Genomic DNA, 72,089 nt, shown 5'->3' on the forward strand with positions numbered 1-72,089 from the left:
AAGGTCTTAAGCCACACAGACATGTCCAGGAAGCATTTCTGCACCAAGAACTTGCTTTGCCTTGATCTCATTTAACCGTAACAATGCTATAAAGTGGAATTATTTAAAAATCATTCCAACTTTTCATCCGACCTGAACCTCAATCAGCTGAATTCCCAGACCTGGTTGCACATCAGAATCACCTGGGGACCTTTTCAAAACATACTCCCTGGAAGATTTCGATTTTTAGGTGGGTTCAGGAGTACGTATTTCTCAAAGGCCCTCAAGCAATTGTGATGCAACTAGTACGTGGACTGACTTGCTTTGGGAAATTACAGATTAAGACGTCACTGTCTGTCTAGAGCTGATCAGAGCAATTCTTGTGCTTCCTGCTTCCTCCACGAAGTAACTGCTTCTTATTTTATGTCCTTGACACCAAAGTCCAATACCTGCCAAAAAGCAAGGGCTTAATAAGAGTTATTGACTCACTAAATGAATTGAGAAATGGATGGTGGATGGATAGATGCATGCTTGCATACATGCAAGGAGGAAGGAAGAAAGGAAGGAGGGATCAAGGCGGGGGCTCCTAGAGCTTGGTATTTACCCATAAACTTGAGTCTCTTCTTCTCCCACTCTCCTTCCTGACCTACCTTCTCTTTATCTCAATTTCCTGTCTTCCTTTCTGTCTTATTCCCCAGGGTCTTAGAACCTCTTTTCAAGGTTCTGTGCTCCCCACTTCCTCCCTTCCTTAAAGGTAAATTTGGGACCACTTTCTCATTAAGACCCATCCTGCCACCATTAGGACCACAGATCCAGTCTTCAGTGTGACCACGAATTAAATGAAGGTGGTCCTCAGATTCCCATCAGCCTCCAGCCCCACTGGAACTCAAGCTACCTTTCTCTCAACCCCTCACCAAATAGCCGTTTTCTTATCCAGTCACATAACTTTCACACACCAATGCACTGATGATTCTGAAATTTATATCTTCCATTTCAACTCATCCCCTGACCTCCAGGCTTGCATATACACCTGTGTGGTTAGGATCTCCACTTGGGACTCTAACAGGAATCTTCAATTTAATATATCTAAAACCAAAGCTCTAACTCTCCTCTACTGTCCCCCCGCTGCCCCCCACCTCAGTTGTGTTACCACCATTTGCCCAGTTGCCCAGGCATGCCTGACCACGTCCCTTCTGTTACTCCCAGAGCCAATTCTACAGGAAGTCCAGAAAGCTCAACCTTCACAATATATCTTAAAACTGACCCTTTCTTACAGCCCCTCTGCTGCTACCACAGTCCAAGCCACCATCAACTCTCTCCTGCATAATTAAAGAATCCTCCAAACTGATCTTCTGACTTTGCTTCTTGCCCCCTACCATAGTCAGCCTCCATACAAAGGCCAAAGTGAGGCTTTGGAAATACACATCAGCTGGTGTCATTCGCCTATTGGAGACCTCACAAAGCTCACCACCCACCATCCAGACACTCCTGTGGCCTTCAAGGGTCTACATGATTTGGTCCCCAGTGACCTCTCCAACTGCGTTTCCTCACATTCTCCCTGCTCACAATGCTGTCAAGTGTTTCTGTCTCCAACACTAAGTTCCTTCCTACCTCCCTGTCACTGAACTTGTTGCTGGTCCATTCTTCACTCAGACATTCACATAGTTCACTACCTACTTCAGGTCTTTGCTCAAATGTTACTCCTTCAGAGGGTATTTTAAATAGTTTCTCATGATTCCTACTCTCTGTACCGACCCAGTCTTGTCTTGTCCTTCATACCTCCTTCACTGTCTCATTATATTATAGATACACACACACACACACACACACACACACACACCCCTACTCAAATGTCTTTTTTGATTATCTGTTCCTAAGTTTCATGAAACCTTTTCTATCCTGATTTCAGCTGTATCCATTATGCCATAGTCAGTGCCTAGGACATAGTAGGCACTCAATCTAGTTGTTGAGCAAATAGGTGAATTGTATGCCCCTACCTTGTTCGGTAGTATATTAATCCAGATTATAAGAAACATGCTTTATTCATTATTGTGTCATTTTGCTTTTTAACAAATAAGCTCAATAAATGCTTACTATCATAGAGCTTGTTAAATAAATAATGATACACGCATGTCACAGAATTCTACATATTCTTACCCTATTTTTGTTAAAAATCCATTAACACTAATGGAAAAGAAGAATATGCCCCAAATTGAAAATGAGATCACCTTTGCCTCATGGGGTTACGGCTACAGTTTCGTTTCTTCTTTGGCTTTTCTCCATTTTCTAATTTTTTACATAATGAAAATATATCACTGTACAATCAAAATCTAATTTAAAAAACTTTTAATGTACTCCTATTTAGAGGTAAAACAACTAATCACCTAAGATGCTGAGAGTCGTTATGTGGAGACCTGAATTCTCACCTCTCCTCCTCAGTTGGTCAGCCAAGTCAAAATCTCTCAGTCTATTCTTCTGAAAAATGAGGGCATACCAAAGTGTGATGAGACACAAGTGACAATGTCTACATGCAAAGATTTGGAAAACAGTAGTACATTTTGAGGGATTATCACTGGTGGATCCTTTCTAGGGCATTGGTGGGGATTACAAAATTGGCTCCCTTCTTGGCAAAGACATCGACATATCCATGCTTCACCCCAAAGGGGTAATTAATGGTGGAAATATTGGGCATGGTAGGGAGACAAAGGGAGAAACCAGCTTTTCATCAGGCATCCCTTCTGGCTCCGGTGGATTACCATTATTAGCTAAGTGACCACCCACTGCTTATGTGCAAGACCTGAGTTTCACGGCTTTCTCTTGAAATCACCCCTCCAAGGCGGAGAGGTATAGCAGGGCCTCAAAGCAGGATATGGAGCCAAGGGAAACCCTTTTCCTTTCCCTGTCATCTTCATGTCAGGTCCAAATTCCCAACTGCACCCCATAACCTGCCCAAACACCCCAACACATGCACACATGCATGTGACTAGGCAGCCTTCATTTAAGTTCTGATAATTTTCCCTTTAAAAATAAAAGTGCATCTGACAGTCTGTGATCGTTTGCCCAAACTGAGCTGAGTGCTGCAGACCAGAATGATGGCAGACATCAGGCACTGGCTCATTACCCTTGCCTAGTGTCTCCTACCACAGTCTCAGAAAAGAAGGCTCATTGGGCAGCCACTGAATGAGACCACCATTAGGTTCCTTCCCCCTACAGGGGCCTCAGTTTCTCCATCTGTAAAATTAGGAGGCTAGACTAAAACAGGGAAGAAGATAGGTATATATCTCACACATATCTCATTCTCCGAAACCCAAAAGAAATGATCCCAGACCTTTATCCCATGTACAATAACAGACTCTGCTTTCTTCTTGGTCCAGGAATGTTTGAGGGAAGACATGGGGCATGTATTTCTCTGTCTCTGGCTTCTTTATTTTCCTGAGTTGGTTCAGTTTATGGGTCATCTATTCAGACTTCCCCATGTTCTCTTCTTTTCCCATATTATATCATCACATCCTGGACACTGCCACTATTCCTCTACTCCCACCCAAATGTCACCAGCACAAGTCTTAGTACATGAAACAGATGTTTATTGTCAGTTTGGGTTGACAAACTGTGCATTGGAGTGAAGCAAACTACTTAAAATTGGAAATGAGGTATCCCAATCTTTGAAATTTTGAGCTATTCTAACTTCAGGAAGTCCCCGTGCTGTCTTCTCTGGCCTTTTGGGCTCAGCTACCCATCATGTGGCTCAGCCTCCCGTCTCCTACAAGCTCCTCACCCCCATCTTGCTCATTCACAACCCTGAATTCATATAACTTATGCAGGACAACTTAGTTCTGTCTTTGTTTTGCTGTTTTCTTACAGTTTATGTCCTTTGGGTCCCATCTTCAATACCTAAAACAGCCGATAAAAAATGCATTCTAAGACAAAGACAGTTTTCTCTCTAAGAGGAGTTCTGATGCCAAATGTGTATAGCTTTTCTGACCCTACCCACATGCCTGCCATAACTTCCTAATGCTATTCCTGAAACAGATATCACTAATCAATCTAACCACTATTTGCCACTAATCAGGTCTCTTCCCAACAGAGAACTGTAAGCAGACATTCCCAGTGAATAATAGCTGCCCCCACTTCCCATAAGTACAATCTTTTTGCAATTTTCAATCTCTGAGCCCCAGATGACCTCAAAGTTTCCTTCCAGCCTGGATCGTCTAGGATCTGGTAAGAGTAGAATATTCACTCAATGAAATCAACCGAGGACATCATTAATCATTTGCAGGGAAATGTTCCAAATAATCTGAATAGGACATACCCCTGTCTCAACTTCCCCCATCCCCCCAGCTCCAAGAGTCTGCAACAAATCTGAAAAGAGCCCATGCCTGATCACTCTTTTGGACTAAAACATGAAAGATCCTAGATAATTAAGAATAGTACAATCTCATCCTCTGCTCCAAATGTTCTCCCCTCATCTTTTTCCTTGACTGACTTCCTCTTAGTCAACCTTCTGGGCTTAGCTGAAATGTCACTTTCTCCAAAAAGACATCTCTGAGACCACCTTCTCTAAATGTTGGTCATGTCCTTGACCCTCATTAGGCATTCTTTAGCACCATATACTCCCTCTCAGTAAATCCCGTCATCATTTAATTGCATAATTGCTGCTCAGTGTTTCTCTTCCCAACTAGGTTCCATCTCCAGCATCAAGACATGACTGCATGTAATAGATGTTCAGTAAATATTTGCTACACGATGGATTGATTATTAATATGTACTTTCTGTGTTGAATGTGAGACATGGAGATGCACATGGTATATAACATGTCTCCTGACACATAGAAAGTGCCCCATAAAGGACAGTAATACAAACATAACTGATACAGGGCTCTGTGCTCTCTCTCTGTATATCATTTCATTTAATCCTTGCAAAAACATAGGTGAAGCCACTGTAATTATTCTCAGTTGACAGATAAGGAAATTCAAGCTCTGATAAGTGAAGTCACTTGCCCATCACTGCAAAGAGGCAAGAGCCAAGATGGATACCTAGAGAGCTCAGCCTCAGAGCCTCTGCCTATGGGCTATTCAGGAGGAATCAGAGAGGGGCATTAGGCTCAGGGCTTGAAGGCGAGTGAGGTTTTCCACTGAAAGGAAAGGGCAAGTGTAGTGTAGTGGAGCAGTTAGGGCTTGAGCCTTAGAGCCTAGACAATCTGAGTGTCAGTCCCTCCCGAGCCACTTCCTGGCTGGGTAGCATGCGCAAGTGACAACCTCTGAACCTTGCACTTCTCCTCTATAAAATGGGAATAATAATACCTCTGCCTGCAATTACAATATGATGATCCTATAAGTGGTACACTGACTGGTACATTATGCAGCGCTTGTAAAAATAGCCAAAATTATTCCTTCCTCCTGGTTCCCTCCTGTCTTCACCTCTCCTTTCCCATCCCCTTCCCTCCCCTCTACTCCTTCCTTCCCTTCTCCCCTCCCCCCTACACTTATATATATATGCTTTGGTTCTTAGAACGTCACTTTTAAGCGGGTAAAGAAGCTGCCTAGATGCCTCTTTACCCACTACCTGGTAGTATATGTGTTTTGGGGAGAACTGAGTTTTTTTTCCCCTAATGCCTAAAAACAAAGAGACATTATTGGGTACAATTAATTGTTCAAACTGCCAGAGATTTGAAAGTAGGGGGAATAAACAGATGTTGCTCTGAGCTCTCTGCTCATTAACTCAGAGAAAAGATTCATTTCCTATGCATGATTAACTCCCCATCGTCAGTGATTTACACAGCAGATGATCAAAAGAGAATTCATTATTTCACAGACAGAGAGTCTGGGTACTAGGCATTCAGCCTCCTTGGGATAGCTCTGTCCCCTAAATTCCTGGGGTGTCTATGGTTAGTGCCTTGACCCAGGAAGATGCTGTTTGTCATTGGCCCAGTTCTCCCAAGGGTTCTCAAAAGAATGATGATCAAAACCAGCACAGAGTAAGCCCCAAGACCTCCCTCTGTTCTGTGACTGGAAGGAACCCAGAATCCAGCCACCTTTGGTCTTCATTACATCTTGTCATTGTTTAAAGGAGCACTGTACTTTGGAAGATAAAGCCAAGCATGGCAGGACTCATGTTTTCTGTTGGAAAAGGTCCCAGGACCAAAAGAGAATCACCATCATAGAGTTCAAGATCCGCAGAGATCTGGCAAGTATATACCTATTGAGCACCTACTATGACACTGCAAATCAAGAACATCATGGCCTCTTCTCCCGACATTGCATGGGCAATGCCTTCCTGGGAGGCTAAATGAATACTTTCAGTGCTGAGTTAGCAGACAAAAATCCAAGGGGTTCTACATTGCCCTTGCTTTCCAGAAAGGATAATTCTACTGCAAGGGTTTTATTTAACCATCAGTGGTACAGGGCCAAAGGATCAGGAGCCAAAACTATCTTAGAGAAGGATCAGGGTCTCTGCCCTTTATGATGCTCAATCAACCAGCCTTACATCAGTCACTGTGAGTCAGGCTTTGTTGGGGAGATAGTGTTGAATCAGACACATTCTCTGCCCATGAAAAGCTAAGGCTAGAAGTGGTAATGGGGTAGGGATATGAAGAATTAGAAGACAGTTTTTAAACACCCCTGTCTAGTCCAGGGCTTATTTGTGATGAATTCTTTACAGGACTCAGAAACAAGACAAAAATAAAAGCCATCCTTGTATGAATTTTTTATAGAATAAAATTTATTTCATTGTGAAAATGCTTCCTTATTTTGAAATAATGCCCTCCTTCTCTCCCTCTCTTCTTTCCTTACATTCTTCTCTTTTTGTATTTAAAAAGTTTCTTTTATGAAATGATGGTGTTGATAAAATTTGAAGTTAATAGTTGTCAAATCCATGGCAGTTCCTACCCCCTCCCTTTAAAAAATATTATTCGTTCATGAAATCTCTAAATCAGGCACCCATGGCTATAAATAAAGGCAATACAGATAAAGCTCAATGGGAGCTCGGCAAGGAGGGCAAGATACCTTCTCACTTGGGTGAAATCAAGAAAAGCTTCAAAGGAGTTGACATTTGGGCTGAGACTTTAAAGATGGATGGGTTTTGTAAACTTAGAGTTTGAGGTAGATTCAAAAGGGCAATCCAAGTGGAGGACACAGCAAGAACAGAGGCATAGGGGTGGGAACAGAATCCCAGAATAAGTCATGCTGTAGAAATAAGCAAAGACCTACTTTTACCAGAGTACACAGTAAATTCCAACCTGTAAGCCACTGCCTCCTAGAGGGCTCTAGAGGTATTGCAAGGTATCTGCCAATTTTCAAGCCCATTTGCCAATGTCTCACTCCTAGTACAACTACTTTTTAAGTCTTTAGATCTATTTATTCAAAAGTATTACTGAATTCATAGATGCACCTGGTCAACAAATGATTTCTCAAGCAAAATATGCTAAAATAGCAACTGTTATTTTGGGAATCCATGAAAAAATTTTTTTTAATTTAATTTTTTATTTTATTAAAAAAATTTTTTTAACGTTTATTCATTTTTGAGAAACAGAGAGAGACAGAGCATGAGAGGGGAAGGGGCAGAGAGAGAGGGAGACACAGAATCTGAAGCAGGCTCCAGGCTCTGAGCTGTCAGCACAGAGCCTGACGTGGGGCTCGAACTCACGGACCACGAGATCATGACCTGATCCCAAGTTGGACGCTCAACCAACTGAGCCACCCAGGCTCCCCTTTGAAAAAAAATTTTCATGTCAAAAGGGAACCTCATGATTCCCTCTCCTTTCATTCATTCAACAAATATTTATTGAAAGCCCACTATGTGCTAGGTACTATGCTAGACACAATTTGCTTTGGTAAGCAAGACTCAGGACAGGGAGAAAGACCAATGAGTAAGACGTTGTAACCTGGGTGAGGGATGATGCAGAGACTGGACAAGGATGGCAGCAAAGGAAAGGATGAGCAGTGGCCAGACTGGGGCTTATTTTGAAAGAATAAACGAGACATGCTCATAGATTTGATGGTTAGGGATCAGGGAAAAAGGAATAAAAAACTGCTCCTAGGATTTCAGCCTGGACCACTGGGTAGATGATGACACCATTGCATGAGGAAATAAGAAGAGGTTGGAAATGATTGGACAACAGCATGAGGCTTATGAAGGTAGGTGAGAGGGTCATTGGCAATAATCATGAAGGCCAGATCAAGAAGGTGTGGGAGCCGTAAATGCCAAAACAAGAAGTCTGGACTTTTGTAACTGGAGGCACTTTTTTTAATCACCCCCAAAAAAGTCAGCAGCTTGGGATCCCCAAGAATGCCTGGGAGAGATGCTCTTCGATCAACTTTACTTTCTGAGTATCAACTGTATACAAAGCACCATACTTGGCACCATGGGGGATACAAACATAATTTCTGTCCTGGAGACATCATCATCTCCTCAGTTGACTCTGAAGGCTCACAGATGAGAAGAGCAAGCACCCTATCTTTGAACAGCAGCATAATTAAGATAGGCGCTGGTGCAAAGCTGGGATTCTAGAAATTCTGTTGATCTCCATGAGGAATCAGTTGGAAATACCTGGGGTTACATCAAGTTGGGTCTGCCTTGCATCTTTGTATCCAGAGGTTTGCCCTCACACTACATAAAAAGATTCTTGACATACCCACTTTATCCAGAGTTTCCATTCCACATCCTTCACCCTGACAACTGAAATGGAGACCACTGGGGGCACCCAACCCTGATGCCCTTTACTAGCTAAATGCATCATCCATCCCCAGAGGCTGTATTGGCCGCCATGCTCATAGATGCCCTAGGGAGGATCTTCTCTCAGACAGGAGCCACCTCACCCAGAAAACCCACTTTAGGTACATTCCCTCCCCCAGGTCATCCTATAAACAATGAGTACCTGACACAGTGGTCAAAAAAAGCTCACCCCCTTTGCCTTGAGATGGGATCAATTCTGCAGCATAGTTCATACCTGAGAGCTTTCTGTGGGATCAGACTGTAGCTAGTCTCCAAATAGAACCACATCCTCCTCCTATCCTCTCCTTCCTTCCCACTCCCTTGCTTCTGAGAGCTCAGTAGATCACATGCATGAGAACCCCTGTGTCATATTCTGCTTCTAGAGAACCCATCCTAAGATATCAACCTTACACTTCACTCCCTAGCACAATACTATCATTAATAATAACTAACTTGTTGAGCTCCTACGATGTGCCAGACAATGCGGGAAGCCCTTTCTGTACCTTGCCTTGTAAGATTTCAAAGGTTCAGTGCCATTACTTCCATTTAACAGATGAGAAAACTGAAGCCCTCAGACATTATTATGTGTGGCATCCTAAACACATTTCTTCTGGCCTGATGGAAGGAACACAGACCTTCCAGGGGATTGCACCCCTCACTCTACAAAACGATCTTTTCCTACATTTTTAAATGTTTTTCTGAACTCCTCCTCTTCCCTCCCCCTACCTTCGCACTTCTCAGATCCACCCTCCTCTGAAAACCGGTGGTCAATTACATGGGTTTCATTGCTCAAGATCTCCTAGGGCAGAAAATTCAATTTATTTCCATCTGTGTTAGTTTTCTCTCAGAATGCCTTTTTAAAATTGGCAATAAGCACTTGAGCCCTCCCAAGGATTGTTCACTCAACATGTTCCTAACGTTTCTAATAGGTATGTGTGCTGAGAAGAGAAAGGATGTCCCACCACCTTTTCTTCCAAGTGCTCCAAATAACTGATGAGATCTGGATCTGCTGTAGAATCACAGAAGCTTCTCTCTCCCAAAGAACCAAGCCTCAGTGCCAGCAGAGTCAAAGGATAAGTGTTCTGAAACTCCAAACCCTTCCCAGAAGGAAGAGGCATTAGAAACTGAGCATGACTTATAGTGGCCACTGCCAAAAAAAAAAAAAAAAAAGTGTGGCAAGCATAGCTAGAGGCAGAGGCAATAAAATAAGGAACATATCTACTTATTCTGCATAAGTTGTTCCTTCTGCCTGGAATGTCTTCTCTCTTTCTCCAACTACTGAACTCTTATTCATGCTTCAAAACCCAGTTTAAAAGTCACCAACTCTTTAAGATTTGCATAAAATTCCCCAGCCCTTCATGAAGTAACTGCTTTCTGTGGACATACAGAGTAAGATCCACTCTCTCAATATAGTTAACAGCTCCTTCCTGTGTAAGATAACCCAAGATCAAATTCTCATCGCATCCCTCACTGGCTGTGTGACCTCGTGCAAGTCATTCAACTTCTTCAAGCCTCCGCTTCCTCACCTGTAAAATGCTAATGTACACAAACACTTCGCACTGTGCCTGGAATGCAATGGATGCTCAAGAAAATGGTGGCAAGTTTCTTCATCACCATCATCATTATCACTCCCTCCTCTGAATTTCCATAAGCACTGTTTTCCTATTGTCCATTCCATTAATTTGCTCTTTACCCCTACGGCCTTGTTTTGTTAATTAACATCTGATGTGTGCATATCTCCTTTCCTTAACTACATGGCAAGGTCCCTGGGGACAGGAAATGCATCTTACACTGTTACATCCTACACAGCTGCAAGAACAGTGCCAAACACATAATACATGCTCCAATATTTGCTGAATAAATTCTTAAATCTCTGGCTCCCAGTATAGGTGCTTATTTTGCTTGGCAACAGAACAAATAACATTTTATATTTACATTCTTGTTTCCAGGGCTAATTGATATGGGTCTTATAATCATAAAAACCCCTCTAAACTCTCCCCTAATAATGGCAAAAGCCATCAATTAAACAAACCATTAGATGTATCAACAACCTATTAATCTGCTCTTAGTGGAGGGACACTGGTTGATTTTCAGCTGTCTGGCTGCACAGTGGAAATGAGTTTAACTGGAATATTCTGTTTGGTTTCTAGCTCTCCATCAGCACTACTTACTCTATGAAATGAGGATTAAATGGTAATGTAGCTAATATAAATATGGAGACAGAGGAAGATATGCAGAGAGCATTTAACCCAGTTCCTGGTACACTGTAAATCTTTAACACGTAGTAGCTTTAAAACTCTGGGTAGAGGGGAGTGAAGTAGGAGAGTATAAAGGAGAATCAAGCCCTGGCTTTGCCATTTTAGCTCTTTGATCTCTGGTGTTCTCAGAAGCAAAGTAGGGATGAAAATATCTGCACTTCCAGGTTATTTTCAGGATTAAATGAGATTATATGTATGATAGGATAGCTGTCCATCGTGGCACAGGTGAAATGGTGGAGAACACAGAACAGAGTGCCTGCCCTTACGAAGTTCATGGTCTAGAGGAGGATACAGACAAATAGTTCCCACAAGCGAGTGGTAAGTTCTATGACAGAAGGTAGTACGGAGGACCGAGGGGACACACGGAGGGCGGGACACCAGCTGGAGCTTGTGTGGTGGGGTCACTGAAAGCTCGCCCTGCCAAAGAGGTGTGTGCTGGCCGTTCCCATCACCCAGCTTCACACCCCGCCTTCCATCAGCCACGTGGGCTGCAACTACAACCCAGCTTTCCACCTGCATCCTTAGTGGGCCCTGCAAGATGGACGGTGCCAGAGGAGACAGCAAGGCTGAAGGCAGCTGTGGTAGTTTCCAAGGGCTACTCGGAACCAAGTACCATGAAAGTACCACAGGCAGCTTGACCAGCATACAAACATCGTCTCACGCGTGTGGTTGCTACAAGTCCAAGATCAAGATGTCAGCAGGGGTGGTCCCTTCTGAAGGCTGTGAAGGAAAATCTGCTCCATGCCTCTCTCCTAGCTTCTGGTGGTTTGCTGGCAATCATTGCCATTCCTTGGCTTGTAGAAGGAATCTCTGCCTTTGTGTTCTCGTGGACTGTGTGACTGTATCTGTGTTCAAATTGCCTCTTTTTATAAGGATACCCGCCATATTGGATGAAGGGCCCATCCTACTTCAGTATGACCTCATCTTAACTAATTATGTCTGCAATGACCCTATTTCCAAATAAGGTCATGGTCTGTGGTCCCAGAGGCTAGGATTTCATCATAGGAATGGGAGGGGGCGGGGATTCGACCCATTACAGAGGAAACAGGGACCGTTCCTTCCATCCATCCAGCCTATAGTATTGGTTGGTTCCAGAAACAGCAGCTAGCTCTCATTTCCTTTTTTTTTTTCTTGCACTCCTGGAAACAGCTTCACTGTGTCCCATCAGAGTCACCAGAATCAGCTGGACAGGGCCACCCTCTCAGACCCCATGGGGGACCCTCCTCCAAATATCTAGATTCTAAAGCCCCAACCTCTTCCCTTTGTCCCTCCAGCCCTGTGGGTCTGAGCCTGTGACGGGCAGCCTGTGGCACTGCTTCTGGTATTCATATTGTTGTGTGATCCCTTCCCCAGGAGTGCAGGATGGACTCAGTGGCTCACTTATATGAGAAAATAGAAGCAGCTGGGGGCACCTGGGTGGTTCATTTGGTTAAGAGTCCAACTTTGGCTCAGGTCATGATCTCACGGTTTGTGAGTTCGACCCCCACATTGGGCTCCATGCTGACAGTGAGGGGCCTGCTTGGGATTCTCTCTTTCTTCCTCTCTCTCTGCCCCTCCCCTATATTCTCTCTCTCTGCCTCTCTCCTTCCCTCTCTCTCTCTCCCTCTCTCTCTCTCTCAAAATAAATAAATTAATTTTAAAAAAACAGCAGAGGTGATGGAATGTCACTTGACAGATTAAATAATGAGATTGTGACCTCCAACGTGAGTGTTCTGTCTTGTTCACTTGTTCTGATGAAGCCAGCTGCCAAGTTGTGAGCTTCCCTACGGAGAGGCCCACGTGGCAAGAAACTGAGGGAGGTCTCCAGCCAAGAGGCACAGATAAGCTGAAGGCATCGGCCCAATAGTCCACGAGGAACTGAATCCTGCCAACAACCATGAACACATATTTCCAGCCATGCCTTTGGATGAGACCTCAGCCTGAGCTGCCACATTTACTGGTGTCTTGGGAGAAACCTTGAGGCAGGAGATGAAGCTCAGCCATGCCTAGATTCCTGACTCACAGAAAAGAGGAGATAACGAACGGTTGTTTTCAGTTACTAAGTTGTGGGCTACTCTGTTATGTGGCAGTGACTAACTAATGCACTTTGGTTATACACAAGGTACCCTTTTTACTTTTTCTCTGTTTCAGTAAGTAGTTAACCAACTTCCTATTAAATTCTCTCAGTAACATTAATGAATATAATTTCTTTGTCTTGATTTGACACCAACTGGCACAGGATGAGATATAAGATGTGACCTTAAAGACAAGTGGGAGTTCATTGGCAAAGAGGATGAGGAGAGTGTTTCAGGAAGAGGAAACATACATGCAAAGGCCTGGCCACCATTCCAGTGTTTAAATATATTTATTAAGCACTTACTATGTGCCAGGTTTGGTACCAGGTCCTAAGAATGAAATTATGAATGAGAATTTCTACTCTCGTGTTCAGAATCAGGCGGCAATGACAGAAACACTAGGACTGGTACATTGGGGTCAGCTCATACCCCAGGCTTTCTCATCAGGGACACATGCATCCTGTTAGGATAGTGGCACTTAATCCAGGCACAAGATGACTAACCACCTCCCAGTTTCAACATCTCATCTGTAAAGCAAGAATGACAATCTCTCCCTCCCAGGACTGTAGCATTAATCAAATGAGGTTTGGAGGCTTGAAGTAGCTTTGTAGAGGAGACAGAGCTCTACTACAGTTAAGGCACAGTAGTCTTACTTTAACAATTGGTGTTTTCAATTCAGAATGATCCAAATCCTTCATCTGCCCAGTGGCCAGTGGCCCTCTGCTGGCCCAGAGCTGGCTGTAACCAAGACCTTATTAATAGGATTAAACAAAGAGCCTGTTGCTTCTGGCCCCAGACAGCGGGTTGCTGGTCATTGATAAAAAACAGGCTGTAATACAAAAAGCAACCTCCCCGCAGCCACCCGCCCCATAAATCATCAGCTACCAAGGGCTATTGAATTACCTTTAGAAGATGGATGGCACCGGAGCTGGAAGGCTGCTTGATAAGGGTTCCCTTTGAATAATTCCATGTAGAAAGCTGGGTTTGAGAAATGGGGTCTTTCCACCAGCTCAGCTCCATCCGTGCTGTCTCTGCCAGGTGCTTTCAAGATAAACACGTTTCCTTATGGGCTGCCAGAACGTCTGTGATGAAGGAAGAAAACTTACTGCCAGGACTGAGGGAAGTATCTACTTCTGCCCAAGGGACAAAAGGTGGTTTTGTTTTAGTATTATTGTTCACTGTTCATAGTACTAACTCATTAATAACAGCTATCATTGATTAAGCATATTCCATGTGCCAGGAAATGTGCAAAGCATCTGAGCTCATTAAGTCCTTAAACAACCATATGAGACAGGTCTTATTGCTCTCTCCATCTGACTGATGAAAACTTAAAACTCAGAGAGGTGACATGACTTTCTCAAGTTCACACAGCTAGTAAGTACTGGAGCTCAGACTCAAACCCCTGCTCTTAACAGGAATCAGCAAAACTTTATCTGTAAAGGACCAAATAGTAAACAGTGTAGGTTTTGTAGACCATACCATCCCCATTGCAATTACTCACCTGTGTCCTTGCAGTGCAAAAGCAGTCATAGATACTGCATAAACAAATGTACAAGGCTGTGTTCCAATAAAACTTTATTTACACAAATAGGCAGAGGGCCAGATTTGGTTGATGGACAAGCTCTACTCTTAGTTTTATTAAAAAAAAAAACCCTTATTTTAATGTTTATTTATTATTGAGACACAGAGAGACATGGAGCATGAGCAGGGGAGGGGCCGAGAGATGGAGAGACACAGAATCTGAAGTAGGCTCCAGGCCCTGAGCTGTCAGCACAGAGCCCGATGCCGGGCTCAAACTCACAAACTGTAAGATCACGACCTGAGCCGAAGTTGGATGCTCAACCGACTGAGCCACCCAGGCGCCCCTGGACAAGCTCTACTCTTAACAGTCATATGGCACTAACTCTCTACATTTGGACTTTGTGGTTTCCCCCACTCATCTGCTTCCACATAGAAAATGTCCTGGCTCTTCATGGAGTTATTTAATTTATTCAACTCACTTACAATTCCTTCATTGAGTTCTTGAAGGCACCAGCTCTAAGGAAAATACTGAGATCCTGCTAGTTTAAGAAGCAAGACGTATAAAATATTTCAATTATTCCTTTTATTAGTGAAGAAAGGAGCTTCTATGCTACACTAACAATAAATCCAAGATCTCAGTGGCATATTGATACTTTGAGCTAAATAATTCTTAGTTATCCGGTGCATTATAGGATGTTCAGCAGCATCTCTGGTCCCCACCCACTAGATCCCAGTAGCATTTCCCTACTATTTCCAGAAATTGCCAAATGTACGCTTAGGGACAAAAGCACTCCTGGTTGAGAACAGCTGGATTAAGACAACAAAGTTTATTTCTCATTCATGAGAATTTGAATATGGGTCATGAGCTCTCCCTGAGAAGTTCCCCTGCAGTGGTGCAGCAAGGTCCTGAAATGTTTGCATCTACAACTCTGCCTTCTCAAAGTTCTTTGCCTCCTGCCCTGCAAATGAAAGAGATTGAGAATGGAGAACCTACACCCCTTCTTAACTTTCTCAGACCAGAAGGGACATGTTGCTTATGTTCATAGGCCATTGGCCACAGCCTAACTGCAAGGAAGGAAGGGTGGGAAATATAGGAGAACACATGGAGTATTTGCAGTCCCTACTGGTCATTCAGTCACTCAACCAACAATGAAGGAGTACCTATTCCAGTCAACAGTATACTGATGCTGGGGTTATATCTCCGTGAATAAAACAGATTTTGTCCCTGCCAAAATAGTGCTTACACTCTTCCTTTAGGGTGCTGCTTCGGGTTGCAGAGAAAAAGAGCATGAGTTAGGTCTGGTAGCAGAGATTATTGAAAGGATACACAAAGATGTGCAAAATAAGATAAAATTATCTCAGCAATTATCCTGGGTCCAGAACTCCTGAAGCCTCATTAGGAACCTGAATAAATACATCAAAAGTCTGAACCTAAGTGATCTTTCTTTTATTCACCTACCCTTCATATATCCTAAAACAGAGAACACAACTGGATCAATTACCATCCAATAATGAGCCCTTTTGGCCAAATCACTTCAGAGTTTTAACATCCAGCTTTCACTAAGTAATGCTGTCATCACAAACAATTCCAAAATGGCTTACAATAACAGACATTCATTTGTTGCTGATATATACGTCATCTGCAAATTGGTTTTAGCTCTGCCAATATCTTCTTTATTCCAGACCCAAATGAATGGCAGTCCCATCCTCAGTCATGAGTTAGAAGGAAAAGAGCAAGTGGAATTACTATTGGATCTAAAAATTTCTTCTCAGGCATGGCATTCACGTCTGCTGAAATTCCATTGGCCAAAGAAAGTCACACAGCCATGTATGACATCAGTAGGGCAGGGAGGGTACTCATCCCACTGGAAGGACCACACGAAAGGGATGTAGGGATAGGTCTATCAACTAGAGAAGGATTCTAGCATCTCGTGGGTAGTGGCCAGAGATATTGCCAAACATCTTACAATGCACAGGACAACAAAGAATTATATAGCCCCAAGTGCCAAGCAAATATTTTAAATGCTTAATATAATCTAACACCATAGTTCTCAATGTTGTTCCCCAGGGAACATTTGACGATGCCTGGGGGCATTTTTGGCATCACAATAGAGAAGATGCTACTGGCATTTAGTTCACAGAGGCCAAGAATGTTGCTACACATTCCACAGTGCATAGGAAAGTCCCCCAGAACAAAGAATTATCCCACCCCAACTGTCAATAGTGCTGAGATTGATAAACCCTAATCTACCACAAGAGGCAACTAGGCTCTTCTATTCATTCATTCACTCATTCATTCATTCATCTTCATCAGAGATTTATTGAACATCTATTGAGTGTCAGATACTGTGCTAGTCCCTGGGGATAAAATAGAAGTAAACATAAATACAATTCCTGCTCAAATGGATTGTATAGTCCACTTGGAGAGGCAGACATTAATCAAATAATCACACTAATGAGTGTTTCATGACAAACTAAGATAAATGATAGAATGGAACAGATTCTCTGAGAGTTTATTCTATGAGAGAGATTAGGGGAGTCTTTCCCACAAAGTGACAAGAATTCTGAAGGATGTGTAGGAGTTAACTAGATAAAGAGGGTGAGGGAGTTCTAGGCATAGACACAGAAAGGAGCATTTTGTTGGAGGAACTGAAAGGTCAGTGGGATGAACACACAGAATGTAAGGGGTGAGTGGTGTATGATGTAGCTTACAAGGACATCAGAGACCAGATTATCCAGGGCTTTGTATGTAGACCAGTTTAGAGAATTTTGTTTTTCTCTTATGAGCAGTGAGAAGCCACCAACAGGTTTTCAGCAGGGAATGAATTATCCACTTTGCATTTTGAATAGTTCACTCAAACTGCAATGTAGAGGATGGCATTGATGGGGCATAGATGTGACCCAGGTAGACCTGTAAGCTGACTGTTATCATCGTCCAAGTGAGAGATGGTGAGGGATCCACAGAGGGGATGGTGGAGAAGACAGAGAAAAAATGAATATATCTGAGAGCTAATTAGGATGTGAGATATGAAGGAGGGAAAGGTATTCAGATTGTCTTCTAAATTTCTAGCCTGTATAACCAGATGGATGGTCATGGTGTTCACTGAAATAGGAAACACTGGAGAAGAACTAGGTTTAAGGGAAGGGGGGCAGGAAGACAATACACTCTATAACAGAACATTAGCTTAAGTTGTCTTTGAAGCAGCCAGGTAAACATATCAAGAAGGTAGCTGGATATACATGTCCGTGACTCAGAGGAGAGACGAGGCTGAAGTTATTCATATAAGAATCATCAGAATACATACATTCAACCCTTACATTGCAGCCTTTGACTTGGACCCCAATCCTTGGCTTCATCATTTGTGGCTTCTTATCCTTGACTAAATGGCAGTAACCATAACAACTCTATAAAAGTAGAACCACTTGTCTGCTTCCCTCAGAATTCAATCATTCATTCAACAGCTTTAGATCTCATCATTTCTGACTGGTTATCCTTGATTCAATGGCGGTAGCCATAACAACTCTACGAAGATAAAACCACTTAGCTGCTTCCCTCAGAATTCATTCATCCATCCATCCATCCATCCATCCATTCATTCATTCATTCAACAAACAGTCTTGGATGTTATTGTATACTAGACTTTGTCCTTGGGGGCTGATGATACAGCAGTAAATGAGAACAAACAAGGTTATTGTCCTTCCAGGCATTTAATATTTTATGACTTCTTCCTTTGTATGGATTGCTCAAAACAACTGACCCTTGTTCGTTCATGTCCAGTTTGGAGTATATCATCCCGCACTGAGGAAAATGCCTGTAAAACAACCTCAAAATCAGGGATGCCTGAGTGGCTCAGTTGGTTAAATGACTGACTTCGGCTCAGGTCATGATCTCACGGTTCGTGAGTTTGAGCCCCACTTTGGGCTCTGTGCTGACAGCTCAGATCCTGAAGCTTCCTTTGGATTCTATGTCTCCCTCTCTCTCTACCCCTCCCCCACCTCTCTCTCTCACAAAATAAACATTTTTTTAAAAACCTCAAAATTTTAAGATGATAACAAAACTATAGTATCTCAGCCTTATATTTGTAGGATCCATTAAATTCACTGATGTAAAATAGATTTCTTCTCACATGCCAACTTTAACTGATTGGTAGTAGCTGCATGAAGAGGTAGGGTCAGAATGATTCAACTGGAAAAGAGATCAATTAGTGATGTTTGCCAAGGATTTGATATGGGAGAGTGGAATGCAACATGCCCATGGTTCTGATCTCAAGTCTTCCTTTTTATGCACTACCGAATTCTATTTGATAATATTTTGCTAAAGAATTTTGTGTCTATGTTCATGAAAGATATTGGTCTATTATTTTCTTTCTTTATAATGTCATCAGATTTTCTTATCAGAGTTATGGGGCCTAATGATACAAGTGGGAAACAAATTCTCTTCTTTATTCTCTTAAAGAGTTTGTATAGTCTTAGCATTATGTCATCCTTAAATATTTGATAAAATGGGCCTGTAGCTGTAGGAGAGGGAAGTCAAGGTCACAACTGAAATTGTGAGTTCAATTTCTTAAATAGATCAGGGCTATTTTGATTTTCTATTTCTACTCCTGTTCATTTTGATATGTTATATTCTTCAAGGAATTTATACATTTCATCTGAGTTGTCATACTCAACCCATTCACTTAAAAGGTAAAGAAATTAAAGCTTAGATAGGAACTCAGGTCTTCAGAGGCTCAGTCAATTGCTCCCAATCTATAGCATATGGATTTATCCTACTTCAAAGGCCTCAGGGACACTGTCCAAGGATCTTTCCAAAAATGGCATACACATGCATTTTAAATGCCCAAATGCTCCAGTATTTGGCATGAACTAGGGACTTAGGGAAAAAGAGCTGTCCAGGGTAAAAATCACCTTCATCAGCATCAAACTGGACCCTCAGATTTTTATCAGTCTTACCCATCAATGCCTGAGTTTTTTTGAGAAAACTCATGGGTCACAATAGAAAGAAACCCACTCTGTTCATATTGCCCTGGGAAGCACCCAGCCTGCCTTTCCCCTGGGTGCTCTCTGTTCAGTGCAAGAAGTCAGGCTGTCCATGCAGATTATTTCCCCCTGAGTCTGGGCTCGGTCATTAGAAGACAAAGTCCCTATGAAGCTTCTCTGCCTGACCTGACCTATTTAAATATGTCATGCCTGATGACAGTGGGAATGAAGCTGATGGGGATGGACAAGAAGGCATGTTGGGTGGCCTAAGGGAGATGTTCTTGCAGAACTTAGCTCAAAATGTTTCTGGGGGAAGGTCTCTCTAGGGGAGAAGCATCTGTTAAACCTGACCACATCAGCACCCTGTATGAAAATTTTCAATGAGACCCTTGTATGCTCATGAAGTAGTTCAAACTCCTTCATATGGCTTCTAAGGTCCAGCATGATCTGACTATTCCATGTGTCTGTCTCCACCCTTCCCCATGACCACCATCTTCTTTGAGCGAGATGGACCTACTTTCAGTTCCAAGGTGGCAACATGCTCCCTCATCCCTCAGGGCATTTGCATAGGTTGTTTGTTCCCTTTGCCTAAAATATGTTCTCCCCCTATTTTCACTTGGCTTGTTCTACTTAATCTTCAGGTCACAGCTTAAAAATCAAGCACTCCAATAGCATGGCCCAACACCACCAATCTGAACTCCTTCTTTGGACAACTACAGTCCACTGTACTCACTATATGACCACACTTACATGTTGCTTTGGAACAGACTGCCTATCTACCTGTCAGTATCCCCCACTAATCTGTGAGCTACATGGCTTCTCCTCTGAGTTCCACAGTCATATGACCAACTGCCTACTTGTCATCTTCACTTGTATGCCCATGAACACGTCAGATTTAACACGTCCAGTAATGAACCCCCAATTCCCTCTCCCAAACCGGCCCTTCCACCTCAACAAATGCCAACTTTATCCATTTAATTGCTCATACCAGAAACCTTGGAGGCAACCCTAACTCCTCTCTTTTCGTCACATCCCACATCTTATCCATCATCAATTTACCTTTCAAGATTTTTACAGAGTCTGGCACTTCCCAACACCTCAGTGTTGAGTAGACCTGAGCCACCACCACCCCTCACCCAGATTATTGCAACGGGCTCCCAACTGGCCTCACTGATCTACCTTTGCTTCTCTAAATTCTATTTCTAATACAGAAGCCAGAGGAATCTTCTTAAAAGAAACATCTGCTTATATCCCCCCATCTGACTCACAAACCAAAGTCCTCCCCACATTCTTTTTTTTTTATATTTATTTATTTTGAGGGAGAGAGATAGAGAGAGAGAGATGGCATGTGCAGGCAAGTAGGGAAGGGGCAGAGAGAGAGAGAGAGAGAGAGAGAGAATCCCAAGCAGGCTCTATGCTGTCAGTGCTGAGCCCAACATGGAGTTTGATCCCACAGCCCTGATATCAAAATCAAGAGTCAGATGCTTACTCGACTGAGCCACCCAGGTGCCCCACCACATTCTGACAGGATCTGACCCCAGTTACCTTCTGTCCTCACTTCCTGAAGTTCCCCATCCCTCATTCCATCCAGCCACTCTGGCCTCCCTACTGACCTGGAACATGCCACACATACTCCTGCTTTTTTTTTTTTTTTTAGTTTTTTAATGTTTATTTATTTTTGAGAGAGAAAGAGATACAGAGTGCGAGCAGATGGAGGAGCAGAGAGAGAGGAAGACATAGGCTCTAGGCTCTGAGCTGTTAGCATAGAGCCCAATGCGGGGCTCAAACCCATGAACTGTGAGAACATGACCTGAGTTGAAGTTGGGTGCTCAACCATACTGAGCCACCCAGGGCCCCCTACTCCTGCCTTATAGTCTGTGTACTTGGTATTGCCCCTGCCTGGAATGCTCTTCCTCCAGAAAGCCAGGTAATTCCTTCTTCTATTGAGGGCTCCACTGGCCACCCTATGTAGGCGGCATCCCCTTACCAATCCCTATCTTCTCCTACTGCTCCATCATACCTATGAGTGAGGACTCCACTGGCCACCCTATGTAAGACGGCAGCCCTTCACCAATCCCCATCTTCTCCTACCACTCCATCCCACCTTGCTCTGTTTTATTTTTCCCTGTAACACCAACCACCACCTGACCATATTTAACGATTTATAATTTGTCTCCCTCCATTGGAATGTGAGCCCCAAGAGGGCAGAGACTTCTGCTTTTTCACTGTCATAACCCCAATGAATAGAAGTGTCTGACCGTGTTGTTGATTGAAAGATTACGACTTCCAGCAACATGGTGTATTGACTGGTGTAGACAACCCCTGTGCCACAAACATAGTATTAGGGGGAAAAAAATCATACAGAGCCAGACTCAAAATTAAATAAAAGACATCCCGAGAGGTCAGAAGTGAAAACTAGATACTCTAGGAGTAAGCTCCAGATGAGAGTAGGGCCACCAGGAGGTATCAGACACAGAACACAGGCCCTGAGAGGTGAGGGCTGGCATTCTAGTGTCACTAGGGTAACAGGAGACATGGTCTGGGGCCTCTGCAAGGAGGAGAGCTGGGTGTGAGACTCCACCATAAAGACATACTCTCAAAGACAGCAGAGAACCTTCCCAGCAGCCCAGGAACCCTATAGACAAATGTGCTATCTGCCTGGGCTCTTGATGGCCTCTTAGCCTGAGCTCCTCCAAAGCAGATCCTGAAACAAGGACTTGGGATCAGGCAGTTTATTGAAGAGGTGATCCCAGAAAGCATAAAAGAAGTAGAAAAAGTAAGATAGAAAAAGGAGAAAAGCCAGTAACAGTTGCATAAGAAGCACATTACTACTGGGGGAAACTGAGGCTTGGTCCAGCTGGAGACCTCTGAAAGACTGTAGAAGACATGTCAGAAATTATCCCACAGAGAATAGGGGATGACACACTTGTCCACCAACTCATGTCCCCCAATCATTGAGGTTATACTCTGAGAACGTTAACCTCTCTTGCGCTTATAGGTTATTCTAGAGCCCAGCCAGACAAGGTCTTAGGCAGAGAAGAAGAAAGGCAATTGGGATAAAAACCTGCCAGCAGTGCGCTAGGGAATGTCTGCAAGTAAAGAAAAACTCTGGCGGATAAAAGGGATACAGGGCGGGGCATCTACTACAACGGGGAAAACGTCTCTGGTAAGAAATTGCAAACCCAAGCATCCATGCACCATGGCATGAGTGTCTGGGTTTTATACTTCCCACGTGACACAGAAATTCTCAGCCAAGAAATTAACATAAATATAAATCTGGATTTCAAAGCTCTCGAGGCCCAGGAGGAACAAAAGCAAAAATACCATATAAATAAACATGGAATCTGTCGCCAGGAAGGTCTGCTGGGGCTTCCATCCATCTGCACGGAGTCCACGGACCATGAGCCAAACAAATGGAGATGACCAACAGAAAGAGGCTAGCCCCAGTCCCTAGGGTGGGGATGCTTCTATGTGGATACAGCAGTTAGAATGAACAGAGGCGAGGACAGTGAGCTCACCAAGAACACGTCTCAAAAAATGCCCCAACAATGAAGTATCATTACACACCTATCAGAAGAGCAAAAATCCAAAAGACTGACAACACCAAACGCCAGGGAAGATGCGCAACAGGAACTCTCATTCATTGTTGGTGGGGATGCAAAATAGCACAGCCACTTTGGGAAGCAGTTTGGCAGCTTCTTAGGAAGCTAAATGTACTCTTGTCATACAATGCAACAAACACGCTCCTTGATAGTTACCAAAATGAGTCGAACACTTATGTCCACACAGAAACTGCACACAGATGTTTACAGCAGCTTTTATTTATTAACTGCAAAAACCCAGAAGCAACCAAGATGCCCTCCAGTAGGGGATGGGAAAATAAACTGTGGTTCATCCACACGATGGAATATTTATTCAGTGGTAAATAGAACTGAGCTATCGATCCATGAAAAGACATAGAGGAACCTTGATGGTTACTAAGAGTGTAAAAGAAGGCAACTTGACCAGGCTACGTGCTGTATGATTTCAACTGTATGACATTATGGAAAAGGCAAAACTGTGGAGACAGTAAGAAGAGCAGTAGTTTCCAGGGGTTGAGTTGGGGGAGGGATGAATAGGCAGAGCATGAGGGGATATTTAGGGCAGGGAAACTGTCCTTGTGATACTGAAATGGTGGATACAGGCTGTTATACATTTGTCCAAGCCCAAAGCATGTATAACACCAAGAGTGCACCCTAATGTAAACCATGGACTTTGGTTTATAATGATGTGTCAATGTAGGTTCATTGATTATAACAAATATATCACTCTGGCCAGGGATGTGGATAGCGGGGGAGGATGCACAGGTATGGAGACAGGAGTAATATGGAGACTCTCTTTACTTTCTGCTTCATTTTCCTATAAACTTAAAAATGCTCTAAAAAATAAAGCCTATTAAACAAAACAAAACAAAACAAAACAAAACAAATGTCCTCTTGTCTCTCCTTCTCATTTCCACCAGCAGAAAAAGGAACAAGAAAGAGTGGAGTGCAGGGGAGTGGGAGAGCATGCCCACATACAGCCAAGGCCAGGAAACAGAAAGGGAAGCTCTGAATGAAACCTAAGACTGGAATTGAAAAATGGCCTGGTGTCTAGGCTCTTTTAATGGCCCCAGGAGACTGAAAAGTTATGGAATCCAACTGACTTACCAGGTAGCAGGAAGGTGGGAGGTGGGTGTGGGAGGTGTAACAGAGACTGGCTCATTGTAATAACTTGGACAAGTAAAGCAATTTCATGTTTATTCCTCAGTGAAAGGAGACCTCTCAAATAGGCTCCAGGGGAAGTTTCTAGGATCTTTTTACAAATTACATCAATTCTCCCTTGTTCCTATGCCTAATGTTTACCCTTATGTATGCACAAGTGCATGTGCACATGCACACGCACACAACACAGAGCACACACTGCTGAGAAAGCCTCTGTGACTGGCAACATCTAACACAAGTCCTCATCTTACTGTCAGAACACGGCATTTTAACAAGAATATTCTCCGGCTCTGCTGAGAAGCAGAGTATCAGCAACAATCACAATTACAGAATCTCACACTTCTGTTCCATTTTTGTTTCAGGAGGTTTAAAACGCTTGGCAGACTTTAATTCATTAGCATGGGCATACATACTCGCCACCTGTGAGAGGAACAGCAATTATGAGGTAGTCCCGCCCACGTCTGATACGGCGCAATAAGATCCCAGGGCATCTGTCAGACGGTCATGTGGTCCTGTCTCAAGCATTCCTGAACAGTGTCATCACTGTTCCACAAAGGTTGAGACAACAACTCCTTTCAAGGCTTTCTGTGTCACCAGTGGCCAATGGGCTGCCATATTGGTTCTCTAGGCTTTATCCACAGTTGTTTCGTTTCTTCATTCTAATTTAGGTGTCACAGTTTCTAGAGATGCATAGAAAGATTGGCAAGGCCCCCAAGAAAAAGTCTTCTAACAAGAGCAAGGGTTTTTATGGTCTTGATCCCAGCTATATAGCAAACCTTTCCTCTTCCCCCACAAAGCACAGCAACCCACTTAATTAAAAACTTGGCCAAGTGCTGGAAAAATGCCCTGATCCTTATCACTTTCCAGGACCACAGAGACAGATGGAAATGGGTAAAGGGGAGGCTCACTCATATGACATGTTCCTCCCACTACCTGGCCTTTGCAAGGGTTGTTCCCTCTGTATGAAGCACACCCAATCCCTCTCTCTCCTCACTTAATTCCAACACCTCCTTCAGATTACAGCACAGGTCACTTCCCCAAGTCTAGAGTAGATTGCTTTGCTGGATGTGCTCATTGGAGCACGTCCTGTCCTCTACATTTTCTTCACTTTGTAACAATTTACCAAGTTCTGAGATTATTTGATGGTGGTCTGCCTCCCCGTGGGCTCTTAACTTCCATGAATGCAAGGACCATGGCTATTCCACTCACCAATGCAGCTCTGGAAGGTAGCACATTGCCTGGTACACAGTAGTTAACCAATAAATATATCATGGATAAATCAACTAACCCCATTTTACCGAGAAACACAAACACATTCAGTAAATTTTTGTTGAATGAATTAACTAATATCTTTAAAACTATGAGAATACTAGCACCTACTTAATAATAGTACTTATCTAATAAAGTTATTAGGAGAATAACATTGTTGATGCAAATAAAGTTTTTTTTTAAATTTTTAATGTCTATTCATTTTTGAGAGAGAGAGACAGAGACAGAGATAGAGAGAGAGAATGAGCAGGGAAAGGGCAGAGAGAGAGACACAGAATCCGAAGCAGGCTCCAGGCTCTGAGCTGTCAGCATAGAGCCCAATGCGGGGCTCAAACTCATGAACTGTGAGATCATGACCTGAGCCCAAGTTGGATGCTTAACTGACTGAGCCACCCAGGCACTCCAATGCAAATCTTAAACAGTGCTTGGCACGTAATAAGCACTCAAGAAATAGGAGTTGATCTTATTATTAATAGTTATCCCCATAATAGGAAGATACTTGGAATTATTACCTGAAATGGGTTTTTTCTCCACATTTTCTGGTAACTCAGCCCTTCTTTCAGCCTGGGCAGCACTTTTGATGTGGACTTGGAGATTCAAAGGGCCCCTAAGCCATACAGCTAGTAAATGGCAGAGCTTGGATGCCAACTCACATCTCTCAGACCCCAAAACACCAGTGTGTCATCCACTTTTTCTCAAACCATCTAGCAATGACCAAGCGAATAATGAATAGAACTTCAACTTTATTCATTTTGAAACACCAGCTCTTAAGAACTTTGTCACCTGAAGAGGAAGCATTACTTTACTGAGGAATTGCCACCATGAGAAAAAGTATCTGAAATGATAATAACGTCACACCTTGCTAAGAAATAAATTCTCTCTGTTTATTATAACAAAGACAATGGCGTACCAATGCATTATTGGAAACAATTATCTCTACACTTAGCTCCCCAGAAGTTGCTGTCTCAGCCAATATTACTTAAAGACAGTGATGTTTTTCATTTTGTTTTCGTCCTGTGAAGTGTATTTTAAAAGTGAACGGGAGACCCTCTTTGAAGAATCGATTACATATTTCCATTTTAATGCAAACACTTAGTGTCCAACACTCGGCCTCACCATCTCATTAGCACTGGTGCACAGCACCACTGCAGACATTTATTTCAAAATCTTTTCTTTCCCCAGGCAGAGAAGGCAAATTGAGCAAATAGTTGCCCTGGCAGATAGTTGACCAAATGAAAAAAAATCGTGAAGACGGGTGGGGGACAAACTTTCAGAAGCAATGGGAAAGTATAAGGTAGCTTTAAATCCATCGTCTCTGGGGAGCTGTTAAGATGTTTATTTGTATTTTTAGGGGATCTTTCAAGCTGTGCTTTTCAAATATTACACCACCAAAACAATAATAGTAAATAAATAAAATGGATTTTATGATGGTCAGTTTAGGTCCCAAGTGATCAGATACATGCCTCTTTTCTTTATGTTGAGAAGTTACCTCCCTGAGGTTACTAGAAAAGGCCATTTGGAAATCCTTCAGATCTGAGAGGAAAGTGTTTGAAGCGCAATGCTAGGTTTAAATCCATTCCCCCGTAGTGAGCTGGTGTCCTGTTTCCAAAGCCAGGGAAGGCAGCCTGTATCTTCCTGTGAAACAGCCTGTCTGGGATACACACCCTGCACGCCAGGTAGGATTGAGGCAATTTAGGCTGAGTGCAAAGTGCTCCATTTCAGGCTGAAATCACGCCAAGGTGTCCTTACAAAAGCCACATTCAGCACCTCCAATTCCACATTCCATTCAGCGCTTTGTCTGCCATTATTACCCAGGATTCCAAAAGCACTTGGCTGCATTAAATAAGAGTCAGGAAGGACAACAATAGCAAGGAACTGCTGGAGGACTCAAAGCTGGAATCACCAAGAGGGGAGCAGCCAGAGATGTCAGCTGAGCTCTGAAAATAGACGTGACTTAATGAGCAAGAGACAGGTTGGGTTTCTCTAAAAAGGCAGATTCAACCTGGTAAGAAGTAGATCATCACACACTGCTGATGGGTGCACCTCGGTTCAGCCACTTTGGAGAGGGCTATTTGGCAATACTTATTAAAACTAAAACATGCACGTGCACTAGGACACAGATATACCTCTTCTTAGCATCTATCCTAGAGAAAGACGCAAATGGATATAATGTGCACAAGAAAGGATACACAGAGATTTTCAACAGAGTTGCATGCAATAACCAAAAGGTGGAAAATGATCTAATACTCATCTATAGGGGAAAAGTCACACTGTGGAAGACTGTGCAAAGAGGCTATGCCCTAAGCAGGACAGACAACAATATCCACACTCACCTGCCCAGGAGTTAAGACGTTCCAGAAACTCTTCCAAGTGCCTCAACACTTTGACCCTTTGAATCCTTATAACAGTCCTTGAGAAGATTCTCTAACTGTTCTCACAGGGTAACTAAAGCGGCAAGACATTAAATAACGTGCCTAGGATCACACAAATACACAAGGTATTTAAACTCAGGCCATCCAGCTCCAAAAGTCACACTGCTTTCCAAGGAATTTTAAAAACATATTGTTTTCCTTTGAATTCAAAAAAGCAAGTTGCAGAACGATACATCCAATGTGCACCTGCCAGCCAGAGGCTCAGCTTTGTGGCCCATGGTCTCCCATTCTCTGAACTGTATTGAATGGACTTGACCAACACCTGCCTCTCACCCACCCCTTCCTCTGTTTCCCAGGCCATTGTTCCCCTAGGATAGCACTTTATTATGTTTAGATATGTTCATACACTGCCAGGTCTTGATCAAGTTTGTAGTCCCAGAGGCCCTTTTGTCCTTTTAGGATGTGCCCCGCCCAAAACCAGAAGTGGGAGGAGAAACTACATGGAATGGTTCAGAGAATGGATTCTGAAATCTAAGAAACCTTGGCTTGAATCTGTGCTCCAACTGTGAGTGCTTGGGCAAGTGATTTCACTTTTTTGAGCCTTGTTTTCCTCATCTGTAAAATGGGGATATTAATAGTTCCTACCTCACAGGTTATGAGGATAATGTATGGGCAATGTTTCGCATAGTTCTGTTACATCATTAAGATTCTGTCTGGTCCATGCTTTTTCGGGGGTGATCACATTTTCCTATTTCTTCCTTCTTGGGGAGGTGTCTTAGTCTACCCCAAAGAGGAAGGGTAGCAAATTCAGTTCAACATGTAATATTCACTGACCACATTACAGACATTTGCCACCGGGAGCTATCTGGTACACTACATCTCTTCCTGTTGGCACACTGATTTTCATTTTTTCCCATCAAATTCCCATTGAGAGTGGTTCTAAAATGAGTGCCCCTAGCTACTATGGAAGGTGTAAGGGGAGAATAACTCAGGTCCCTCTAGCCACATGCCTTCTTGGGGACTTGGAATCTTGAGCTTGTGACTGGAGGACATAGAGATGGTTGAAGTTATGAACCAATTTCTGCTGTTGGATGTTTGCTATAATTCCTGGTGCTCATTCCCTTACAAGCCTGCTCCTCTAGCCCGTTATTCATTCCACGTGCCCCCCCCCCCATATCCTTCTAATATATTCTCTTTTAGTGGAAGAAAGCCAGAGCCAGGTTTCTGGGTCTTGTCACCAAGAAGGCTGCCTCATTACATCTGCTGTGCACAAGGTGCTGTGGGTATAGAAACTAAAGACACCAGTAGTCTCTGCGCTCGAGTTGTCCACAGCCTCACAGAGTTCAGAGCATTCTCATCAGGTGCTTGGTTATATAGTACCCTCCCTTTCCACCTCCCCCCAAAGGCAACATCTGTTAGAGCTGAGACAAGAGAGGAGGGCAGGAGAGCCATGACTGGACCAATGGTATTTGACTTCTCTGCCTACTCCAACCCTATTCCAGAAACCAGAGACCATACCCAAGCTTAATCTTATGGGCCTCTTTAGAAGTCTGGCTAATTAATGGCTGTAAAAGCAGTTTGGACTTTGTAAGCCTTTTATAATGTGCCTCATTTAGACATAATGGGCTCAAGATTGCCTCTGGCATCCTCAAGAAAATTAAAAATCCAGTAGGCAGTGGAATTGCCTCAATGTGGTTTTCCTATTACTTTTATTTTTATTATGATTGCAAATAGTGGCATTACTAATGGTACCTTGGACGAGGAAGCCTTTCCGGGGAAGGCCTAACTATTTCCCTACATCCACAGCATGATTTATTGGTCCTCCAGCCAGCAGCATGCTGGCTCCTTCTGCATGATGTCATTTAATTCTTGCCAAATGGAGGGGAGTTGGAGGATTCCCCAACACGTGGAGTCGTTCCTAATATGGGTCCACGGCAAACAGAGACACCATTCATTACCTTCCAGCTTGACAACATAAGTCCTAATTGGTATTTGTCTAATCCTTGGCTTTGGACAAGCAGGTGTCTTGTCTGCATGGAGTAGGAAAGATCTGGTGTTCTGGAAGTCTGGGATAGCATGCCGTGTAGAAAGATGGCAGTTTATGAACTGGGCAGAAGAGGCACGACTAGTAATAATAATAATAATAATAATAATAATAATAATAACGCTATCCATCAGGACCTTTAGTTGCAAATCACCAAAGTACCTCTACCAAATTTAACAGAAGAAAAATTTTTAATAATATCAGGAAGTTCCTGGAATCCCCAATGAGGGTCAAAGAAGCTTGATCAGGGAGTATATTTCTAGGAATGAAACCTGAATTATATCCCTTTGGCAAAGACGACTGCTACCCCTATTTGTCACAGACACCTCAGCTACTATTAGTAACTCTGGGTTTGAAACATCACCCTCTGCCACTGTTACCCCTAAAAGGTTGGGTGGTGTGTCTGCCATCATGCTCATTCAAAAATGGATTCCACCTGTACCTGCCAGCCAGCATCACTTACCATCAAATTTTTTACCATCGAATTTTTGCATAGGTGAATCAGATTTGTGGGATTAAGTCAGAGGCATGCCAAGGGCAGTGGGAGGGGTCTGCCCTTGGTGTAAAGAGCAAGAGAGTGCAGGATTAACAGAGAATTTAAAAGCAATAAATAATAATAAAACTGACTTCAATCACTCTGTTTTAATTATTACCATGAACCAGTAATTTCAAACGATGTCCATGATACAATACACCTCTGGATGGGGCAGACTATGCCCATCCCTCCTCCTAGGTAGGCTACTGGATTAATTCACATTTCTATAGGGGCACCACCTACAAAAGGGAGGGTGCATCTGATAACAATAGAACCTACCTCTAGAGTTATTGCGAAAAAATAAATCAATATTGTAAGGATGTCCTCTCTCCTCAAATTGATCTAGAGACTGTAATCCTGATCAAAATCCCAGCAAGTTTTTGTTTGGGTGGAAATTTATACGGTAATTTTAAATATGCATGGAAAATCAAAGACCCAAGATTATCACAGAGAAGAACAAAGTCAGATGATTTTCACTACTAGATATCAGGGGTTATTATAAAGCCAGAGTAATTAAGGGAGCATGCTTCGATACAAGAAAGATAAATAGACCAGTAAAATAGCATTGAGAACTCAGAAACAAATCCACACACATAAAGACACTTGATTTATAATAAAGGTGCCACTGAAGAGGAATGGAGAAACAATGGCTTTTTCAATAAACGGTGCTAGGTCAATTGGCCATCCATAAGGAAAAATCTGAATCTTTACCTCTATCTCATACTACACACAAAAATCAATTCCAGTGGATTGTAGATCTAAATGTGAAAGGGAAAAATGATAAACCTTCTAGAAGACAATATAGGAAAATATCTTGAGCTTGAGGTAGGCAAAGATATCTTAAACAGGACACAAAGGAACTGCAAAAGGTGAAGCCTCATTGTGCAGGTGGTTCAGAATAAGAAAACCCACAAATCAAAGTCCTTGTCTAAGTTTTCTCCTTTAAAGTTTCACTGCCTTAGAACCTTTTAAAAATCTCAGAATGTTCAGGCTGAAGCATTCCAGAGTAGGAGGGAATTTCCCATGGTGCTCTACATGGGAAGCATCTATGTCTAGGCTACTTTTATAGAGGCAGTGACTCTGATATCATATATAGTGATTGTTGACTCTGTGCCAGGCACTGTGCAAAACACTTTGCATCATTCTCTTATTTATCTCTATTTCAGCCAGTGGTTGATGCCTGCAAATCTGTCACCATGGAAACCACAACACAAGAAAATCTACCTTCTAATCTCTCTCTACTACTTCATCCTTTAATATCTAAATTTTTTTTTTAATTTTTTTTTTCAACGTTTTTTTTTATTTATTTTTGGGACAGAGAGAGACAGAGCATGAACGGGGGAGGGGCAGAGAGAGAGGGAGACACAGAATCGGAAACAGGCTCCAGGCTCCGAGCCATCAGCCCAGAGCCTGACGCGGGGCTCGAACTCACGGACCGCGAGATCGTGACCTGGCTGAAGTCGGACGCTCAACCGACTGCGCCACCCAGGCGCCCCAATATCTAAATTTTTTAATTTACAAAATTAAGACACAAAGAATCAATCAAGAAATGTTGAAGTGAATGTTTCCCGCTGTATTGTTTTGTTTAATTTACAGTAAAATTTAACAACAATTTGATAACTTAAACTTTACAAAATATATTCCCATGCATTTCCTTATAGAATCTCTATGAAATAGCTATGCCTGGCATTGTAATTCCCATTTTCCAAACGGATAAGGTGAGGAATGCAAAAAGCTCCTATCAGGGGCTGGAACCCATGCTAAACATTATAAGCCACATCCAGCATGAGTGGAAGAGTTAGCTATTTGGTTTTGTAGAGGCATGCTCAAGTGAAGAATGGTATTAATATATTTGAGATTTCTTCCTTAGAAGTAAGTAAATGCAGGGTGCCTGAGAGGCTCAGTCAGTTAAGTGTCTGAATTCGGCTCAGGTCACCATCTCACAGTTCATGAGTTCGAGCCCCGTATTGGGCTCTGCTGACAGCTTGGAGCCTGGAGCTCAGAGCCTGGAGCCTATTTTGGATTTGTGTGTGTGTGTCTCTCTCTACCCCTCCCCCACTTGTGTACTCTCGCGCGCTTGATCTCTCTCTCCCTCTCTCTCAAAGTTAAATAAATATTTAAAACGTTTTAAAAGAAAAAGAAGTAATTGCAGAGGATGAGGGCAGGAGCATGCTCAGCCTTCATTCCAATTAGCCTAGTTGAGAATCTGCTCCCTGATTCCTAAATTGGTCCTCCTGGTCTCCAGTTTTCCCTGATTTCACACAGATCATGGCAACACTTTCAGATTTATCTGTCTACAACAGAGCTGTGATATGTGACTTCCTTGCCCCAGACCATCAACAGGTCTTTACTTTTTAAAAAATATAGTATTTAGGGGCTCCTGGGTGGCTCAGTCCATTGAGCATCTGACTTTAGCTCCGTTGTAATTTCATGGTTCGTGAGTTCAAGCCCCACATCGGGCTCTGTGCTGTCAGCACAGAGTCCACTTCGGATCCCCTGTCTCCCTCTCTCTGTGCACTTCCCCTGCTCACTCTATCTCTCAAAAATAAACATTAGAAAGTATTTATATAGTATTTGTAATCAAATTCCATTAGAAATAAATCTTGGCTCAAATTCTGACACCAGCACTTACGAATTCAGTGGTTTTGGTCTACTTGTCTGAGTCTCAGTTTCCTTGTCTGTAAAATGGGGCTAAGACTAGGGTCAGTTGGAGGGTAAAAGGGATATTTTAAGTATAATGACTGAGTGCATTGATGTGCTGGTGTTAAAAGATGGAATGGACCATTTGCTTCAGTTAACAATACAAATTTTCTCTTTTTTCTTTTTAGAGCTTGCTGTGCACCAAGTTCTATGCTCACACTTTTCATGCAGGCCATTATCAAATCTGCACAACCACCCCCTGAGGTTAGAATTACTATTTTCTGCATTTTTATATACACAAGGAAACTGGAACTCAGAGGTGTCACCCAGCTGGTAAATGGTAGAATTTAGTTTTAAACTCATATCTCACTGAGTTTGAAACTCATACTCTTCACTGCTATATGTGGACCACCAACGTCAAAATCACCTGAGGGTGGCAATTGCAGAAATGCAGATCTCTGTGCCCCAGTCCAGACTTCCAACAGAACCCATTTTGATCTTTCTTCTTGTGGCTGAGAATATGGCTGCATAGCCAGAGACCTGATTTCCCTGTCTGCTTTGTAATTAGATGCAGTTGTGTGACCAGTTCTTGCCAGTGCAATGTGAGCAGAAGTAACAGGTGCCAGCTCGAAGCCAAGGTGAGTAAGAAATAGATGCATCTTCTCCAGCCACTCCCACTGACTAGAATCTAGACATGGTAGGAACTCAATCTTGACTGAGCAGATGATGACAAGTTTATAGAAGGTAGAGGAGCCTCATGATGGAAGAAACCTGGGTCTCTGCAACCATCCTAATCTTAGTCACTTCAAATTATCAGTCATTTATCAGGCACATGAATCTATGATTTGGGCAGGCACCAGGGGATCCCTGGAGGGAAGGGGATGGGGATGGGGATGGCACCAGGTGGGAAGGTTCCACTGGACCAGAGGGTCCACTTCCATAGTAATTCATGCCCATGGTGGGAAAGTTGATTCTAGCTCTTCTCAGCTGAAAGCTTAACTGGGGCTGACTACCACGTGTCCCTCTTCTTCTTCCACATGTGCCTCCTCACAGGCTTTTGGGCTCCCACATAGCATGGTAGCTGGGTTCAAAGAGTGAGTGTTCCAAGAGAAAAAAGTGGAATCCTATAGTCTCTTAAGGGCTGTGCCCAGACACTAGTATAGGGTCACTTCTAAAACATTCTGTTGGTCAAAGCAAGAGGAGGGGACATCAACCTCATTTCTCAATGAGAGGAATGTCAAATAATACATGGCCATCCTTAACCTGCTACATCTCATGAAACAAAGATATCCGCCAATCAGGAACACTCACTTTGGATTGTAATGTGTGTGGGAGAAATAAGTTCGGTGTTCTCTAAGCCATGTTATTATTGGGCCTTTTGCTACAACACCTTAGCCTTCTGCCATGACAAATCCAGTGAATCAGAATGGAAGCTGGGGGGTCAAGAATCTACAAACAAGCAAACTGATGGCTTCATGCATGCCAGAATTTAAGACCCACTCTGCTAAGCAACACAGCTACTCCATTCAGTGTCTGACTTCCCAATGACTCTGAGACAGATAAGCCCTTTTATCTGATTGTTCATGGGGTTCACATCTTGGAACAGACAATCTGTCCACAGGGCTGGTTTGAAGATCCATGACCTTGCTAAATCCCACTTGGAGATACCTAGAGGGGTCTTGGGAGTTCATCTAGCAAAATCCTCTCTGGTACAGGGGCCCTAATACTCTAGGGTTACAGGATGCTCCCATCGAAGGAAAAAATTCCAGAAGCCCAGGTAAAAGGAAATGTTTTCTGATTGTCTTTTCTAAGATGCAACTCCTATCATATGAAAGGATTGAACTATTTCAGAGGCGTGAAAAATCAGAACCTGAAAGTCTAACAGTGTTGCTTGGCTGGGTGGATCTCAAATACCACAGACATGATATTAATTAATGGTGAATCACTTTGTAGGCTACATATATTGTACATAACAGGGAGCTGGGTTCCCATACCAACATGTTAAAACTCTCTACGCAAGAAAGTTGCAGAAAAGAGCAGCAGTATTTAGAGCAATTAGTGAAGACATCCAACCAACAAAATGACAGTTTTTAGACAAACAGCTGGTTATTCAAGGCTCTTAGCACCTGGGGGAGGGAATGTCTTACAAAATCAGGTCCCTGATTCAACAACTTTCTCCTCTTCTTAGTTCATATCCAATTCTGTTTGAATATTAAGCTTCCTTATGGTTAATATTGGGTCCCTGCAGACTTAATTTGGCAATCTTCCTCAAAAGAGATGATAATACCAGCCCCATGAGGTTGTTACAAAGATTAAATAAGATAATAGAGATATTCATGCAATGAATATTCACAATGAAGATCCATAGAACATGTAGTACAATGTTCAGAACAACACGCTGCATGGTAAATAGAAGTCCCTCTCAGTCCTTCTCAGTCTGAGGAAATAGCTTCTAAATTAGGAATGGCAGCTGTTATGAGCTGTTTGTCACTCCAAAATTCATATGCTTTGAAATCCTAACCCCCAATGTAATGGTATTAGGAGGTGAGGCCTTTGGAGGGTAGAGCCCTCATGAATAGGATTACTGCTCTTATAAAAGGGACCCCAAAGAGCTCCCTCACTCCTTCCATCACGTGACAACATAGAGAGAAGTCAGTCATCTATGAACCAAGAAGTAGGTCTCACTTCCCAGGACTTCCCAGCCTCTGGAACTGTGACAAATGTTTGTTGTTTAAGCCACACAGTCTATGGCACTTTTGTTATAGCAGCCAGAACAGACTGAGACAGCAGCACATCAATGTTTGGTTTGCTACATGCAATGACTTTTTTTTTAAGTTTTAAATTAGATTCCAACATAAAAATCAGAAGGTTTCACATGAAAATTCAGATTTCTGGTGTCTTCTAAAAGAATAGAAGAAACTCTAGAAACCCAGACCACAGCTCTAGAAACATGGCCCCTATAGGCAGGAGTTTGAGAACTAGTACCTGATAATGTTCTCTCTCATCAAGTTTTGTTTCCAAGGCCTACTTCCCTGGGCTCTTAATTTGTCTTCTTGGTCTGGGAGAGTGATCAGGAAAAGAGTCTGTTGAAAGCTTTGATGTCACCATGAATTGTGAGTGGAGAAAACTGCCTTTGATGCTTGGCCAGGAGCTGGGTGCATGTAATGACAAAAGATGTGCTAACAGTCAGTGTTTCTGGAAAAGATGATGCATCTTCATTATGGCTTCCCTAGCTAATTATCACCCGGCCAGAAAACTGCTTTCAGAGTCATCGTGTTTTATTTACGTATTGATTTGGTGGAACCCTACTATGCTCAGGGCACCATGTTCTGTCCTATGGAACATAAAAAACTGTCGAGAAAGAGACCTCATCTGGCTAACCCTTGTTCACTATTTAAAGTCTTAGTATTAAAATCTCTCCCTCCACAAAGCCCTCCCTAATTGCTCTAACTAGGTTAGACTTCTAAGTCTACACTCCCGAAATTTTCCTTTGTCCCATTCTATGAACTTGGCTAATGTCTTTATCTATCCCCTTCTTCTGAGTCCCTTATGGTGTCCTGTTACTTGTTGCATCCCCAAGTCCTAGCACAGTGCATGATACCCAGAGGGTCCTTAACAATATGCTGAAAGAAAGAATAAATGAATGTGAGTGAAAACATGAATGAATGGATGGATGAATGACAGAAGATTTCATGTTTATGCAACTAACTGCAATAGAAATGAGGAGTAGGGCAAATACATTCATTGGTTAACTGGTCATTTGTTAAACATTTTAAATATCACCCCTGAATACAGAAGACTTAAATGCCCAGTGCATTAACAGCTACAATTAATTAATATCTATAAAGATTACGAGCAGATAATTAAAGTATTTTGCACTAAAAGTGGCTGTTCTCTTGCATCAGGGAATTCTAGTATAAACTTTTTAATATAAAGGAAACTCCTGGAACACAATAGATGCTCAATCCATGCTACAATAGTTAGGAGGGCTGAGACTGGCAATATTATACCTGTTACCTTCACTGCTATGCCTTCAGCACAGAATTTGGTACACAGTGTTTAACAATGAGGAATTAACAATATTAGCTCAGAGATAAAAGTTAGTCTGATTTTCCTAAGGGCAGTTTGGATCAGCCATAAAGCCCCTGAGAGTATTCTGGGATACTTAGGGTCAGTGGTAGGAAGGTCAGTTTTCAGCCTGGAGAGAAGTGGAAGGTGCTCCAGGATCCCAAAGGCCAGGCTACTTATCTATTATCTAGTCTTTTTGAGGGTTGTGCCCAAGGCAATTGCCACAAAGGGCACCTTATCTCTGGCAGCACAGGGAGCTGAGGGCTCCAGATAAGCCCTGCAGGTGAGTGGGACAGTCCCAGATGGGGCTCCTGATTAGAGGTGAACATTCTGAGGTTTGCAGGGGTCTGGGGTCTGGCCCAGGGCATTTCAGACTTCTCTATAGAAGAGTCTCTTTGGATTTCACATAAAGTTGCAGAGCTGAGAGGCTGGGAGGTAGCAGGGAGAGAGAAGAAGAAAAAGACCAGAGATGGAAAGAGAGTAATGGAGACACACACACACACACACACACACACACACACACACACACGCACACACACGGGCTCAGATGCACAGAGAGATGCACAGTGGGCAGGACAGGAGAAACAAAAGACCCAGAGTCAAAGCAAGAGCCAGGACTGGAAAGAATCAGAGGCAGGAACTCACAGAAAGACACGTAGCCACAGACCCAGGAAAAGGAAATACAGAAGAGAAACACAGGGAGGTAGAGTCTCGGAGATATTCACCCAATGAGACAACACAAAATAGAGAGACAGATGACAGAGATGAGAGAGTGTCTCAGAGAGACACAGATGGACTAAAGAAGGACAAACACAGAAAGACAGAGATGGAGAGAAACCTAGGAGATTAAAACAAAATAAATCAGGGACACCAAACAAGAGGTACACAAGGTGAAGAGTGGAGGAAAGGTAAGGAACAGAGGGACAGGATGAGCAGGTAACCCTGTGGGTCAGCTCATCTGGAACAGCTCTTTGTACTTGCTAGAGATTTTGATTCTGTAGCCCTGGGGAGAGCCTGGGCACCTTAAGTTTTAAAAGCTTCCTGGGTGACTCTCATGCGCAGCCTGGATTGAGAACCACTGCTTAAGGCAAGGTTTTTGGTCAGTAGAAGAACTGTATCAGAGTTATTTGGGGTGTTTGCTAAAAAATATCCTTGGCTCTTAGGGGCATCTGGGTGGCTCAGTTGGTTAAGTGTCAAACTCTTGATTTAGGTTCAAGTCAGGATCTCATGGTTCATGGATTTGAGCCCCGCGTTGGACTCTGCAGTCACAGCTCAGAGCCTGCCTGGGATTCTCTCTCTCCATCTTCCTCTGCCCCTCTCTCTCTGCCCCTCCCTCTCTCTCTCTCTCCCAAAATAAATAAACATTAAAAACAAATCCTTGGCTCTTGAGCCCTTCCAGAGCTCTGAATCAAACCTATGAGTGTGGAGCCTAGGAACCTGTACTTTTGTATGCTTCTCTGGGGATTCTGAGGCATAATTCAGTTTGATAAATGTCCTGATCTGGTGGCTTTAGGGAAACCACACACACACACACACACACACACACACACACACACCCCTCAGAGTATGTTTGGTGACAGTGTCCCTACAGTGTCCCTAGGTACTAGGGCTGGTCTTTATAAAACTTCCCTTGCCCAACCCATCCTTATTTGTGGAAATGGCAAGATTCAAGGTCAGAAAACCAGGTCACAGTACTGTCTCCTACATGCTGAATGGCTCTAGACATGTTGTTTAACTTCTCTGAGCTTTTCATTACTCATCAATACAGTTAGGTTAATAATCTCAGCTCTGCCTAGCCAACAGGCCCTTGTGGTAATCAAATGAGATATAAAATGTAAATCTGCTTTGTGAGCTAGAAAGCATTACAGTGCTATCATTTATTATTATTATTAACAGCATCACAATTATTAATAGGTGCGATGTCTTTTTCCAACATCGACAACCAATTCCCCAATTCTTTGATACCAACCGAATATCCAACAATTCAACTCTGACACTATTCAGAGTTAGTGCAGATTCTAAAAATTAAGGGCTCAGCCCACAAACTGCCCCCACTTTAGACAACAGCCACAAATGGGGTGCCCAGGGTACCCACACTTCTTCTGTCCAGCCAACCCAACTATAAATTCAAGGGCTCCTGTGACTCCCTCCTTGGATTTGATAATTTTCTAGAATGGCTCATAGAACTCAGGAAAGTGCTATACTTATGGCCACAGTTTATTATAAAAGAGACAAACATCCAGATGAAGAAGTACCTAGGGTGAGGTCCAGAAGGAGCACAGAAACCTCTGTGTCCATGAGGCTGGGATGTCCCACCCTTGCTGCATGTAGATGTGTTCACCAACTTGGAAGCTCTCCAAATCTTGCTCAAGAGTGTTTATAACCTACTCTCCAGCTCTCTTCCCCTTTCCAGAGATAGGGGAAGCTGAAAGTGACCAGACCCATCCTGAGGCTATCTAGGGGCTCCACCCTGAGTCAACTAACTGTCATAAACTCAAGTGTCTAGAAAGGAGTAGAAAGTTATGAATAACAAAAGGCATTCCTATCATTCTGGAAATTCCAAGGGTTTTAGAAGTTCTGTACCAGAAACCAGGGACAAAGACCAAATATATATTTTATTATACCACAACATATAACAGCTACTGAGTGCCTACAATCTTCTAAGTGCCCTGATAAATACTTCACATGCTTTATTGCATTGATTCATCATAACAACTTTATGACATGAATACATTATTATTATCATTATTATTATTCCATTTACAAATGAACATCATGAACATTATGAACAAATGAACATTATGTCCATTTTACAAATGAACAAATAGAGACTCAGAGAGATGGAATATTTTGCCCAGGGTCACAAAATAAGCAAATAACAGAGCCGGATCTCTTACCATCTTAGATCTGAAAGGAATCTCAAAGACAAGTCTATATAACAGTCTCTCTCTATAAGAAGAACCACTAAAAGTTCAGAGAAATTAAATGCCTGACCAAGGTCATAGAAAGAGTCACTGCTATATCGTACTGCAAATTACTTTAAACAAATTACATAAGCCTGACTGACAACAGGCTTATGTATGTAGAAAGTCCTAATGAATTCATACACACACACACACACACACACGCATGCACACACGCACACATCTACTAGAATAAGTGAATTTAGCAAAATCACAAAATACAAGTCAATATGTAATTTAAATAAGTTTCATTTTTACTGGCAACAATTTAAAAAACAAAGTTAGGAAACCAATAGAATTTACAAAAGTATCATCAAAGATACAATAATTAGGAATAAATTTAATGAAAAAATGTATAAGATCAGTTTACTGAAAACCAAAGAAGAATGCTAAAAGAAATTAAAGGCCTGAATAAATGGAATGATATACCATGTTCATGGATCAGAAGACTTAATGTGAAGATGCCCATTCTCCCCCAAACTGAATGCAATCCCAATCAAAATCAGACTGAAAGAGCTAAGAAGCTAATTCTAAAAGTTCAGGAAAAAGCAAAAGACCTATGAATACTTTGCTAGGGCTGCCATAACAAACACTATGTGGCTTAAAATTTATTGTCTCAAGGTTCTAGAGGCTAGAAGTCCAAGACTGAGATGTTTCCAGGACTGGTTCCTTGTGAGAGCTGTGAAAAAACTCTGTTCCATATGTCTTCCCTAGCTTCTAGTAGTTTGCTAGAAATCCTTGATGTTCCTTGGTTTGTAGAAGCATCACTCTGATCTCTGCCTTCATATTCATAGGTTCTCCCTGTGTGCATCTCTGTGTCCAAGTTTCCCTTTTTTACAATTTTAATTTGTTTATGTTTATTTATTTTTGAGAGAGAGAGAGAGAGAGAGAGAGAGAGAGAGAGAGAGAGAGAAGGAGAGAGAGAGAGGGAGAAAGCATGAGTGGGGGAGGGGCAGACAGAGAGAGACACACAGAATCTGAAACAGGCTCCAGGCTCTGGGCTGTCAGCACAGAGCCCGACACAGGGCTTGAACTCATGAATGGTGATATCATGACCTGAGCCAAAGTCGGACGCTTAACTGACTGAGCCTCCCAGGCGCCCCTAAACGTCCCCTTTTTAAAAGGACACAAGTCACGATAATTTAGGATGTACCTACAGAACTCATTTCAACTTGAAAACTTCTATAAAGACCCCATCTCCAAATAAAGTCACATTCTGAGGTACTTCAACATACAAATTTTGAGACATGACAACCTAGCAAAGCCAAGACAATTTTAAAGAAGATCTCACATTACCTGATTACTATAAAATAACAGTAATGAAGATAGTGTGCTAGAGTGATATAAAAACAGATAAAACACATAACTGGGACAGAATAAAGACTCTAGAAACAGACCCACATGTTATAGTCAATTGGTTCTCTACAAAAGCAGCAAAGCAATTCTATGGAAAAAAGGAGTCTTTTGACAAATGGTGCTGGAATAACTAGATACTCAGATTAAAAAAAAAAAAAGAATCTCAATCCCTATATCCCACATGTCAAAAAATTAACTCAAGATGACTCATAGACCTAAACATAAGAGTTAAAACTATAAAGCTCCTAGAAGGAAACATGGAAGAATATGTTGTAATAAGCCAACTTTCTTAAGGCACAGAAAGCACTAACCATAAATTTTTTTTTAATTTATAAATTGGATGCCATAAAAATTTAAAACTTTTGTTCATTCAAAAGACACCATTAAGGAAATTAATAGGGAAGCCATAAACTGGAAGAAAATAGTCATAATACATATATCTGATAAAGTACTTGCTTCCAGAATATAAAAGAAACTCTTACATCTCAATAATAAAAAGAAAAACAGTCTAGTAAAAATGGTCAGAAATCTTGAAGAGACCCTCCACAAAGGAAGATACACAAATAACTAATGAGTATGTGAAAATGTACCAATGCTACTAGCCATCAGGGAAATGCAAACTAAAACCAGATTGACAAAACACTATATGGCCATCAGAATGGTTTCTAAAAATCTAGCCAACATAAAATTTCAGCTAGGATGTAGAACAACCAACAGTTTCAAACATTTTGAAAGGAGACAGGAAAAAATATACAACCATTTTGAAGAAAAAGCTATAAGTGTTTTATAAAATTACACATACATGTACTCCTTAATTCAAGGAAACCAATTTTTAGCAACTTACCCCCAAAATGAAAACATATATTTGCATAAAGACTTTATTTTTTTTTAAATTTTTTTTTAACATTTATTTATTTTTGAGACAGAGAGAGACAGAGCATGAATGGGGGAGGGTCAGAGAGAGAGGGAGACACAGAATCCGAAACAGGCTCCAGGCTGAGCTGTCAGCACAGAGCCTGACGCGGGGCTCGAACTCACGGACGGCGAGATCATGACCTGAGCCGAAGTCGGACGCTCAACCAACTGAGCCACCCAGGCGCCCCGCACAAAGACTTTATTTACCACACATATTTTATTTATAATAACCAAAAGTTGGGAATGGCCCAAGTGTCTATTAGTAGATGAACAGGTAAATAAACTGTGTACATCCATACAATAGGACATGATACAGTAATAAGAAGGAATAGATTGCTGTTCCATTAACCAAATGGGTGACTCTCACTGACATAATGTCCAAGAGAAGACAGATACAATAGAATACATACAGTATGATTCCATTTGATATGCAGTTCAAAAACAGGGAAAATAAATCTGTAGTGATAGAAGTCCAAAGACGTGATCACCTCTGAGTTGAGCATCAACTGGAAAGAGTCATGAAGGGGTCTTCCAGGGTGCTGCGAATGTTCTTTATCTTCATCGGAGAGTGAATATATGTTTAAGACCTGTACACTCTAATTATGTTATCCCTCAATTTAAAAAAATTATAAAAATCATGGCAACTCTGCCTCACATTTAAAAAAATAAAATATCAGTGCTTTAGCATCATAGAAAATAAATACCAAAATACTGGGATGGCCTGTGGGTCATGATTTCGATCATTGTGCATGAAGGTGGCCATCCTGCAGGTAGTTGAGAAATGACAATAGCGCTTGTGACTTTGCCAGGAAGGTGTGAGGCTTCAGAAATCAACTAGCTCACCAAGATAACAGTGGTTTCTTAAATGAGAAGAACCCACCACCCTCATTAAAGGAAGTTGGACCTTACTGGAGCCCACCTGTGAAAGGATTCGATATATATGCAAATATGTCCATAGGAAATGAATGCAAAGCCATGACAGAGTGAGTGCTCTCCATAAAGATGACAGAGCAATAAAAATGAAACTACCTTTAAAAAAAAGAAGGGTGCAAGTGCCAATAAAACAGGGTGGTTATTGACCTTGGAAGGGCTCTGCATTTTGGGTTTCCTGGTGGCAAAATGAGTCTGGATAGGCCTGGTACCTGTCTTCTTAGGAGGAAGGTGATCAGCCAGGTAGCAGGCAGATAATACTTTAAGGTGTTGTCTCAGACCTCATTTAAGGAGGAAGGCAATGATCAGAAGTAGACTCGTTCATAAGCAAGAAAATGAAATACAAGATAAACTCTTTTCTTTAATTGGAGGCTGGGTTCACTGATGCCTGTGTTTACTAATTTCTATTAGGGACTACTTACTATGCACCTGGTATACAATACACCTTAGACAATTTAGCAGAACAGTTTTGGGGTCAGATTTCTTGGGCTTAAATACTGACCCTACAGCTTATTAGTATGTAACCTTGGGTAAATGACTTAAAACCTGCGTCTCAATTTTCTCAGTGTAAATGAGGCATAATAGGGTTAAGCACAATAAATGATGTATAATGGGGTTACTGTGAGGATTACATTATGGAGTAATACACGTAAAGAATGCTTAAACAGGACCTGCTACATATAAATGACAGCTATTTTTTATTAATGATGCTCTTCTCATGGACCATAGATGCAGAAGCACACAGATACACATAAACATGCATATACACAAATGAGATGCAAAGAAAGTGGCCAACACAAAAACGATATGAAATTTGTTTAAGATTCATTAGTTGGGTACATAGTGCACGCGAACCCCCATGCTAGGAATGGCTGTGCAGTGATTACCAATACATGCCCTTGAGGAGCAAAGAGTCTAGTGGAGAAGTCACATATGAGGCAAGCAACTGCAAGATAATATGGTGGACAGATGTAAAAATAACACAATGGGAAGAATGATAGAGCCCTATGTAGGGAAGAGGAGGGTGGGAGGGAGAAGGAAATATTAAACTGAGACTTGAAAAATGATGAGAGTTTTCTAGTTGGTTGGAGAAGGAGAGAATTTTAGGCAGAATGAAGCAAGGTTTAAGTTTAACCTAGAGGATTCCAATACTAGCATGACCATGTGAGCAGCTCTGTGGACCCACTTCCCTGAAAGATTGGTGGAAATTATTTATTTAAAAAAATTAAGCTTCTGGAAACGGGCCATACACCAAATAAAGAAACAGTTATTCAGGGGCACCTGGGTGGCTCAGTTGGTTAAGCGTCGGTTCAGCTCAGGTCATGAACTCACAGTTCATGAGTTTGAGTCCCACATTGGACTCTGTGCTGTCAGAGACCAGAGACTGTTTCAGATTCTGTGTTTCCCTCTCTCTCTGCCCCTCACCCACTCACACTCTGTCCCTTTCTGGCTCTCAAAAATAAATAAACATTAAAAAAAAAAAAGAAATAGTTATTCAAGAAATTCTTTTTTTTAACGTTTATTTATTATTGAGAGACAGAGAAAGACAGAGCATGAGCATGGGAGGGGCAGAGAGAGGGGGAGACACAGAATCTGAAGCAAGCTCCAGGCTCTGGGCTATCAGCACAGAGCCCGAAGTGGGGCTCGAACTCACAAACTGCGAGATCATGACCTGAGCTGAAGTCGGACACTTAACTGACCGAGCCACCCAGGCACCCCTAGTTATTCAAGAAATTCTACCAAAAGTAGGAAACAAAAAGGACAGTCAGTGGTATTTGAACTTAGACTCAAAATGGAAATTCCACTCTAGACTGCTATAGTCAAGAACACAGGCTTCCTTTTCTCCCCAACTCCCAGTTAGAGGGCTATCGTCCTGGAAGGAGCAGGACATCAGCATTTCTCCTCTGGTCCCCAGCTACACGTTGCTGATGCTAGATTCTAATGAAGTACAGCTGAGAGGTGGGGGATCCCTTCTGCCCAGCCCCACAGAGGCTCCACCTTGAGCATAGCACTACTGAGAATACTGACATCCTGAGAGCCCCTGCCCGAGCTCATGAGGTGAGGGAGGGGGTTCCACAGTGGGAGAGGCAAACCAAGGAGACCTGGGACCTCCAGAGCACCCCTCTCTCCTAAAGCAGGAGTGTCACCCAGAGAGAAGTATGCCATTGCCTACCCCCAGTATCACAGTTACAGTCTCAGAGGTTTTATCTGGGGGAGAGAAGTAGACCAGAGCTAATGGGGCTCTTCATCCCTTCCCAAAGCAACCAAGTCCATTTACAACAGAGTGTGAAGTTCAAGCCTAAGAGTGTTTTCAAGAAACAGGACAGATGGTGAAGGGCTGCTGGGCTTCAATGGGCTATTGATGGATTCATTGGAGATATAGGCTAACCTACTGTAGGCCAGCTAGTTTGCCAGAGACAGAAAAGGAAAAGACGAGTGGGAGGATTTTGTCATCACAAACCTCAAACACTGTCCTCAGGAAGCATCTCTTCCAAAGAGCCCAGATTTTATTGTATCAGTTTGTGAAGAAATTTATGCCCTAGGGCACTGTTGAAGATTCCTTAAATGGAACGACTGAGGTAGTTTAATATTTAGTGTGGTCAGGGAAAGAAACAACCAAAGAGAGTTCTGCCAAAAGCCCTGTCATTCAAGTGTGACTCTGGGCTTATTCCAGGCTGCCGTCTTGGAGAATCAATATCAGAGACTTCGCACTGCAACAGGGAGGGGAATAGACTTCGTTAAATAATCCAGCCAGTCACTGAACAGGTAAACAAGCAAACAACAAATGTGCTTGGATGACTAGGTAGCCACATGCAAAAGAATGAGATGTGAGTTACCTCACACCATACATAAAAATTAACTCAAGGGGTGTCTGGGTGGCTCAGTCGGTTAAGCATCCGACTTCGGCTCAGGTCGTGATCTCTCAATTTGTGAGTTCGAGCCCCGTGTCGGGCTCTGTGCTGACAGCTCGGAGCCTGGAGCCTGCTTCAGATTCTGTGTCTCCCTCTCTCTCTCTACCCCTCTCCTGCTCATGCTTACTCGGTCTCTCTCTCTCTCTCTCTCTCTAAACAATAAATAGACATTTAAAAAAATTAACTCAAGATGGATCATTTAAGAGCTAAAACTATAAGACTCTTAGAAGAAAAGAGAGTAAATCTTTATAACCTTGGATTTGGCAATGGACTTTTAGATATGATGTCAGAAGCACAAGCAGCAACAACAAAAAACTAAATAAATAGAACTTCGTCAAAATTCAAAACCTTGGGGGCATGTGGGTGGCTCAGTGGTTTAAGTGACTGTCACAAATCACAGAATCGATGGGGAAAAAAAATCAAATAATATACCTGAAAACAAACTTTTATATAAAAACACAGAGCAAACAATCCTAAAATTCATATGGAACCACAAAAAGCCCTGAATAGCCACAGCAATCTTGAAAAAGAAAAGCAAAGCTGGAGGCATCACAATTCCGTATTTCAAGTTCTATTACAAAGCTTTAGTGATCAAAACAGGATGGTACTGGCACGAAAAACAGACACATAGATCAATAGAACAGAACAGAAAACCCAGAAACAAACCCACAACTGTATGGTCAATTAGTCTTTGACAAAGCAGGAAAGAATATCCAACAGGAAAAAAGTCTCTTCAGCAAATGGTGCTGGGAAAACTGGACAGCAACATGCAAAAGAATGAAACTGGATCCCTTTCTTATACCATACACAAAAATAAAGTCAAAATGGATTAAAGACCTAAATGTAAGATTTGAAACTATAAAAATTCTAGAAGACAGCACAGGCAGTAATCTCTTTGACATCAGCCATAGCGACTTCTTCCTAGATATGTCTCCAGAGGCAGGAGAAACAAAAGCAAAAATAAACTATTGGGACTACCTCAAATAAAAAGTTTCTGCACAATGAAGGAGACAATCAACAAAACTAAAAGGCAACCTATGGAATGGGAGAAGATATTCACAAATGACATATCTGGTAAAGGGTTAGTATCCAAAACATAGAACTGATACATCTCAGCACCTCAAAAATAAATAATCCAATTAAAAAATGGTCAGAAGGCATGAACAGACATTTCTACAAAAAAGACATCCAGATGGCCCACAGACACATGAAAAGATGATTCCTTTTACATAAAATGAACAGAATAGGCAAATCTATAGAGATAAAAAGCCGAACAGTGGTTTCTCATGGCTGGGGAGGTTGGAGGTTGGGGAGGTGATAGTTAAAGAGTGTGAGATTTCTTGAGGTGATAAAAATGTTCTACAATTGACTGTGGTATGGTTGCACACATCCCCGAATATACTAATAACTATTTAATTGTACACTTTAGATGGGTGAGTTTGTATGCTATGTGACTTCTCGACATAGCTGTTATTAAATTTTTTTTTGAGGGATATACAAAAAAATGAAGCCTAGAAGATAAAATAACCTCCAATATTTCCCAAGTGTTTGTTTTGTGCTGGGCATTGCGCCATTTGGAAAAAGCTTATAAAGTACTTACTATGCAGCAGACACTTCTCTAGACTTTGAGATACAACAGTGAACTAAACAAATTCCCTGCCTTTATGCAACTTACTTTTGAAGGGAGAGAAGTAGACAATAAATACATATACACTGAGTGGCAATTAAGTGTTAATAAGAAAAACAAAGTGGAAAATGTGGAGGGCTGCCATTTCCAGGGGGTGGGTCAGGGAAAGTTTTTCTGATAGAGCTGAAAGAAGGTAGGCCCAGGAGGGAGAAGTTCAGAGAAGTAGGATCAGCCGAGTCCCAAGACTTCGAGATGGAGATGTGCTAGATGTAGCACAAAGAGCAAAGAGGTCAATGTAGCTCTCATGAGGTTAGTAAGGAGAGCAATGGTGGGAGAGGGTCAAAGAGGAAGGCAGAGCTTGTGAACTGCTATAGGATGACATGGATATTTAGTGCTGGGGTCTCTCTCACTCCTGTGGACAGACCTGTCCTCAACCCCATGGCAACACATCAAGGGCACCATCCAAGGGTCCCAACACACGACTTGGGTGACCACAGTGTAGTTCAACGTTTTTCAAAATGTGGGCTACATCCTATTCATCGTGCCATAAAATTAATTTAGTAGGTTGGGAAACCAGAATTTTTTCTGGAGTTGAAATAGAGTGGAAAATATCCCAGTATCATAGTTCTGTGGGTGCGAGCATGCGTGCACGCATGGGCATGTGTATGTGCATATGTGCCATGTGCTGGGTGTGATAGAAAATGTATTTCTTACTGAGGATGGCATCAAAATATTCGAACCTGACTCCATCCCATGCCGGGCTCACACAGCACAGGCAAACCTGCACCCAAAGGCACCTTGGCTGTTGATTTGTATGTGGCCTCCTATGCTGACTGTCAACAATTTAATTGATCCAAAAGATGAACTCGCCTGCAGCTATGGAAAGGAAAAGGTCTTCTGTGTTAATTGAGACATTTACTTTAAGTGAGGCAGGAACCCCACGTGTATGTGTTGGCATTGTAATGAGGTTTCCTTTTTTGCTTTGTTCAGCTACCACAGTCCTGATCTGCAGAAGAACCCCAAGACCAAGCCAGCCACATCCCTCTGGGTCTAGATACAACAGGTAGGGGAGGGGCTGCTGGCTCCCTCTCAGAAAAGTGCCAGGACCCTCAAAAGTGCACTTTTGGGGATCAGACAGGTATAAACTCCAACCCTGATGCTGTTAACTCCCAACTGTGTGACCCTGGATAAGTGAAATCACTCCTTGGAGACTTGGTGTCTTCATCTGCAAAAAAAGGTGATCATTGCACCAACCTGATAGGATTGTGGTAGATTAATAATAATGGCGGTTTCTACCTGACACAGTGCTTACAGTGACTGTGTATATTAACACAGGCAATCCTCCCTACAACTCTCAGAGATGAAGGATCTATTCTCCCCACTTGACAGATGAGGCTACCGGAGCCAGAGAGGTTCAGTAACTTGCCCAACGTCACCCATCTGGTAAATCGTGAGGACTGGGCTTTCCGCACATTCTCTGCTCAGTTTTAACACTGGCTGTTTAATGGGGAAAAAAAAGTAAGAGCCACTAGAGAAAATCATTATTTAGGAGATTATGCAAATCTTTAAGGCCACTTACCAAGAACTTTGGGTTCTCTTTCCAGGCCCATAGTAGGATTACTTTTCTCCACTCTCTTGAATTTAGGTATTTGTTTGCTTCAGCTAATAAAATGAGTGGAAGTGATGTGTGCCACTTCTGGGCAAGAGGTTTAAAAGAGAGCAGGCAATTCAGTATGTTTTTCTTCTTCACGCTGTGGTTCCCATGAGCACATATCAACATGGGCCTCCATTAACCTGCTTTTCTGAAAAATTAGGATAAACAAAGACTTCTGGGCCAATATGCTTTTGTCACACTACATGAATGAGAAATAAAGTTTGGCTATGTTAAGACTCTGGCAAACTGAGAACAAACTGAGGGTTGATGGGGGGTGGGAGGGAGGGGAAGGTGGGTGATGGGTATTGAGGAGGGCACCTTTTGGGATGAGCAGTGGGTGTTGTATGGAAACCAATCTGACAATAAATTTCATATAAAAAAAAAAGACTCTGGCATTTGGGGTTATCTGTTACTATGGCAACACCTAGCCTATCTTGACTGACACAGGCCCTTCCCAATCTGATGTACTGTAGGTACCATTCACTGAACTCTGTGTGTCAGATGAAGTACTATAACCACTTTATTATCTACTTCAACCCATTTACCCCCATCACAACTCCAGACAAAACTCCTATTAGCATACCCATTCACAGATGAGGAACCTGGGGCTCCAAGAAGTAAGTTAAGTGCATTGCCCAACTTAATATAGCTCATAAGGGGCATGATCAGGACCCAAACCTAGACCACAAATAATTGCCTCCACCATTCATGGGAACTGAACCAGCAGTGTGCCAGATCCTACCTGCACCATCTTGTGAGAGCTGATTCTGGGCATCTCTTCCCACATTCATTTCCAGTGAGGTTACACTGGTTACCTTGAAATCCACCACAGTTGGGAGGATTTACACCATGGAAATTGGCAAATGCTACAAATCAGGGCTTTTCTTTTTGATAGACGAGCCAATTTACCACAAGATTGGATCCATATTATCAGAGCCAGCCATGCTGAGTTCTAATCCACTAAACTTACCCAGGACCCCTTGGGATTCCCAAAAGTGTTCCTAGTTGATAACAGAGAATCTGTAGTGAGACTAGCACAAAGCAGGGCATCACAAGTTGAACTGTTAAGGGCAAGAAGACAGAAGGTGCTCTACAGGATAGCTAAAAAAAAAAAAAAAAACAGGCTGTGAGAGTAAGAGGAAGGAAAAAAACTCTGGTGGAGGAAAGAAAGGCCTTCCAGTCAGGAGAACAGAGTCTTTAATCTGTGGAGCACACATTTTGTTAAGCCTGCATAATTCATGAAACACAAGAACATCCCGAGGACAGCTGAAGTTCAGGGCAGAAGATCAAGTTGACAAGATTGGCTTTGGGGTAAAACACGCAGGGGGGCTTGGCTGCCGGAACTGACCTATATTTCTGTGTGTTTACACCGCAGCAGGAGCTGTCTCTGCTCATCCATCACCCCTACCAGACTTCACCCGCAGTCCAGTTTTCCCCAGGGGTGTTGGGTGGGCAGAGGGGCTGTGGAGCACAGAACCATAAGGATGACTATTCTGTTGGTTTCTGGTGGCTGTTCCCACATATCCAAGACCACTGTATTCATGCTTGGGATGATAGTGACAATAACTCTGCCACTTACAGGGATGGGGTGACCTTGGGCAAGTGATCTTACCTCTCTAAGCCTTAGTTTGTTCTTTGGTGAAGAGGGGCTGGTAGGAGCTCCTAGGTCATAGGGCAGTCATGCACAATGCCTGGGACATAGTAAGTGCTTAGTAAATGGTAGCCGTTAACTTTTTACTACAGGGAAGAAGAATAATAAATAATTATTATAATATTTAACAGTGCCAGATGCTATTCTGAGAGTTTTGCTTAAAATAAATCCTATAACCCTCACAGTGAGCTTATGAAATAGGTACTATTATTGTCTCGTTTTCTAGATGAGGAAACTAAGGCAGGAGAGGAAGCATTTGCCCAAATCACAGTAAGTGGTGGGGCCAACCAGTCATTGAGCTCCTGGTAAGTACCCAGGCATTTATACACATCTTCTCTCATCCTCACCTGCACAGCTTGGACAGGTATGCTTGTTTCCATTTTAAAGATGAGAAACTGAGGCTTGAAGAGTCAAATTAGCTAACGGCTGGGTCACTGAGCAAGTAAGCAGCAGAGTGGGAATTCAAGACTAGGTCTGTTTATCTTTATTCCCAGAAAGAAAAATAGTTGCCCTCGTTAAGGCTAATTAACATGTATTTGGCATTTAAGATATGCAAGACACTAAGCACTTCCCAGGCATTTTCTTATCACAACAGCTGCAGGAGGTGAATACTTATCCCCACTTGACAGAGTAGAACACTGAGGCACAGAGAGGTTGGCCACACGTCCAAGGCCACACAGCTAGAAAGTGGCAGAGCTGGGATATAAACCCAACTATCCTGACTCCAGAGCCTCCTTGGCCTAAGTTCCATTGAACTATAGAATATCTATTCAACAAATATCCCTGACCTGTGTTAAAGAAATAATTACTCCTGACATTTGCCAAAGAATGGTAAAGCAGACCTTATTCAGGGGAACTATTGCCATAGGTATAGGGACTGCTGCAGTGGGATTTTACAGTAGGGAAGAGAGACTGGGGTCAATACAAGGAAAAGTGGGACTTCCTAGCCAAGGAGCAGCTCACTGGAGGGAAAACTACTAAGAGGGGGAATTCTGGCTAGACAGACCAATCGGAATTCTTGCTGGAGGCAGGCCTGGATGATGAGACACCACTTGGGGGATGGTGGAGGATGAGGAACCCGATGAGGCAGTCAGGGTGATCTGATCCAATACCAAGGATGACTAACCTGACGGAGCAGGATTCTTGCCAAATGTGAAGAGGAACACAGAAGTCTAAAATCCAGGGCCTAGCTGAGAAGAGAGTTCAGAGGAGCTTGAACAGAGTTTGGTCAAAGAGGGAAGCTTTGTCACCTGTCATGAAAATTCCAGGTCCTTTCATTTCCTTTGACCAATGTCTGGGTAGTCCTGAGAGGGAGATGGGTGGGGGGCAACCACTAAGGAGCTGGAAAGAAAAGGGAAGATGGCTGAGGGAGGGGCAATGTTAGAGCTAAAAGTGATGGACAGAAAGCCAGACCAATGGACTGGACCAGCCCTCCCTCTCTCTGTCCCCTCTCTGTCTCTCTCCTCCTCCTCAGAGAAGAAGGAATTCCAGGACTATCCCAGCTGTGTCTTGCAGGTCTTGGAAATGCCAATTAAAGCAGACTCAGGAAGATCCCTTGGTCTCCTTGGAGACTGGGCAACTATCTCCAGCTCCACGCCTCCCTCCATCCCTCCTAACAGGGCAGCAGTGGGGACCTCTGCTGGGGAGGCCCCTCCTTGGCTTCCTTGGCTAGAAAGATTTATTAAAGCAGAACCTTCTGAAATGACAAAATAAAGGTCAGAGGCTGCAGGCTAGATGGACTTCCAGGCAGAGTCTGAGAGAGTCAGGCCAAGAGCTGGAGGTACTCTCGCCTCCATTAACGTCTCCCTGCCCTTCATGCAAGGCCTGCCTGGGGGTGGCCCAGAGGCAGGGCCTCACTCAGGGATGAAATGTCATGTCTCCTGAAGGTGCTGGACTGGATTCCAGTTTTGGGGAGAAGTCAGTCCACCCTCTAAAACCTCCAGACCTGTTCAGGCTGACAATTTGTTACTGCAGCGTCTCTCCTCTTCTTAGGCCTCAAATGGTTCCCTTGACATTTTTGGTGGCCTGCAAGACCCTGAGGGACCTCCCACCTTCCCAGCTCTTATCACAGCTGTCTTTGAATCATTCAAGAAATGCTGTTCTAGTATGCAACTCCCTGCCTACCGCAGGCTGCTTCTCTTCTCCTAGACTTGCCCAGCTGTCCCTCTGCCTAGGAATCTCCTTTGTCCCCTCCCATCCTCCAGTTTCACCAGGATGACCCTAAACAACCTTCCAGATCCTCCTCAGGCTTCCCAGCTCTTGCTTGCCTCCCCAGTGGGGAGTTAGGTGCCGTATGTACCCAATTACCTAGGACTGCTGTAATCCAATTACCACACACCAGTGGATCAAAACAGAAATGTATTCTTTCACAGCTCTGAAGGCTGGAAATCTGAAATCAAGGCATCAGCAGGGCCACACTCCCTCAAAACTACTGGGGAAGATTCCTCACTTGTCTCTCCCAGCTTCTGGTGTTCCAGGTGTTCCTTGGCAGTCCTTGGTTTGTGGCCACATCATGCCAACCTCTGCTCTGTCTTCAACTAGTCTTCTTCACCGTATCTCCTCTCCTCTTCTTCTAAGGACACCAATCACTGGACTTAGGGCCCAATCTACACTGGTATGACCTTACTGAGCTAATTACATCTGCAAAGACCCTATTTCCAGATATGGTCAGATTCTGAGGTTTCCAAGTAGACATGAATTTTGAGGGGACACAACATGACCCAGTACAACCATTTTACAGATGAGACTGGTGCCCTGATGACCCCTCCCATTTGTTTGCCCCACTTAAAATGATCTGGCAGCAGAAGAGAAATTACCAACACTTTTTAATAGAACCCATCAGCTAATAAAACTGGAAGCAATAACCTGTCACTTTGAAAGTATGAACCAACATGCTTGTCAAGAAGCTTTCTATTCTAGCAATAACATTGGACTAGTAAACTGCTTGCTTCTCTCTCTCTCTCTCTCATCTGTACATTTCCAAATAATGAATGTCAACTCATCTTTAGGACTATTAAATACCCAAGTGGCCAATGCAATTGGAGAGTAGATAAATCATTCATTCCAAAAGGCAAGGAAAAAACTGAAACCCAAAGCAATGGAGAGGATGGAACCAGAGACATGGCGGGGTCAAGTACTGCCTTCGTCACCTACTGACTTCTGACTCTATGACCTCTTGAGCCTCAATTTCATCAAAAAAAGGGGGGGATAATAATCACACCTCTCTCTCTGGTTCATTTTGAGATTAAGTGCCTGGCAAAGAGTGAGCACCCAAATAAATGTTACCTGGTAATTTTCTCAAAATAAAAGTTTTTGAATACTCATGGCTTGTTATTGTAATTCTGAAACAATATATTTGTGTTATAAAATAAAGCAAATTAACAGCTAACTTCTTGTCATTAGGAATCAACGTTTTCAGTTTAAAAGAGATACAAATATAAACACAAAATAAAAAACAGTGTGCCCCCAGTTTGAATTAGAAATATAAGTATGGGGGCACCTGGATCGCTCAGTTGGTTAAGTGTCTGACTTTGGCCCAGGTCATGATCTCCCAGTTCATGAGTTCAAGCCCCATGTCGGGCTCTGTGCTGACAGCTCAGAGCCTAGAGCCTGCTTTGGATTCTGTGTCTCCCTTTCTCTCTGCCCCTCCCCACCACACTCTGTCTCCCTCTCTCTAAAAAATAAATAAACATTAAAAAAATTAAAAAAAAAAAGAAATATCAGTATGAATTCATGATGTAGTTTCTTCCCCCAAAAATATGCATTTCCTAACTGTCCTCTTAAAATGCCTAGAAACAGTAATCCAGGAGCAATGAGCACTTCTAGCACCTAGACTATGGTCTCACATACCATTTTCCTATTCAAAGAAATCCAAACTCTTTGGAGAAATGGCTGACTCCTGGCCTTGGGCAGAAAATATATGAGATGAACCAGACAGTATTATCATACCAGAGTGTAGGAACGCTATTGATATATCAAGGTCATTTCCAAAGGACTCAAGTCTCCCACTAGCCACAGATGAGATAATTTGAGTATCAATAATAATAATGTAATGGAGCTAAGTACACCACATATGTTAAAGATCTATGAATTTGTAATGGTAAAAACAACTAATTCAGTTCTTTCATTTAATCCTCACTTTAATACCCAATGAAGGAAGATCTAATTGGCCTCTTTGTCACAAAAGAAATTGAGGCTCAGAGAGGTAAAGACTCTCACCCAAATTCACACAGCTTCTAAGAGGGGGACCTGGAGTGTCAGGCCAGTTCCATGACACTGCAAAATTTCAGCAAGTATTCAATAAGTGAGCTTTCCCCCCACCACCCCCACCACATCCAGGCTATGGGAAGGCATAGAAGAAATGGGGAGAATGAAGAACCATCAAAGTTTCATCCTGCTGTCCCTGCTTACAAGCAATAGATGTTGGTAGTTGAGTGGGCAGCATGATATCCATTTAAAATGATAAAGATGAACCAATTATAACCACTCTTGTGAAAATCCATGACAGCCATAAAATGGTCTTTGGTTTTAAAGTGGTAACTGGGAAGACATTTCTAAGGTACTTCCTGGTTCATGTCTGTACCCTCCTGCTCCTGAGACCAAAGTGTCTTAAAGAGTGGTTTGGGAATCATTTTTAACTATCACCCAGCGTACTGTTTAGAAATGCAGATTCATGGGCCCCATCTCGGATTACATTGATCTCTGGTGGGCAGGCTTCCATAGTCAGTATTTTTAGCCAAATTCCCTGAGAAGTATGCTACAACATTAAAATTTGAGAGGCATTGCCCAACACCCCACCCCCTCATAGAAAACACCCTCCTTTGGGGCCTCCCTGCCTCCATCTTCCCCATTCAATCTACTCTGCAAACAGCCAGAAAGATCTTTCTGGAAAACAAATCTGAAGTGGCAGTCCTCTTAAAATTTTCCAATGGTTTCCCAGTGTCCTTAGAATAGAGTCCAACGATTTCAGCTCATTAATGATCTCCAGCTTTATTTGTCATTGCTCCTACAACCCCCACCACACTCCGTGCACCCCTAACATGGGAAACTCTTAACCTTCTCCATGTTCACTCATGCATCTACATTTCTTCCAGAATGTCTCTACCTACCACCCACTCTAACACTATCCCTGGTGGCCTCTCCAGACTCCTACTCATACTTCAAACACGCTTCTGGATTCACCCGTACTTAGCCTTTCTTGGTGCTTCTGGCTGAGTTAAGTCACCCCTTCTGATCCCATTGTCTCTTCCAGCACATTTCAAGATATTTAGTAACTGGTAGGTTATGTACCCATCACCCAACCCTCCTGTGCATCCTTGGAAAACAGAGGCTATGACATTTTCACCACTGAGCCCACACCACCTGGCACACTGTAGGCTTACAGGGCTTATTAAAGAAGTGAGTGAATAAGTTAATGAATGAATGGCATCTCACTCCTCATCCTCACTCCACCATGGTACACATCTTGGCCCACCCATCCTCTGAATTCTTCCTATTCTCCTTTGCTCCCTAATCAATAAAAATTTTTTGCATGCTGCTCATTGGGTCAGCGCTGTGATCTTGGCCAAGGAGGTGAGGGGTGGGTATTTTGCCTCAAAGATACCCCCTTTAACTTAAATAACAACTGTCCCTTTTGCCACACTTGATAGTTTTCAAACTCCTTCCATAAGTACAACGGCCCTAGAAGGCAGGCAAGGTTAATCTTGGTATCCCTGTGATGGAAATGAGTATGTTTATGCAGATAATTAAGGGTGCCTGTTTTATCCATACCCCTTGTTTTGATAGCCCTTGTGAACAAGTTATCCACAAGTAGCCAGTCATGTTATATGCTAGAAGCTCCCCGCTGCCCACAGTTGTCTGCACCAGGGATGTACACGGGATTTAAGTGACCCAATAAGGTTGTCTCTTGAGAATTTTAATTGAAAAAGAAAGAATTTCCTTGAGCTTTTTTTTTTTTGCCACTTTTTAATTGTAAATTGAGACTGTGCAGAGAAAATCAGAGAGGGGGGCTACTAGATGGTTTCAGAAAGAGAGAAAGAAAAAGAATGGCCTTCTTGGTTTCTGATCTCTGTTCAGTGCCTGGATGAATTCTCTTGTGAGAACCAGCTCTGAGTTCTGCCTTTGGGTCTCGGGAGTACCTTTACTGTCCATTCAATTAATCTCCCCTTACTAGAGTTCCTTTGTGTAGGTTTCTGTTCCTTGTGAACATACAAGCCTTGGTCCAGATGGAGATGTAAGAAGAAGGAAGAACATTGGGCTGGGAATCAGAAGACCTTAAGTGGCTTTGCCACTGAGTGACCACAAAACTTCCAGAAAAGCATTTCATTCCTTCAGACCTCTGTTCCCTCTCCTGTAAGTGGTAGTAGTGATGGTGCCTACCACACAGGGTCAAAGGAGTAGTGTATGTAACAGCATTTCGTAGCTACATAATTATTAAGTGAAATAACTTGTCCCAGGTCATCCTAATGGTAGAAGATTTGGGCATCATGATGGGACATCAAAGGGAGTGCTACTAGGGAGAGACTGAGTGTCATTCAACCACGAGTCACTTTGTACAAACAGCCTCCTAGGAATGGAGCTTCCTGGGAATGAAGGGTGCAATGGCCCTGTCCAGAGGTCACCAGCTTTGAGGAAACACCAGGCTGGAGAATAAGCCCCAGCCACTCCAAGGGGGGAAGGAAGCATCTCTCTCTCTGGTTCCATTTAAGCTTCCATTTCTCCCTTTGTATCTGTGAGCTCTAAGGGTAGGATGGTGGTTGTCTTGCCAACAGTCCTATCTCCAGAGGGCACAGGGCCTGGCACACAGCAGGTGCTCATGGGTGGATATCTCTGTTTTTCTGTCTCTACCTCTGTTTTAATGTCTCTGTCTCTTTTTCTGTGCTACATCTCTCTGCTTCTCCCTTCCCCACTTCATCTTGTCTCTCTCTTTTTAAAAAATTTTTTTTTACATTTATTTATTTTTGAGACAGAGACAGAGCACAAGTGGGGGGAGGGTCAGAGAGGGAGGGAGACACAGAATCCGAAGCAGGCTCCAGGCTCCACCCTGTCAGCACAGAGCCCAATGCGGGTCTTGAACTCACGAACTCTGAGATTATGACCTGAGCTGAAGTTGGATGCTCAACCGACTGAGCCACCCAGGCGCCCCATCTTGTCTTTCTTTTATCTCTATTGGTCTCCTCCTCTCTCTAGTCTCCTTCTCTAGTGTTTGCCCCCATCTCTCCCTCTTCCTCTCTGTCTCCTCCCCACCTCACCCCACACACTCACACCTGCCCCAAACCTCTCCCTCACACTGGCTCCCTTTGTCTTGGTCCCTCTCCTGTTGCCTGGTAACGGCCCTCCCCAGCAGCCGCGGTGAAACCATAGCAACGGGCAGCCTAAGCCGTGGCCATTCGTCTCCCTTTTGTCCCTTGCATTGCACGTGGATGCTCCAATTACAGGTACTCAGGCAGCAATGCCTTTGTCCGCAGCCCATTCACTGCGCAGCCGGCTCCCGAACCCTGAAGCTGTTGGGAGCTACCACACAAAGCGCCTTTGTGCCTCCTGGGTGCCCCTCCCCACCTCCCCACTCCACCCCCATCCTCTGCTGTACTCAAGGACATGGAGATCTCCAAACTCATGCTCTGACACCAGCAAGCAGGGTGGTGGTAAAGGGGAGAGGGGAGGGGAGTGTGGGGAAGATCGACCGAAAGATATACTGACCCAACAGCCCCTAGGAGACACGTCTCAGGCCAGAAGTCTGGGGAGGGCAGTGGCCCCGACTGCCCCACTGCTGGTTATGTGCCCCTCTGAGCTCTGACCTTCCTTCTGTCCACTCCTTCAGTGCCTACCTAGGTCATCCTCAAGCCACAGAACCAGCACATATTCTGTTCCCTCTAGCCCAAATCTTCCTTCTCTTTGCACACTCAACTCGTACCCCACCTTCAGATGCCAAGCTCAAGCATTCTTTTGGGTTGAAGCCTTCTCCACCTTCTTCACTGGCTACCACAGCTCCCTATGTTGTGTCATCCACGCATGCAATTATAATTTTCTGAGTGGCATATGAAATTCCTAGGGCTGCTGTAGCAAAGTACTACAAACCAGGCAGCTTCAAACAACAGACATTTACTGTCTCACAGTAAACTGTCTCACTTCTGGAGGCCAGGAGTTTGAAATCAAGATGCCAGCAAGGCCATGCTCTCTAAAGGCTCTAGGGAGAATTCTTGCCTTTTCCTGGCTTCTGATGTCTCCCAGCACTCCTCGCTGTTCCTTGGCTCCTAGACTCTGATCTCTGTGTCCACTGTCACATGGCATTCTCCCTGTGTCTCTGTCCAAATTTCTCTCACAAGGACAATAGTCATTGGATTAGGGCCCATCCTAATCCAGAATGTCCTCATCATAACTTGGTGATTATCTGCAAAGAATCTATTTCCAAATAAGGTCACATTTCAAGGTTCAAGGTGAACATGAATTTGGGGAGGGAAGGGGAAACTATTCAACCCAGTGCAGATGGTTATTAAGCCCTGTGACCTCAGCAAAGGCATTTACTTTGCTCACCACTCTGGCTCCCAGTGCCCACAGTGCCTGGGCAGTTAAGAAGTCAGTCGCTGTTTAGTGAGGGAATGAGCTAGCAAGACTTGCTTCACCTGCATGAGCCTTAGAACATCTTATGCAGAATAAGAGACTCTTGAAAACTGAGAACAAACTGAGGGTTGATAGGGGGTGGGAGGGAGAGGAGGGTGGGTGATGGGTATTGAGGAGGGCACCTTTTGGGATGAGCACTGGGTGTTGTATGGAAACCAATTTGACAATAAATTTCATATATTGGGGAAAAAAAGAACATCTTACGCAGAAAACAGGAATAATAGCATCACTTCAAAGAATCGATGAGGAGGAATGCACACCTGGCATGTAGAGAATGCTCACAAATTGGTAACCATGCGTTTTAGTTGCCTATGATTGTTGTAACAAATTGCCACAGAAATCAGAATCAAGGTGCAAACAGGGCCATCCTCCAAAGGCTCTAGGGAAGAATCTTCCCTTGCCTCTTTCATCTCCTGGTGGCAACAGATCTTGGCTGTGGCTGTATCACTCCATCTTCACATGGCTGTCTTCCCCGTTCTGTAGCTTCTAAGGACCCTGTGGTTAGATCTAGAGCCCACCCAGAAAATCCAGGATGATCTCGTCTCAAGATCCTTATTTACACCTGCAGACCCTCTTTTTTCCAAAGAAAGTCATATTCACCAGTTCCAATAATTTGACATGGACATATCTTTTGGGGTGGAGGGTGCCACACCATTCTACCCGAGACACTATGATTATTTTTTTTTTCTGTAATTAAAGTCCAAGCTCTGGTTGTTGACAATTTATATTCAGTCAATATTTATAAAGACCAGGTAGTTACCAGTTGTGGAGCCTGCTCACTTTTACTTAATTTTTATAATGACTCTGAGAAGGCAGAATGTGTTTTTCCCATTTTTTAAGTTGAGGACAATGAGGCAGAAGAGATGAAGTGAATATCCCCCAATTTCTAAACCAAGGAATAGGGCAGAATCCCCAAACACACCCGAATTTCCCTCATTTGTTTTTCCTGCCTTCACTGGAAGGGTCTGCCCATCCATCAGTTTCCTTCTTCTTCAAGAGGACTTCTCCAACCCCTACGCTGTGTTAGGACCCCTCTTTTGGTTTCCAAGACATCCTCTATCATTTGGCATCTATTTTTGTCTCCTTTGTCTGAGGTATGAACTCCTTGAGGATAAGGACTAAACGTAGTTCAATGTTACATCATTTCAGTTTACCATGGAGCCAGAGCTCCATAAATATTTATTGAAGTGAAATTATATGTGTAATGGTATTGTCACAGACTTATTCAACTGAACGTATTAATATAGGTTACATTATTATTATCACTTGTTTATCTGATACCTCAGTCCTACAGAAATCCTGGTTTCAAGAAAGCTAGTGGATATTTATCCCTAGGATTCAAATAATTGCAGTTTTCAGATGGGTAATTGGTAAAATGCTAGGCCCATTAATAGAAATCCAGAGAATCAATAGTGTAAACCAATGCTTATCAAACATTAATGGTGACACAAGTCACCTGGGCCTTGTTAAAAATGCACATCCTGATTCAGTTGGTCTGTGGCAGGACTTGAGATTCTTGCATCCACAAGCTCCAGGATGATACCAAGGTGGCTGGTCCTGGAATGAGCTTGAGAAGAAAGAATGCAGTTCATTTGAGCAGGAGGTCAAAGATGATGAGTTAGATTTGCAATGCTGAGTTTGAGTTGCTGAAGTGAGTCTCAAATGAACATTTTGATGAGGTGGTTGTACACACAGGGTCAGGACTTGGACAGAGAGGTAGAGGCCACGCCTTCTGATATGGCATGCCACATAGGACATGGGTGAGCTTAAGTATGGGCCAGGAAAAAAAACAACAACAAAGATACTGGGGGATGTACACATTTGGGAGAAGGAAAAAGAGAAATAGAGAAGGAGCAGAAGAGAGGTGAGGAGTTGGGAAGACAAAGAAACCAGGACAGTGCAGAATCATAGGACAGCCAACTGGTAGAGGAGATATGGACAATAAGCCAAGAACTTGCCAATGGAATTTATGACCTTGAAGGTCACTAGTGACCTTGAAATAAAGGTTTTACAAGAGTCCAGGGGTGTGTAGCAGACACCCGATTCCCAGTCCCATACGCCATTGGCCCACCTGAATTCACCTGCAGCCATATCCAAGTATTCTCCCATGTACAAGCTTCTTACCTTGAGGATCTATGTCTGTCTGTCCTCAACTTGAAGATTTCCTCCAGCAGCAAAGGACTTTGCTTGGCCTTAGGTAGTCTCAACCCAGATGTGTAGGGGAGTTAACACGCAGGGAGAAGAGGGGCAACTCTTAACCAAACTAGTGTGGGAGTGGATAAATATCCCAGTCCTTAATTCCACAGGGGGAGTGGTTCTGCAGCATGGTTTCCCAGTAGAATGAAGCTCCACTGACCCATAGCATTAATCTGCTCAATAACACACTTCTTGGCTCTTCCCCCTTCCCCACCTCACTTGTCCATTCTCTCACGCATGCTTCCTGGGATTACTTCCCTAAAAAGTTGTTTGCACCCATGTATCCTTGATTCAGGTCTGCTTTGATGGAGGAAAACTCACATAAAGATGGGCCAGTAGCCATAGGGGACAAAGTGCAGATAGCAAACACAAAGAGCATTGCAAGAAATGGAAGGAGGTTTAAGCCAGTCTTGCAAATAGGTCCTCTTCCACTGGTCCAGGCACATAAATGAGCTGAGCCAGGCAAGTACCTAGTGATTAGATTCACTGATTTCTCATGGAAAAGGGAAAGCCTTTGGAGGCAGCTCCAAAGGAGCGCCCCTCCCCACAGCATCAGCATCACCAACCACCCACTTGAACACATGAGGGCAGACACTGTCCTGGGAAATTGGCAAAGCTTGAGGAAGAGGGTAAAGTTTGCCTCGCTCGGTTCACATCTATGAAGAGACTCTCTGGGTGCAGCTGAGGTTGCTGCTATATATAACACACAAGCACAACTAATAAAACTGATTGTAAAGCACTTTGCAGATCCAAAATGCCACATAAATGCTAAATAAGAAAATTAATCTTAGCTACAAAGAACTCACGTTGAGAGACGGGAATGGTTTTGAGTCTGTGCCAGGGCAAAGGGAGTGTGTACCACCTCCCCTCCCCGCTCTCTGCTTTTACTCTCCCCTCAGCCAGTGTATGCCTATGCATCCTGGGCAGCATGCTCCCGCATGAACCCCTGACACACTCACACCCCAACACATACACCCCACACACATACCAGCCCACACACACGCAGAGACATTTTTTTGCATAGCCATGCACATACACCCAGATGCACCCTGACACACACACAACACATAACCCACACACATACTCACCACCCCACATATATGCACCCACAGATGCCTTCACAGCCAAGCATATACACTTAGACACACACATATACATACACCCATAAAGGTTCACGCACATACACCATCTCTCACACACATCCCATCTTCTAAATGCCCCCCAGATAATTTCTTACACATGTAGCCACAAATTCATCCCGAGGACCCCTCACACATGAAACACCCTCCTACATGCATACCATCACACACACAGTCTCACACATGGCCTTCATACATTTTGCAGTATCTTAAATCAGTGTTTGAAGTTCTTCACACCCTCCTTGTATTAAAACCAAACATCCATGCCCTCTGTTGCTTAACTTCCTCTTACTACGGACTTAGTTTCTTTCCCCACCCACCGACAGTGGACTTGGCCACATGATTTGTTTTGGCCAATGGAATGTTAGCAGATGTGACACAGAAGGGTTCAGATATGCTTGTGAGCCTTGGATTGTTCTCTGAATCTCCAGGGATCTGCCAGAAGTAGAGCATGCCCCTTGGATTGCTCTCTGAATCCCCAGGGATCTGCCAGAAGTAGAGCATGCCCCTCCAGCCTGGCCCTAGGATGAACATGGAGCAGGTATGAACTTTATACACTGGTAGCTCAGCCCAGCTGGATCCACAGCCTAAAATAGAGCTACCCAGCTGAGTCCAGTCTAGATCAGCCACACCATGGTTGACCCACAGACCTATAAGTCTCAGACCGTATTAGAGGTTGGAAAACTATCCCATGGACCAGATTGGATCTATGCCTGTTTTTGTAAATAAAGATTTATTAGAACACAGCCATACTCATTCATTTATGTACTATCTATGCTGCTTTTGCCCTACAAAGGTAGAGTTGAACAGTTGCAACAGATACTGTGTGGTCAACAAAGCCAAAAATATATACCATCTGTCCCTTCCCTCGTTGAAAAAGTTTTCCAATCCCTAGAATAGATGCAAGTTGTTGTAAGGCATTGAGTTTTGGGTAGTTTGTTGCACAGCATTATTGTGGCAGCAGCTGATGAATTCATATGAATAAATACAATTCAGATATTTTCTCATTGCCAGGGATTTTTGTTCCCATGGACCTATAGGCATTCATGTTTCATCTCATAAATTTAGACACAGACATCAGACACAAACACTTCCACGATCTGTATATACACGTGTGCCCACACACACTTTCACACACAGATCCGCACATGGACTTATATATAAGTGCGCACACACACACACACACACACACTCCCCTAAGATATCACCACACAAAGGCACACATACAATGTTCCACATCACTCGTACATTCCTCCATTGATATATTCACATGTCCACATACTCCCACACAAAAATGAACACATGGGCACTGGTGCATGCTTTTTGGTCTCATTGCAGCCTTCTCAGTCAGTTCAGTGTCCAACTTCGGCTCAGGTCATGATCTCACGGCTTGTGGGTTCGAGTCCCGTGTCAGGCTCTGTGCTGACAGCTCAGAGGCTGCAGCCTCCTTCAGGCTCTGTGTCTCCCTCTCTCTCTGCCCCTCCCCTGCTCACACTCTGTCTCTCTCTCACTCTCTCTAAAATAAACATTTAAAAAAAAACTTGAATGGTCCAGTAAGTCCAAGGTCTTCCATGCAGGCCTAGACCTCAAAAGACTAGGAACATTTGACTCTGATGACCACAAGAACCCTCCCCAGGAAGAAGGAAGTAGTAGGCTATCTAAGAGTTTGTACCCAATGGTAGCCATGACTCCAGTTTCTGATATTGTGGAGAACAGAAAAAGATGCATGACCACAATGCAGAAAGACAGCCTATTCAACAGACTGACTTCACTCTGCCTCAACAGCCCTTCTCTCCCCAGGTTTCCTTTCTTTGAGCACCTTCAGTTAACTCTGTATGCCCTTGTCTGGTCCTCACTGTCATACTGAGGCAGCTCTTGTAATACAGTCTTCCACTGCCACATAGTTGCTATGGACTGAATTAGGTCCCTCCAAAATTCCTATGTTGAAGCCCTAACCGTCCCCATGTGATGGTATTTGGAGGTGGGGCCTTTAGGAGGTTCAGATGAGGTCATGAGGGTGGGGCCCACATGGAATTAAGTCCCTTATAGAGACCGTAGAGATGGTTTTCTACCCCACCCCACTGTGAGTACCCAGCAAGATGGTGGTCATTCACAAGCCAGGAAGACAGCCTTAGCCAGAAACCAACCTTGCTGGTACCCTCATCTCAGACTGCCAGCCTCCAGAACACTGAGGAAAAGTCTGTTGGTTAAGCCACACAGTCTATGGTATTTTTTATGGTAGCCCAAGAAGACTGACTACATGCTGCTAGAGAGGTCCGCGAGGCAGCGATTTCTGTCTGTTTATTTATTCCTGGTGCCCTAGCATGTAGCACAGTGTCTGCCACATAGTAAGGGCTGGATAAAAACTGTGGAATAAATGAATAAGGGAACAAATAAATGAAGGTCTGGCTTCCACGGCAGGATTAAAAATGTCTTGAGGACATGGGCTTTATTTCCTTTGTCCTTCCCACTGTGCTTTTGCAGTTCACGGGAATGCAGGAAAGAAAATGGCAGGAAAGGAGAAGAGCAAAGGGAAGGAGAGAAAGAAGGGAAGAAAATGAGAAGGAATGCAGGGAGGCAACTTGAAGGAAATAAGAAAGAAAATTGGGAAGGACAAGGGAAATGAAAGACAGAATTTGAATTCTTAGCCTGTCTCTACCAGCTGTGTGACCTTGGACACACGACTTAACCTCTCTGAGACTCAATTATTTTCTTCAACAAAATGGGAGGTGATAATAGTGGCTAACATGGGACTTTTTGAGGATAAAATGAGATGATACATTCAAAGCTCACACGTGTGGGGTGCAGCAACTGCTAAATGAAGGCAGAGCTGCAATGAGAATGAGAAGGAAGATGACCCTGATGTTGATGGCAATTAACAAAGGGAGGGGAAGGGAGATGGCTAATTTGGAACCAGCCCCTTCAGAATAAGACTCTGTGGTCCCACCCACCTCTGTCTGGCCGCATGTGCCCCCTGTTTGCGCCATTCCCCTAGACCGGTGGTTTTCAACTCTGGATGCCCATTAGGATTTCTTGGGAAGCTTTAAAATTCCTGATGCTAAAGCCACACTCTGGACCTCAGTACCTGCACTTGGGAAAGGTGCGATGAATACTAGCTGTTACCTGCCATGGTTACCATGAGCATAGGTTCTCCCTCCTTTGAACAGCTGTGGAGGCAGGAGAGGCTTCTCCCCGACAAGCCCCTCGGCACCCGATCCCCACACCTCAGAAAACCCATTGCCAAACTCCCAGCACTCACATTGGCTTAAAAAAACGAGAGAACCTGAGTCTGCCCCTACTTGTCAAGCACAAACAGAAAGTCAAACAGCAGATTTTCCATGGACAGAGAGCGGCCAGCTGAGCCCAGACAGGCACCCGGGTGCCCCTCCCAAGAGGTTCTCACAAAATTCTGAGAAATCACAGCCCAGACAGGCGGGGACGCCTGCAGCCTTGATAAATCAAGAGCATCTGGTGGGAGCTCGGCCTAGGCTGAGAAGGGAAGAATTTAGACTCTCAGTCACCTTCAACTCCCAATTACCACGTTTCTACTTGACAACAGAAGCCAGGTGGGAGGCCTGTGTGGGAGATGCACACCTAGAGTTCAGAGGACCAGGCCAGCAGGGCAGGTAAGCGCAGGGGGTTTGGGAGTCAGCCAGACATTCAAATACCAGTGCTCTGAGTGTTTACCTGAAAGACTTTAGGTAAGTGACTTCACCTCTCTGAACCTCCAGTTCCTCATCTGCAAAACTGGCATAATAAAATCCCTCCCTGGGGCCTCTGGGTGGCTCAGTAGGTTAGGCATCTGACTCTTGATTTTGGCTCAGGTCATGATCTCACAGTTTGTGAGTTCAAGCCCCACGTCTGGCTCTGCACTGACAGCACGGAGCCTGCTTGGGATTCTCTCTCTCTCCCTCTCTCTGTGCCCCCCAACCACTCATGCTCAGTCTCTCGGTCTCTCTCTTGCTCTCTCAAAATAAATAAATAAACATTTTTTTTAATTATTAAAAAAATGTTTAAAAAATAAAATCCCTCCCTTATAGGGCGGTCTTGAAGATAACAGCTGACAGAGAAGGTAGTTTTGTAAAGTGCTGTCACTTAACACACAATGATAACTGGCCCCAATTCCTCACTGCGTGAGTGTCAACATTTATGGATTTTCTTTAAATAACTGAAGGACCTGGACTTCCTCCATCACATGCCTTATTCTACTTTTTCTGTGTGTATTCTCTTTTATTATGTAACATTTTTAAAACCACATGTTCACTCAACTGTTTCTCACCACTTTTGTTGCCATATAAACATATACAAATAAAATAAAACCATTTTAAAGAAGAGAATTTCTTTTTTTCCCTTTAGTTTCTTCAATAATTGAATGCCTGTTAAGCTCTGAATTATGAAAATGTATCCTATGTAATTTTTTGTGCATGAGCTATTTTTCCACACACACACACACACACACACACACACACGTATGCTGAATGAACAAGTTGCACAGCTGATAATGCCCTCTGTTCCTTATGAGCATTTGTCATTGTAATATAATATATTCATCATTATATTATTATGCCTTCCGTCCCTTGTCCTAAGAAGAAGCGTTTAATATATCATACCACATTTAAGCCCCCAACCTCCTAATGAAATCGTTACCATTTGGATTGCAGGCATTTTTTTCCTTTTAAGTAAATTATTTTACTGAAGTATAACATATATTCAGAAAAGTGCACCTATAACTGCCTAAGTCGACAAATTTTTGGAACATGATCACAGCTGTGGGACCAGCATCCAGATCAGAGGCCCCCCTACATGTCGGTCCAAGGCCAACCGCTTTCCTGATTAGGTTAGATTAGCTAGTTTGGAAGTTCATATAAATGGAATCATACAGTATTATTAGAGGCAGAATAATGACACCCCCCGCCAAGATGCCCATGTCCTAATCCCCACGATCTCTGATGTGTCGCCTTGTATGGCAAAAGGGACTTTGTGGGCATGATTAAGTGAAGGCCTTGGAGTTGGAGAGATTACCCAGGGTCTGCATCCCTGCTTTAAAGATGAAGCCCCCAGATGGGTTAAGTCTAAGGCCAAAGGTCACACAGGAGGCGGTAAGGCTGGGATTTGAGTGATTTCTAGTGGCGACATCTAGAACCCATACTTTGAACCACTGCTCCAGGTGGGAAGACTGAGGCTGGGTGAGACGGTGTTCTGAGTATGATCATGCAGGGCAAATCTTCAGAGCCGGGGTGTGAACTGGACTTTGGCCTGCTGACCGATGGCGCTTCCTTGCGGAGCTGACATGCCACAGACATTTCCTGCCTGGATCCGTGGTGCTGGAAGCTTCAGCTGATAACATGCTCTTCCCAGTCTGCCACTTTTGTGCCAGCTCCAGGATGACAACCACATGAGTCACTCACCAGCCACAGGGCAAGCTCAGCTGACTCCTGTGTCACTTGCTGTCCCCAGCCCCCTCAGGTGGAAAGGAAATGCCACCGGCTCTCTGCTGCTGTGGAGAAAGGCTGTGGTCCCCAGGCCCCTTGACACCAGCTTCAGCTAGACTGACTGGGCAGAAGGGAATGCCAGCTGGGTTTTCTGCGTGGTTCATAGACTGTGGAATAGTTTAGTAGAGACAGGGCTGAGCATTATGGCCACCTGGAAAATTTCCCTCTGGAGTTCCACTTCCAGGGGAACAAGGAGATCTAAGATGGCCACAGGGGTTAAATGCAAAGCCAGGGTCCCCAGGGTCAGACAGGATTCATAGATTGTAGAGTCTCAAAGGGACATTTCACAAACTCCTTAACTCTCAAGAGGTAGGGAACTTAACATCTCCATATACCAGCTCATCTTTATTGAGCACCTACTATGTACTAGGCACTGTGCCAGGTGCTTTGTCACTGCTTTCTCTATAATCCCCACTATAGTCTAGAGACATAGACCGTTCTTAGGCACCTTTTAGTAAAAAAGGGTGGAGCTCAGGAAAACTTGCTCAGAGCCAAGTGGCCAGAATTGGGAACCAGAGCTTTCTGACCCTAGAGATAGGGTGCCCACTCACTACAATTTACATCCTCCAGAGAGGGAAAGTTTCCTGTTCGAGTTATTCTCCAAGTCAGTGACAGGCTGAGACCACACCCTAGCATCCTAATGCCAGATATATCTTCTATACCATGAAGCCTACTTTGCATAGACCAAGGATGAGCCACAGGGCCAGAATTAACAGTATAGTAATCACAAGCATGAGGGCTGAAGACAGATGGTTGCCCATCATAGCCACTTCTCTCTCCCCACTCTTGACTCAGAAGCAAAGTCTAATTGGTCTAAGCCATTCCTACTCCCTTGCCAGAGATTCATTTGGGAATGAGACTTAGTTTGTGGCCAATGGCTCCTGGGAAATGTTTCCTAGCTCTAAAAGAGACATCACATCAAGAGAAGCCCTCTCATCTTCCCTGGATGTTATATCCGGATGTGATACCCGGAACCACATCAGCCATTTTGTGACTCTGAGAGGAACCAGGCTGAGGGCAATTCCCATGAGCTGAGAGATGAAAAGAATCCAGGTTAGGTGACATTGTCAAAATGCTGACTAACCACAGAACCAAATGTCCTCCAAAATGCCTGTTAGGGACATTATAAAAGACTTTCTTGCTTAAGTACATCAAGTCACAGTTTTCTATTACTTGCAGCCAGATGCACCCCCACTGATACAATGAACCTTAAATTTTGGTGTCAAACTGCATGGGTTCTATACCCCACTGCACCGCCAATTAGCCACGTAACCTTGGGCAAATCTGACCCTTGTAAGCCTTGGTTTTCACCTTCTGTACCATGTGGTGGGTAATCGTAATCTGAGTCATAGTGAGGGTACAATGAGAGCATAAAAATCAAAGTGCACTGCAAATAGGAAAGCCTGAGGTATTGCTGGATATTATTATTGTTGCTGATATGATAGACTCAGAGGGTCCAGAAGAAGCCTGGGGCACCCTGGGGGGCCCAGAGTCTGCCCTTGTTCCTGGCGGTGGACTCAAGGAAGGGAGCAGCTGCACACACTCAGATAAGGCCACATTTGCATTCCCCAGCCTTTCCCGCCCGGCGCTGTGCAGGCTGAGCCAGACAGACCCTTCCCTGGGGCTCATGGCCAGCAGTGAGCATCTGACGGAGGCACGGATGCTGAGGCAGAGGCTGAGAAAGGGCCGCACCCCAGCCATGGGAGCCCCACCAGAGAAAGGACATATGCCAGTGACAGGAGAATATTCTAGCTATCCTATCCTGACAGTCTCCTGCTTGGTCAGATTCTTTGCTTTCAGCCTCTCATTCATATGAACTCTATGAAGTAGATTTATTCCTATTTTGTGGATGAGAGAACTGAAGCTCAGCGAGGTTAACAAACACGTCCAAGCTTAAACAGCCAGAAGTGGAAAGGCCAGATCTGTCTAGTGCCAAATCCATGCTCCTAACCGCTAGGCTGTAGCTGAGAAAATCAGCTACCCCTCCAGCTGCGTGAAAACAGGAAAGCAAGAACTGTTCCTGGAAGAACTGTTCATGGAGCTCACCACCCAGCCTATGGCTGAACCATTCTGACACCAGCTCTTCTGAGATTTTGCCGTTGACATCCTGGCCTGTCTCAGAATTTTCCATTTCCTTCTGTGTCAGCCCTCTAGGTAGGGGTCCTGATCTCACAGGAGACAATGCTGCTCTGAAAATGGCTTCAGAGGAGTGGAGATAAAGCCTTTCACCAAGAGTCTGGGGCCCAACAGGGCAACCAAGAAGGAGCATGTGAAAGTGGGCTGGTTAATCTCCGCTTGTGATTACCCCCTCCCCCCCCAGCCAGATCCACTCTGCCCTTCTCTGCACTGCTCTATGCCTCAGGGGGTGACCCATGTGGATGGCTTCGGTGGGCTCCCTGACCTCTAGCTTCCCAGGAGGTTTGGTCAAAGGGAAGCACTGGGAGAGGTCAAAGAGCAAGAAGAAAGAGTTGGAGGTACTTCTCCCCATTGCCTCTCCCAGCCACTCCCCAACTCAGTGTTATGGTTCCAGATGTTCTTCCATGACTGCAGCTCCTTCTAGCCCCCCTCCCTGGCTCTACCTCTTACCAGGTTCTGGAACCACACTCCTCTCCTTGTATATTCAAGCCAGGGGTAACTGCATCCAGCTAAGGCAAGTCTCTGGGTGTCTCAACATCCTCATCCATCCCCCTAACCTGACCCACTCTCCTGTGTGTAAGCCTTTCCTTAAATGTCCTTCAAACTCCCACCTTTCTGTTTCCTCATGGGGCTCTAAGTATTGAGGGGCTTATTTTTTTTTTGGAGGGGGAGAGGTCAGATTGTAATATGTTCTTGAGATGTTGGACTGTCTTGGCTCAGCTATTCAGATAAACTGCCAGTGGGAGGAGCTTTAAGGAATTGCCAGTGGTTGGTGATGCCCCATGTGATGCTGTCCCAGAACAGTGGAACTTGGTGGCAAGGGCAGTCTATTTCTGTGGTATTTGGGCTGTGACAAGCCAAATTCCATCTGGCCTAGTCTGCCTGGCTCACAGCGAGCTGCAGTATGGTAAAGAGGAAACAGCCAAGGGTGGTGGGACGGTTCCCAGATCTCACACACGAAATCTCCCTCTTTTCAGCCACCCAGCACTTTCAGATTGACAAGACATTTTCTCATGAATTCACTCATCTGAGCCTTACTACAATCCTGTGAGGCAGACAGATAAAGGCTGCTTCCCATTTTACAAATGAGAAAAATTTAAATTTAGAGGAAGGGACATATCTAAAGTCACACAGCCCAGTAGGTCTCAGACAACGCCAGCCATGGTGATCCCAAGTCTGGGGGCCTTTGCAACACATCTCACCCTTCTAACTGATACACCCTCTGCCTCAGTGCCTGAAAGATCACTTGGCAAACCTTCCCTCAGACTCCAAAATAAATAAATAAGAGCTAGAATTTGATCACTGAACACTTGTTATGTAATAAGCAT

General features: G+C 43.5%; 1 protein-coding gene and 1 long non-coding RNA gene across 2 annotated transcripts in view; one reads left to right on the plus strand and one right to left on the minus strand.

Annotated features, from left to right (window-relative positions):
* The window catches only part of SRRM4 (serine/arginine repetitive matrix 4), a 275,510-nt gene extending 261,432 nt beyond the window's left edge, over nucleotides 1–14,078 (minus strand). The window contains exon 1 of the mRNA XM_049619894.1: nucleotides 13,904–14,078. Coding sequence (XP_049475851.1) covers nucleotides 13,904–14,020 — 117 coding nt within the window. The 5' untranslated portion in view covers nucleotides 14,021–14,078. The remainder of the gene's footprint in view (nucleotides 1–13,903) is intronic.
* A 13,307-nt stretch (nucleotides 14,079–27,385) lies between these two features.
* LOC125914536 (uncharacterized) lies at nucleotides 27,386–54,842 on the plus strand. Its single transcript, XR_007455332.1, has 7 exons — nucleotides 27,386–27,517; nucleotides 33,292–33,367; nucleotides 33,672–33,741; nucleotides 48,865–48,937; nucleotides 51,406–51,484; nucleotides 53,657–53,793; nucleotides 54,188–54,842. It is a non-coding gene; the product is annotated as an uncharacterized LOC125914536 (long non-coding RNA).
* The last annotated feature ends 17,247 nt before the right edge of the window (nucleotides 54,843–72,089 follow it).

This window comes from Panthera uncia (assembly GCF_023721935.1).
Source record: "Panthera uncia isolate 11264 chromosome D3 unlocalized genomic scaffold, Puncia_PCG_1.0 HiC_scaffold_8, whole genome shotgun sequence".
NCBI classification, from domain to species: Eukaryota; Metazoa; Chordata; class Mammalia; order Carnivora; family Felidae; genus Panthera; species Panthera uncia.